The sequence below is a fragment of the Pipistrellus hanaki genome (assembly GCF_964339955.1).
Source record: "Pipistrellus hanaki genome assembly, chromosome: 1".
In the NCBI taxonomy this organism is placed as follows: Eukaryota; Metazoa; Chordata; class Mammalia; order Chiroptera; family Vespertilionidae; genus Pipistrellus; species Pipistrellus hanaki.
In genome coordinates this window covers 21,353,158-21,424,826 of record NC_140503.1, presented here as the reverse complement: position 1 = coordinate 21,424,826, position 71,669 = coordinate 21,353,158, and the positions used below count along the sequence as shown (strand labels likewise).

Here is a 71,669-nt window from a genome sequence, read left to right as displayed (position 1 = left end):
CCAGAGCCCCAGGCAGACAGCATCTCCATCGGAGGAAGGGCTGGTGTTTTGCTCTGTTGCCCTCTGGCAGCCACTTCACTCCTGTTTTCCTCATTAAGCGTTGCTGTAACCTGGCCCCCTTTACACTGCTGATATAAGGCCCAGGAACCACTCAGTCCCAAAATAGAGAGCATCAGCTGCTTTCAACATCATCTCTTGATTGGGTCAACGAGGTGGGGCCGAACTGCAGGGACTCAGGGCAGACGGAGAGCATCCTGTCCGGACTGAAAGCCAGGACTCAGGTCCTCACTGCGTGCCCAGTAATGCTAACCACCATGACACCATAAAATAGAAAAGCTAATATTAGTTGAGCACACGCTATTTGCCAGGCCTTCTGTTAACGTGATTAGATTGAGGTTGTCCATTTTTGGTAAGAACACCACAGAAATGATGCTGTATCCTTCTGGTTTCAGTATGATGGGGTACATGAGGTGGGAGTGTCTTCTGGCTGGTGATGTTAACTTTGATCACATGGTTACACTTACGTCTGCCAGGTTTCTCCACTGTTTCTCTACTGTAAAACGCCTCCTCCCCTCCCCTTTGGAATCAATACATATCTTGGTGTGGAGAGAATTTTTGAGATTATGCAAATAGCCTGATTCTCCTCCAACTTTCTCCCACTGTTGGATCTTTTCTATAACAGTTATTACTGTTGTGTTGACTTAATGGTGATTTAGTATGACTCTCATTATCACTACATTTATTTATTGGAATTCTTTTGTAAAAAAAAGAGCTGAACTGTCTTTCCCCCTTTTTTTTAACATTTTTTTTTTTTTACTGCAGTTTAGACTCATGGCAATTTCTTTTATTCTATGAGTTATAGCTTAACATTATAATTATTAGACTTTGTTGTTCAAATGTCCGCATCCATTGGGAGTTCCCACAGGTTGCTCGTGTGTCTTTTTGACATGCCCACCCTTTTCCGAGCACTTCCCTGTCTTCTGGTACCACCAGATGTTCCAGTATCACCTTGTTCGGTCAATATTTTTGATATGCCTGAATGGCGGAATAAAAAAGATGGTGCTTAGCCCCTCTAGTACTCCCCAACCAGCAAGATTTATCCAACTCAACTGTCAGCTGTGAGGAATTCTGTGGGGCATCAGCAGAAAAGGTTCTGATGCCCCACAGAATTCTCATTTCCACTTCCCAACGAGTCAAGAAAAGACAAAAAAAATAGCACCTGTGGGACTTGTAGGCTGGAAAATTGATTTTCCCTGAGAGTGCAAGCCATGGAATTTCCACATCTACCAAGCAACATGTTGGAGGGTTTCAGAGTACAGGTGCTGGGGCCAGGAGCCTGGGTCTGAACCATAGTTCTCTTACCTACTGTGTAACCTCCCTGTGCCTCAGTTTCCCTATCAGTAAAGTGCAGGTGATAATAGCAGCACCTACTATGGAACTGAGTAATGACTAAATTAGTTTAAATGGCTTAGAACAGTTTGTGGTACTCGTAAACATTCAAGGGATGCAAACAACTATGCTTCTGCCACCTATCATGGGATTCAGGTCTCAGCCAATGAAGGCATTGCATTGTCCTAGCCACAGTGACTGGTTTAGGCAAGGACACACGACCCAATCAGCACCATGGAGACCTTTGCTCTGGGGCTTTTGGTAAGAACCTGTGAGCTAAAAGCTGAGACCTGAGAGGTCTGGCCTGAGAATAAGCCTCCACTGCTGAGGGTGGAGTCAAGAGTGGAAAGGAAACGGAGTCCCGATGGCATTGCTCAAATCCCTGAGTCAAGAATGGGCCTGAAGTTTGTCCAGTTGTGGACTTTTTTCAGTTACACAAGCCAATAAATTCCCTTGCACTGCTCATTTCTGAAAGAGTCTTGAGCTTACTTCAATCCCTCGGAAAGCTGACATCTGAGCAGGAAGCTGGACCCTGTTCTGAGCCCCTGCTCTTGCTCAGAGCACCTTTTAGTTTTCTGTCTTGTCCCCAAGTGTAAACCATCACACACAAGCATGTCATCACTCCATCCTACTTTCCACCTCTGGCCCACCCACCCCAGCTTCTTTCCGAAGGAGAGCCCTGCCCAAGGACAGTAATGAGTTGCTCCCCCATTCTCCAGAGCTGGGGCCTCTCCCTCCAGCTCACCGGGCTCCCACCTGCCCCCAAACTCTAATGCCCACGCCTCTCCTTCCCAGGCAAGTCTGGCTGAATGCCCAGCCCTCAGTCTTGCCTTTGTTGCCCTGCTTTCTCTCTCCAGAAGGACTGAGGGGTGCTCCAGAAGGACTGAAGGACTGATGGCCAGCAGAAGCACTTTTAAGTCACACTGAGGCTCACAACCTAGAAGGTGCCCTTTTAATTCCCCAATTTCCTGTCCCTGGGGTCTTTCTGTAACTCCAGGTCCCGCAATTTCAGGGCTGACTCAAGGATGTTGGAGTTCTCCCACCTCTAATGTCCTGGTAGAAACCATATCCTAAGGGCAGACCAGGGGAACCCAAACTCCCACTCCCTTTGAGAAGGTTCTCATCTCCTTTATCATATTCTAAGGAATCTACTGTCTAAACTACTTCATCATACACTGACTTATGCCATTCCTTAGTGTAAGACTTTCATTGAGTCTTTGACTAACTGGTATCTTAGCTCCAGGTGTCATAACAAAATACCAAACTGGGTGGCTTACACAACGGGAATCTATTTCTCACAGTCTGGAGGCTGGGAAGTCCAATATCAAGAGGCCAGCAGACTCAGTGTCTGGTGAGAGCCCTCTTCCTGGTTTAGGGATGGCCACCTTCCTGCTGTGTCCTCCCATGGCAGAGAGAGAGAGAGAGAGAGAGAGAGAGAGAGATTTACTCTGATTTCTTCCTCTCCTATAAGGACACTAATCCCAACATGGGACCTTGATCTTTATGACCTTACCTAAACCTAACAATCTCTCAAATCCCACCTCCAAATGCCATCACCCTGGGGATTGGGGCTCCAACATATGGATTTGTGGGGACACAAACATTCTGTCCATAGCAACTAGACTGTAAGTCTAGCAATTTCCAATAATTTATTCAACCACTGATCTCTGAATGAAGAGATCAGTGGTTGAATAAATTAATCATTGGATGAATGGTGACGTGAATGAGTGAATGAATGAATAAATGAATAGCAGCAGTAATAGGCCTGGGGTAGAGTTGCAGAAGGGTCAAAAAGTCCAAGGGGGAGAGGAGTGGGCACAGGGAGGGGAGGAGCAGAGAAAGGAAACAGTCGAGAGGATGGGCAGCTACATTTCAGGATGACAGGAGAGAGGCCCATGCCATCAGATCTCTCAGCCTTGTGTTTACAGAAAAATAAATAAATAAATAAAACCGGGGCTTGGGCCTGGGCTCTTTTACAGAGTCCATTTTATTAGCTTTTAAAACCCTTTTTAAATATATATACAAGTGCCATTTGTCAAGAACATTGTGTAGCTTGCTTGGCCGTGGCCAGTCTTAATGGCCAGAGGCTCTGCGCTGGCGTATCCCACCCCGGATGCGGGAAGGACAAACTGGCCATGTCACCAGCACACGAGGTACAGCCTCAGGGGAAGGGCCTGGGAGGTCAGCGGACTTGGGGAGCCTCCCAAAATCCCTGAGGCAAGGACTCCAAGGCCGGCCTCTCCAGGTCAGAGCCAGGGGCCACCATCTCCCCCCTTCTTCACCCTCTGCCACCACCTGTCTGTACCTGGTGCCACATCGGCACTGCAGGGGCCTGCGGGATTGCACACAACCCGAGAGAACAGCAGATGTCTGCGTGGATTTGCAGCTACGAAGGAAAAGCCACTGTCTGTTTTGAATGGACCGTGGATCTGGAGAGAAAGCCCGCCACGAGTGGGATCCAGATGGGAAGCAGACGTGGGCTGTTGGAAGTCCCTGCTCCAGCGCCCAGGGCCCACCTTGGAGAACCCCTCCCTTTCCCTGCCGAAGGCTGAAGGCAAGGCTACGGCTCAGACTCCACGGGAGCCGCAGCTCAGGGCCCAGTCTGCTCAGCGGTCTCTCCCCTTCTTCTTTTCTCTTTCCTTCGCTCTTCTCTTTCTCCTGCATTCCTGTAGGATACGTCTGTCTGTTCTCCTGGCCTCTCCTCTGTCTCTCTCTGCTCTATCTCTCTGCCTCCCAGTGCCTCTCCGTTTCTCTCACTACATCCCTGACTTTATGGCAATGCCCGTCTCGCTCTGTCTCTTGCTCTCCCAGACAGTCTCTGACTCCATGTCTGTCCTCGGTCTCTGGCTCGCACTCCCGCCCTCTTCCTGGCTGCTGCCCAAGGCCAGTGTCCTACCCTCCATGCTTGGATAAGTCTGCCAATCAGCTTGAGCTCCTGGGGTGAGGAACAGGAAGAACGGGCTGAGGGCAGACAGCAGCCCCGGTTCCGTGAAGGAAAGGGATTTGAAGCCAGAGAGGCCCCGGCCAGGCCAAGGCCAAGAATTTCTCACTTAGCCAAAGGGCTGGATATTTAGTCTGAGTTGGGGAGGCAGGTGGCGCCCAGCCTGGAGCTCCCGAGCCTGCAGGAGCAGCTCTGCCACAGCCCCACCCCAGCATGGGGTCCCCTTCAGGGTGACCTCTCTCCCTGTGTGTCCTGGCCTGGGCCCTGCCTACTCTGGCACCAGGAAGAGGCAGCACAGTTGGGCACCACAGTCACTGTTTCTCCCAAGGACACAAGCCCCTGCGAAGGGCAGGCAGGGCAGGATGGCGGGTTTTGTATCCCCCACTGCTCTCCCGAGAACGGGGAGCAGACCATCCTTTTAACCCCTGCCGGGCCTCAGACAGTCTCCAAAGGCAAGTGTGCTCTTTGGCTGTGTGCAGCTTAAATACCTTCTTATCTGGTTGATATGGACTCCACATCCAGTGGTCTTACTTCCGTTTTAAATTTAGTTTTTATTGATTTTAGAGAAGAAGGAAGCGGGAGAGAGAGAAGCATCAATGAGAGAGCATCATTGATTGGCTGACTCCTGCACCCCTCCCCGACTCACCCCCCACTGAATCTCAGACAACTGCTGTGATCTGCTCCACCTGCAACGTGCTCTCCCAGGTCCTCCCTGACTATCACCACTGGAGATCGGCCCAAACCTGGACATGTGCCCTGACGGGGAAATAAACTGTGACATCCTGGTTCACAGGGTGATGTGCAACCGCTGAGCCATGTCTGCCGAGCCAGTGGTCTTATTTTCCTTTAGGGTCTGTCTACAACCCTTTGAGCTCTAGGGCTGGACCTTGGGGCCATCTGTGGCACATCCCAGAGGCCAATGGTAATCGGGCACACTAACTTTCATCTCATGTTACTACCCCTAGACTTTGGGGGGAACTGGAGGGACACATTGAAACACATCCCAAAATAGGCTGCTGTCATTCCCAGGAGACTGGAACCGTTCAGAGGACAATTTCACAGATGCGTCTGCAGATGTGAATGAGGATGCTGTCAGAATACAGCTGGGGCCTGTCTCCCCCAGCACTCTCCAAGTCTGCTCAGGGCTGCCTTCTCCTCCCAGCATGCATTTGTCCTAGGATCTGGGGGCATCCTGTAGTCCCTGGCCCTGGAGGGGGCATGAGTACAGTGCCACAGCACGAGGCGTGGTCTTTGGAGATGTGGCATTTAGTGTGGTGACCAAGCCCTTGGTTCTGGAATCCTGCATGCATTGAGCACCTGTTAAGTGCCAACACTGTGCCAGAGAGTGGGTGTGAGTGGAGAGCAAACCAGACAGGGTGCCTTGGCTCATGGAGAAAGCAAACAGGGTGGTGAGACCGGGGTGATAGTCAGGGAGGACCCGGGAGAGCACATGGCAGGTGAAGCAGACACAGCAGTTGTGTCTGAGACTCAGTTGCTTCATCCATGAAGTGGGGGCAATACCAGGGCTGTTCTGAGGATTCAGTGAGATAATCAAATAACAAGTAGTAATAACAATGAATAAGGACACGCAGCTAAGCAGTTAGCAGCAGCACACAGGGTATGGGTATCAGATGCTATCAGTTCTCTACCCACCTGTCTTTGGCTTCCTGTATCTTTTCTTTCTTTTTCTTTTTTTAAAAATATATTTTATTGATTTTTCACAGAGAGGAAGGGAGAGAGATAGAGAGCTAGAAACGTCGATGAGAGAGAAACATCGACCAGCTGCCTCTTGCACACCCCCTACCGGGGATGTGCCCGCAACCAACGTACATGCCCTTGATCGGAATCGAACCTGGGACCTTTCAGTCCGCAGACTGACGGACGCTCTACTGCTGAGCCAAACCGGTTTCGGCGGCTTCCTGTATCTTTTCAGGACACTCCTGCCGGCACCTGTCCCCAGCTGTTGGAACCTGCTTTGGTCACCTGCATCAAGGTCAGGGAAGTAAATGGAGAGTTACTATCCCCTGTCCCCGCAGACATCCCTTACCAACAGCTCTGTGTATCGGGTACAAACACCTCCATGTCCCAAGCTCCCTGCACCCTGAGCCACTTTCCCATTGACCTCTTGCTTGACATGGCTTCCTTGCTTGGCCTCTTTCTCCGCCAAATCCCCTCCCCCGCTCCTGGGAAGATTCCTGAGAACCATCATAGTCGCATCATCTTTGTTGCAGGTCCTATTTCTGGGGAACACAACTTAAGACGCTGGGAAATGCCAAGTAAACATGAGGAAGAGTCTCCTAAACTGTCTTCCTGCCTCTGGCCACGGCAGGTCCTCTCAAGCTCCTAAGGAGTCAGCCACAGTAGCCTTCTGCCACTAAGGAAATCTGTGCTCCCTGTATTTGAACGTGGCAATCGCTGTTACCATGGGAAGCAGGCAGGGTGGCCCCTGGCTTGTAGCTCTCAGCCCTCAATTCAGGAAACCAAGCCACTGGCTTCAGGGACCTTCACAGAGTACCAAAAGTGACATAAGCTTCATATTTAATTGTTATCGCCATCTTCCTCTATTCTTGGGAACCCCAAATGTTATCCTGAAATGAATTATTTATTGTTCCTCTTCCCCCATCAGAGTGGTCGGCAAACTGTGGCTCTTGAGCCACATGTGGCTCTTTGACCCCTTGAGTGGACTATTCCACAAAATACCACGGCCTGGGCGAGTCTATTTTGAAGAAGTGGCTTTAGAAGAAGTTTAAGTTTAATAAATTTGGCTCTCAAAAGAAATTTCAATCGCTGTACTGTTGATATTTGGCTCTGTTGACTAATGAGTTTGCTGACCACTGCCCACCCCATCAGAGGAGAAATGGCAGACCTACACAGGCCAGAGACACACAGTGGCGGCCAGGGGTGGGTCCAGATATTGGTCTGGATTATTTTTCTGGACTTTGTGAGGGAAAAAGAGAGAGAGAGAAATATCGATGGGTTGCCTTCGGTATGATCCCTCATTGGGGATCAAACCCGCAACCTAGGTATGTGCCCTGATTGGGAATTGAACCAACAACTTTTGGGTGTACGGGACAATGCTCAGCCAACTGAACCACTCTGGCTGGGCATTTTTTCTAGCTCTTTAAAACTCTGTGACTTGTGAGGGGTTTTCGTATTCCAAGTAGATATTCTCTTTCATAGCTAATTTTGTATTCTTTCTCTTAAAGTGCACTCCCCAGATTTTAAGAGCTCCAGCCAACAGAAAACCTCAATAATGTTTTGACCATCGGATAAGTGGAAGGATTTTTCACAGACCTGTTTCTGGCTCTGTACATCTCAGCCCTTGTCTCTGCATCTTTCTGGTGCCAGGTGTGATGAGGCTCTGGCCCTGCACCTGTCACCAAGTCAGGTGAGTACCCACAGTGTGGAATGGTGATATTCCAGAAAGCCATTTTTAACTAGATCAGCTAGCAATCTCCGTTACATGACATAATACACTGACTGTGTTTCCCAACAATACCAAATGAATACATTCCCAACTCAAATTCCCTTTAGTCACCCCCAAATGTCACAGAAGAGAAATTGGGTGCTCCAACTTCTGTGGACTGAACCAACTACATAAAAAAAAAAAAAAAAAAAAAAAAAATCTTACTTTAGCAAGTATTATACAATATATGGCCTTGAAAAAGTATATGATTTTTGGAAGAGGCTCATGCAAGTCAAAGGCCCTTAGCTTCTCAGAACATCTGCCTCTGGTTGCTGAACTCAGCGTGAGGCTCAGACACAGTATGTGAAGGTCTGCGGGCTTCAGCCACACCTTAGGTGTGTGTGAGGGAGGAGGGTGGCTCACTAGTGTTCTGGGTTCTCCCTTTCTTCGGTGCCTCTCAACTCCAAATCCACCAGTCAAGGCTCAGGAGGGACAGCAAGCAAGGCCTTCGGCCAGAGCTCAATGAGTTTGGCCCCCAAGATTGGACTTCCTAGCAGGAGACATTAGTACGTATTCATAAACCAAATTGCTCCCCTTCTTGAGCGTGTTCTTGATTTAATGTACCCTATTAATTTTTTTAAATATATTTTTTATTGATTTCAGGGAGGAAGAGAGAAAGAGAGATAGAAACATCAATGATAAGAGATAATCATTGATTGGCTGCCTCCTGCACGTCCCCCACTGGGGATCAAGTTTGAAACCTGTCATGTGCCCTGACTGGGAATAGAACTGTGACCTCCTGGTTCATAAGTCAAAGTTCAACCACTGAGCTATGCCAACCGGGCTTTCCCTATTAATTTTTAAGCCAAAATTTCTTCTGAAAAATTTCCAGGCTTATCTTTGCTGAATAGAAAAGGGCAAAGGGATTTAGCTACATCTAGGCCAGGCCAGTTGTAGGGATTGGATCACTCCAAAGGGTAAACATGATGGGATCAGAGCTTCACCAGTGCCAGAGCCCTTCCCCGAGCACACACGCCCCCTCCCTGCCATGAGCTGGTGGAAAGGGAAAGAATATGGCAGCATCTGTAGGAGGCCCTGTGATTTACAAAACATCTTTCACACCCATTATCTCATTTGAGCTTCACAGCCCCTCTTTGGGGCATATTTCATAGGTGTTAGAATCAATCTTTTCTAACAGAGAGATTAAGCAATTTACCCAAGGATTTTCAGCTAAGAAGTGACAAGGTTGGGATTTGAACCCAGGTCCTCCAAATTCAAATCTACAACAAAATGAAAGATAGCTACATATGGGTTTACCATTATTACCAATAATGATAATACCTACCTTTTTTTTTTTTTTTTTTTTTTTTTTTTTTTTTTTTTTTTTAGTCTTAGTATGTGTCAGACTGTGCTTTCCACGCATTCTCTTATTTGATCCTCACATCCTCTGACATGAGCTGGTTTGAAGGACAGGGAGGCTGAGCAGACTAAGATGGGCAGCAGTCCTCGGGGTGTGCACAACATGAGCAAATGCTCAAAGGCAGGACCAGTGCGCTCTTCAGCCACATCGGCCACACCTGCACAGCTGCTGTCCTTGGGCCCGTAGTCAGGTAGGCCTCATGGGGTCCCTCACCAGCACACTCTTTTCTCTTAGTGGAAAGGGGCTATTCCCACCTAAAGTGGGCTCTGGCATAGCACTGGTAGCAGCAGCTGAGAGGCCCCCACACTGTCACTATCCATACGGTTGCTGCTCTGTAAGGCCTGCCAGTGTGAGCTGGTATGCCACAGGGACTCCCAACTTTCCGGCCAAGTAATGGACTTGGCTCCCAACCCTCAGCTTTGAAGTTTAATGGGGCTCCTGGCAGCCAGGACCTTAGCTAGCTCTGACCTTTAGCTCTTCTTCCATTCCCCACCAGGGGCCTGGAGTCCAGGCAACTCCCTTAGTTGCCTCCCCCAGGTGATTTGGGTCAGGAGGTGGAGTGGGGGTGGGGGCGGGGTAGAAAGCATAGGCTCTGCCCTGACAATGCAGCAGAAGCACAAAATAGTGGGACTGGATGGAGAAGTGCCTGCCAGACTGGCTTCCTGTGGTCCCAGAAGTCAGAGGCCCACACAGTCTTTCTCTGGTTGGAGAATGAACAGAACCAAGGTTCTCTGGATTTGACTGCCCTGCCCTCAACCTCTCCCTCCTTTGAGCTTGTGTGCCATAAAGTGTCAGGGCCATAGTGACACCTAGACCCATCACTGGACGTGTAATCTTGGGCAAGTTACTTTTCTGTGCCTCCATTTCCTCATCTGTAAAATGGGAATAGTCATTGTCTTTATTGAGAACCACTAGCAGGGTCGCCTAAGACCATCAGAAAACACAGATATTTACATTACGATTCATAACAGTAGCAAAATTACAGTTATGAAGTAGCAACAAAAATAATTTTATGGTTGGGGGTCACCACAACATGAGCAACTGTATTAAAGGGCCGCGGCATTAGAAAGGTTGAGAACCACTGGCTGAGAGTATGGCGTGGCATGGTGGTAGATGTTGGCTATTATTATTACAAGAGTTCTGAGATTATTCTCTTGGGCTCCTCAGTGTTTCCCCTTGGGAAACTCCTGTCTCTTAAAATGGAATGAGATTTCAGGGCAAGTGTGAGACCTTTTTAAAAATATATATATATATATATATATATATATATATATATATATATATATATATTGACTTGAGAGACAGAGGAAGATCAATTTGTTGTTCCGTTTATTTTTAAAATATATTTTTAGCCGAAACCGGTTTGGCTCAATGGTAGAGCGTCAGTCTGCGGACTGAAAGGTCCCGGGTTCAATTCTGGTCAAGGGCATGTACATTGGTTGTGGGCACATCCCCAGTAGGGAGTGTGCAAGAGGCAGCTGGTCGATGTTTCTCTCTCATCGACATTTCTAGCTCTCTATCTCTCTCTCTCCCTTTCTCTCTGTAAAAAATCAATAAAATATATTTTAAAATATATTTTTCTTATTTCAGAGAGGAAGGGAGAGGGAGAGATAGAAACATCATTGATGAGAATCATTGATCTGCTGCCTCCTGCACGCCCCCTCCTGGGGACAGAGCCCGCACTTTGGGCATGTACCTTGACTGGAAATCGAAATGTGAACCTCCAAGTTTATAGATCAACACTCAACCACTGAGCCACGCTGGCCAGGCTGTTGTTACACTTATGTATGCATTTATTGGTTGCCTCTTGCATGTGCCCTGACCAGGTATTGAACCCATCACCTTAGCATATTGGAACAGTGCTCTAACCCAGTGTTTCCCAACCTTCTCTCGTGATGAGAATCACCTGGTGGAGTTGTTAAAACACAGATTCCTGAATCCCAACTAAGAAGTGCTAAACTAGAATTTTTGGGAATATATAGGTAAAATTGTATACTTAACTAGTGCTCTAACACAGATGTTATATACAGAGCACTAAGTTAGGTATGCAATTTTACCTATATGTTCTCAAAAATTCTAGTTTAGCACTTCTTAGTTGGGATTCAGGAATCTGTGTTTTAACAACTCCACCAGGTGATTCTCATCATGAGAGAAGGTTGGGAAACACTGCTCTAACCAACTGAGCTACCCAGCCAGGGCCTAAGGGAGACATTTGAGGCTGTGACTTAAGGTCAGTGCTGGCTTGTTTCTCCCCTCCTGCCACTGCTAGTCCCAGGCTAGTTTCACCACTCTGGCTCAGGGTCTGTTTCAGCTTAGACACAGCTGCTAGCTGGAGAAAAGGTGTTTAATACCTCATTAGCACCTCCCCACTGCTTGTTGTGAGCACTAATCACTTTAGTTTGCTCCTTCTGGAGTGACTCTGAGCTGCCTTTGAAAAGCAGGCCACGTGATGGCCAGAAGACTTCTCCAGCTGGTCCCAATTCTCTCCCTAGGTTGAGCCCTGTTCCCAGAAAGTGAAACAATTTACTGGTTAGATTTTGGGGATACATATGCACATTTTAAAAAAAAGAATAGATCAGACCCCTAATCCTTCTGTAGCACCTGAATAAAACCATTAAGCAGCTTTTCCCAGGGCCTTCCTACTCCTTTCTTCCTCATCCCACACCTGCAGGCCTGCCCCCTTGCCCTTGCCACCCACGGCTTGGTGCAGGAATCAGGGAGAAGGCAAGGACCCAAATCTGAAGCAGATGTTTGGGACGATGAGTGAGTTTGGGGTGGAGACAATAGGAAGGATGTGGACCCTGCTAAAACTGCTTGTTGCTCTAACCTACTGCCAAGGCTGAGAAAAATAGAGTGACTGTTCCTGGTTAAATACCCAGCGTTTACTCGTGCCAAACTTTCCTGGGCCTCAATCCTCAGAGTCCCTGGCTCTGTTTCCAAAGTTCTCCGTATCCTTGTGCCAACCGCTATTTTGGCCCCTTTTTCCCATCACGCCAAGCCCCTAAGCTCAGCCTGACCCCCAAAAGTCAGGACTAGAGTTTTACTTTGCTTATTATTCTTTCAGAGTTGATCCACAATGACATTTTTTGGAGCCCGAATTCAAGATAAAGTCTGACAAAAGGGTTTTGTGCTGCTTCTGAGTGTGAGAGTCTGTAAGACACAGCTTGGATGCCCAAACAATAGACTTTTCAAGGTGTAGAGGAATCGCAAGACAGAATTGTTGAAACCAAACCATTGTGAAACAAGCAGATGTGTGGCTGCTGTACCCACACCCACATCCACATCCAGATTTTTCCAGAGCTGCACACATGAGCCTGCCAGGTTCCAACATGTCTGCCTACCCTGCTGGGGAGAGCCAGGGTCAGATCTATAGAAAAAACACCCATGTTCAATTCTGTTGCTTTGACTTCTTGAGGAGACACAGGTTGGAGCCATCATGAACAAGGTATCAGAGAAGAGCCTGGTCCGTGTGGCTCAGTGGCTGAGCATCAACCTATGAACCAGGACGTCACAGTTCAATTCCCAGTCAGGGCGTATGCCCGTGTTGCAGGCTTGATCTCCAATCAGGGGTGTGCAGGAGCCAACCAGTCAATGATTCTCTTTCATCATGGATGTTTCTATCTCGCTCTCTCTCTCCCTTCCTCTCTGAAATCAATAAATATATATATATATTAAATAAATAAATATATATATTAAAAGGTGTCAGAGAAGAAATTCCTCTGGGAAAGGAAGCCTGAAGGTTTTCCTAAAGGCAATGGGCTGACCCAAGGCCCATCCAGCTGTGACCCAGCTCAGAAGCTTGGGGAATCGATGTTAAGATCAGCCCCAACCCCAGAGAGGAACAGACAGCACAGCATGCAGAGATGACCAAGGACTCCAATTTCCTGGGTTTGATTAACATCAGGGGAAATTGGAGTGAAGCTCAGTGTTTCCACCCACATTGGTCTCAACCAACCAACTTCATGGCTGTTCATGAAGTGGATTTGCCTCTTCGTGCCTCTGGTCCATTGGAAATGGCATTACTTTGTCTTCCCTCTGCCACCCCCTGGTCATCTGACCAGAGCACAAACCCTTCTGATGGTTGTTAGTGTCGGAGATACTTCCCTCTCCCCATCCACTCAAGATTTTAATTTCATTCACCGAGCGGCAGGCCGCTGGCCAGTCCCCACTGCCAAAGTCAACACCTCAGGGCTGCTTTGTCTGGGAGAGTAGGTAAGAGGGAGAGTGGGTCCTAAGACCATGGAGTTTCCTTTCCCAGGACCTGCTCAGGTGATGGCATATTTATGGCACCATGAGGGGCTCGCTGCCTGGGTCTCTTGGTTTGAAATTCATCTTTGCAAGGGTTCTTGCGTCTCCGAAAATCAATAGGGAGAATAATTTCCTTCCCTTTGTACATGTGTTAGGAGCTAGACAAATTTCACTTGCAGCTGTTACTCTCTACGTGGAAAGTCTCCAAATGCATAAACAGAACCCCCACCACAATTAAAAAGGAATGAGGAAAACTATGGGAGTGGATGGCGATGGGTTTGGGTACTCAAGCCTTGGGGAGAGGAAACCCTAAGGAAAATAGAGTGTTTATATGTTTGTCTCCCTCAACAAGACTGTGAGCTGCTTGGGAGCAGGGATCACATTCTATGATGTGTGTGTGTAAGCTCCCTGTGCGCTGCCTGATACACAGGAAATGTTTGCTGAGATGCGGAAATGCAGAGAACCAAAGGGAAAAAGGATGCCACAAACCCAGTGATAGATAAGAAACATTAAGTTTTCCTTCTCTTTTATTTTTGTGGTGGGGCTGGGAGAAGTACATTACAAGAAATGAAATGACAAGTTGGAATAGGATTAGACCTACTAGCACAAAATGATGACACACAAAATTTCCTCTTACACAATAACACAGCATCTTGTTTTCAACAAACATAAAAGCCATCAAAGGCTCTCCAGCTGGCTTGTGAGTATTTGATATCCCTGACTCTGCTAATGGGCAAGCAGAGGAATGTCTTGGCAACTCCTTTGAGTGGGAGTTCTGAGGAGCGAGGGAACATTGTTGGTCTGCAGAAAGAGGACGGGAAGATTCAGACAGATTCCTTCATGTGCAAGTCCATAATGCAGGTGAAGTGGGGTTTGTAGAATGGTAACTTCGCCCTAACTGGTTTGGCTCAGTGGATAGAGCGTCAGCCTGCGGACTGAAGGGTCCCAGGTTTGATTCCGGTCAAGGGCATGTACCCTGGTTGCGGGTACATCCCCGGTAGCGGTTGTGCAGGAGGCAGCTGATTGATGTTTCCCTCTCATTGATGTTTCTGGCTCTCTATCCCTCTCCCTTGCCCTCTGTAAAAAATCAATAAAATATATTTTTAAAAATTCATAAATGTTTCTGGTGGTAATTGACATCTTTATACACTACTGAACTTTACAAACAAAGTGTATATTATTCCTTCATTTGGTTGTCTACAAAGAGTCTTAATGAAGTATTATTTTAATCATTGAGGTTTCTGCATATTTGCATATTTGTGCAGATATCTTTCTAGTACTTTTTTATTGTCCGACATTTTGGATGGTATTTTAAAATCTATCCTGTTTGTAGGATTTGGTTGACAAATTATTTTGTTACCAGTTGATTCTATTATTTTGAGCCAGGGACCTGACTCAAATTGTTAACATTCTATAACTTTTCTGGACATTGTTTGGGGCTTGATAGTTTGAAATTTAATAAAGTGCATGGATATCTTGTTAAAAAAATAAAATTGCAGGATGCCCCCCAGCTCACTTCACCCCCTCCCCCACACCCACACATATATGCTCACACCTCCATTATATCATTAGGATGTCTTGTATGCAGGATTCATTTCAACTTGCAAGCCACTTCACTCAAGTCATTAGCTAGTATTCTATGGAACTTTGTACATGCCAAGGATTTTAAAGACACAACTAATAGTGGTATCTTAAAGTAGGGCCTTCTGAATCTAAAATCCTCAAGTGACCAACAGATAAACAAAGGTATAAAGTGTTCATCTGTTATGTGATGTCACCGAGGGATCATGAGGTAGAGTCAGTGAGCTCTGGTGGCACTGTGCCTGGGCTGTTTTTAGTCTAAACTAATCTGGCTGAGACAGACCAGCAATGTGGACAGTTTTGGTTTTGACATGAAACAGATCCACGTTCACATACAGCTCTGCCTATTACTAGATTGCTTACCACATGACAGAGGTTTGACATGCAGTCCCCTCAAATACCTCCTCTGGCGTTTGGAGGATCATGTGAAGGAGGCAGAGGAGGTCTCTTCTGACCTGAGGACTTCTTCACAGATGTTTGGGCAAGGTGTCTGAATACTCACTTTCTCTGGCCTGCCTGGAGGCAGCAAGGTGGGAAAAGAGCCACACCCATGCCAGTCATCCACTCTAGCATTCTCTACTCTACACTCTAGCATATTCTGACATATTCTATCATACTCTACTGCTCCCAGATCCATACAGCCTCCCACTATGGAAAGTACCAGGGCACTAGGCCATAGTCAATATGGTATCACACATACTATATATAGAAAATTTTTTCTAAGAGCTCCAGGTTACTAGCTGATTTTCTTAGTTAATAACATCAATTTTCAGGTCATGAAACTGATATTGAAAGATTTCCCAAAGTTGAACCATGGTAGTTAAAAATAAAATATGAATGTTCAAGTTCTCCAATCATATCTCTCTATCCTTTGAGGATCCTATTCTGCACACTTGATGCAAAGGTGTCCAAGAACATCTTCTTTGAGAAAAGGCCAAGTGACAGGAAATGCCTGTGTTGCAGGGGAGGCTGAAGGCCCCCCGGGCCCTGGAGTCAGAAACAGAGGATGGGCCACCTGGGCAAGGATACCATGAGGTTTATAAAAGAAATGCATCTCCTCACCTAGCTCCTTGAGTCATCCAACACTTCTTCCTAGAGCCATCCCTAAGAGATGGAGATCTAAGACCTAAAAATCAATGGGGGTGAAGGTAATAAAGGCCATGTTGGCCTGCTAGCTGGGTACTCCGAGGAAGTAGCAACCACATTTGTGCACTTCATTCTGAATAAATTATCCTCCATCTTCCTGAAGGAAGGCTACAAGAGCAATTAGATAGGGATCCCACACTGATCTTTCAAGGTGACTGGATGTGGGGTTCTGTGCTGGTGTGTCTAATCACTGCCCCTAGGATACCAGCATTGTTAGCACCTTGTATTTAAGAAGCTGCCACTGCTGGCTAGTATTAATAAGCCAGTGCTCTATTGACAACCTGGACAACTTGGTTAAAACTACCTCTGATGTTGTATCAAAAGCCTGCAGCTATCACTCCTCTGCCTTCTGGTAATAAACTGTCCTCCACATCTCCTTACCAGGATTTTACTGACCAACTTGAAGAGACTACACCTGAGTTCACTGCAGAGAACCAGGTGCCTGCTGTAGTTACCACAAAGTGTTCTTCTATAAGCAAAATTAAAGTGAACAGAATTGGCAGGGTGGTAGTGGTGGTGTTCATAGCAAGGCGTATCTCAAGTCTCCGTCAAATACAAACCAAGATCATCACCAAGACCCCCTAAACCCATTCCCTTTGAACCCCAAACAGAAAAAACTGAGCTGTTCAATAACTTTGGGATAACTTTCTGTTAGATGGTGCAGTTTCCATAGTCTGAGTCAGAAGTTCTAGCCCATTCTACAATTTTTGAGTCAACTTAGGGCTGAGTCATTTTCAATACCATTGTACTTTTATGATACTCATGAACCTGCTGCTGACCAGCAAAGAGAATGATGATCATGTAAGACCAGCCCACAAATCCTGTTCAGGATGTTGCAAAGGAGCATCCAATGTAGAATCTCTGGGGGTAAACCTTGGCAAGAAAACTTTGTAGACATTGAATATGATTCATCAGATTTAGCATCAGGAATCTGAACTAGTCTCATGGGAAACGATTGTCTCTGAAAATTTTAAAACTAATTGTGAAGTATTGCAATGACTATGGAGAAAGTGACTTTGCTTAGTATCTTAAGAGGCCACATGGGCTGTTTTTCACCCTCTCCCTAGGCTGTTTGGAAAAGGAACAGATAAAACAGTTCTCATAAAAGTTGGAACAATAGAGGTCTGGGATGAGACCTGAAGTTTGCAGTTCTGCACTGTTTTATTTCTTGACCCGGATGGTGGTCACATGTGCACTTCATTTATAATTACTTATTAAATTGTATGTGCTTGCATACCTTTTTTTGTATATATGTTACATCTCAAAATAAGTTTTCTATTTTTAAGTGAAAGTATTACAGGATACCTGGAGCTGGTCTCTTATACTTCAGATCTAAGTGAAACCGAAGTAGAGATAAGGAGTCCTGTTCCCACCTCTACTGTAGCCCTGAGAGTGTGGCCGAGAGCTCAGTGCGCAGTGGCTCAGAGGTACCAGCACATGAGAAGCTGAAACTTCTATTTATTTTCTTAAAATATATTTTTATTGGCTTCAGAGAGGAACAGAGGGAGAATCATTGATCAGCTGCTTCCTGCACTCCCCACTTTGGGATCAAGCCCACAACCCAGGCATATGCCCTGACCAGGAATCCGAGATCTCCTCGTTCATAGATTAATACTCAACAACAGAGCCATGCTGGCTGAGCAGTATCTTTTGTTTTAATTCAAGAATAATCTGCCGAAACCGGTTTGGCTCAGTGGATAGAGTGTTGGCCTGTGGACTGGAAGGTCCCAGGTTCGATTTCGGTCAAAGGCATGTGCCCACGCACATCTGCAGTAGGCGGTGTGCAGGAGGCAGCTGATCGATGTTTCTCTCTCATTGATGTTTCTAATTCTCTATCCCTCTCTCTTCCTCTCTGTGAAAAATCAATAAAATATATTTTAAAAAAAGAATAATCTTACTAGCCTCTTGAGTCTTAATAACAACTTCAGGATGAAATGAAATCTCTCACTGAGCATTCCTAGTGACTTATTCAAAGCCACAAGAGCAGCGAGTATAAAAGGTGTAGGACAGTTAACCTAAAAATATTAAGTCAGAGAGAATTTTGTTTCATTTTGTGACATGGCTTATCACTCAGGAGCTTGATGAAATAGGGTAAAAGCACTGTACAGGAGTTTTCCTGTTAAGATTCCAATTCATTGGATCTGGGAGTAGGGGCAAAAACCTGAATTTTAAAAAGAATTCTAAATAGGATTTTGTTTTGATTTTCCAGATTAGGAATTACTGTACAAGACGCCATGATTACTTCTCTTAGAAAGCCAGGATCCCTAATACTTTTCTTTCTGGACATAAATCAGGCCTGGTTTTCTCTCTGCCAAGTTTATCTTTGTTTGGAAAAGAATTGGTACCACCTGCCAAATTTGAGGAGCTGTGTTTTTGTTTGCCACACCCACAGCATTTGCGGAAGGGTTAGGGGTGCGGGGAGGATGGGAGGGAGAATAAATGTGATTATATGCAAGATACATCGAATAAGAAACATCGAAGTGTCTCTAGTGTTACCTCTGGATGGCTGGTGATTAATTTCTTGTTTTTTTCATTTGCAAATTTTCTACACTGAGTTTCTTATGTAGTAACACTGTAACAAATTAATGTTTAAAAGAATGATGAGGACACCCTCTACTCTTGCCAAGCTGCACAAGCACTTGTCCTGACCACTGGCTATCTGTGTGAATGGCACTGCCCCCCTTGGCACCATGGACAGCAATCAGAGAAGGGTGAAAGGGCAAGAGGCCTGCGGGTCTCCCAGTATACATCCTACCCTGAGCCGCCTGCTTCCGAAGGAATTCTTGGGAAAATGCAAAAAAATCTTTCTACTCCTTAGTCCTTTTAAACATTTATTTACTTACTGTACAAAATATTTACACAATCAATGCAACTGTCTGGCCCTTTTGCCCGGCCTGACAAATCTGCAGCGGGGGTTGGTCTCCGCGGAAGTCCGAGAGACATGCCGATGTTCTCCTTGGTGTCTGCTTTGTATCTGGTCTCCTTCGAAGACACTGAAGGCCAGGAGGTTAGCTGACCCCCCAAAGTACCTGGGCCACAAGGGCATAAATAAAAGAACTGGCCAAATAAGAAATGTGAATAGAAAATTGCCCGAGAAGTAACACACCCTACTTCTCTCCGACACAATGTACCTTTCCCCACACTGGCTAGTACCAAAGCAGGATTAGAAGGAAAAAAAGAAAAAGAAAAAAGGTAAAAGAAAGGCCCAAAAGAGTAAAGATATATTTGAACAGTTAGCGGAGAGGATAACCTGGAAGAATAGAAAAACCACAACAGTACCAAAGGGTTTCGTTAAACAAAGGTCCTGGGCTCAGGACCCCCATAGGGATGCAGCTGCCCCAGCTGGGCAGTGGTGGTGCCCAGGATGCTTTGAAAAGTGCTACGACCAGAGCTTAAAATGACAGGTCTAGCCAAGAAAATCAAATCGAGCTCCAGCGTCAGTCTGTGGGGAGCTGCCGGAGGGGTGAAAGCAGAATCCAGAAGAGGAATAACTGCCAAAGACAGCAGAGCCAGCCCATGGGCCTCCCTCTCTGGGCCGCGGGGCAGCATCCTGTTTCCCGGGGTGATGACAAAGCTTGCCTGTACATATCCCACGGGAAACACTGGGGCAAGCGGCAGCACCTTGTCCTGGTCCCTGAGGAGAGCAGTGACCATGTGGCATGCAGGACCCTGTGGTGTAGAGGCCCTGACACTGGGTCCTGGACCCCAAGAATGAGTGAGGTCAGCACCCACACCAAGAAGGACAAATGACGACTGCGAAGGAGTGAGGTCAGGCATGAACAGCAGCAGCTCAGGAGGGCTTGTTCCTTGTGATCCCTGGGAGCAGGAGGGCTCAGACTTGCTTCCAGGAGGCCACGGCAACGCCACCGTCCTGCCTCCTCTCTGGACTCTGTACTTGCTGGTTTTGGCGATAAAGATGGCTTGTAATAGTCTCAGACTTGAATGCCCCATTGGGAATGGTAGATTGCAGCAAAGCCTTCTTAAAAAGACATGTGGGACGGTTGATGAGGTTTTGCGTCTTGCAAATGTTTACATCCCAATTGTAATGAAGGAGGATGTTGCCATCATCCAAGAGACAGCAGCAGGTTCTCCTCAATCATCACACAACAGTGAACCTAATATATCTTCCTTCTTAGTTGCCCTTGGTGGTAACTGAGGGAATGAAGGGAAGTAACTGGGGCAGCGAGGTGTTTACTGCCTGCCGTATCCCCCGTTCCCAGTGTCTTGACCCAAAGGACCTGTGAAAACACTTGAATTGCTGGTCCCCTTCCCGTGCCCCAGTGCTGCCAGAGAACGCCAAGCAAAGAGAGAAGCAGGGATCACTGGCATGCTATTCTTCCGATCCCAGTTCCTTGCTCCAAAATTTTCTTCAGTAGAAAGGAAGAGAATCCCAGCTCTTAACAGAATGCATAACTCGGAGGCAGGTGACCAGGCCCAGCCACACCTCAGCATAAAGAGCAAACTTAGAGACAAGCATCAGTAGTCTTCAAAAGCCAGCCATATGCCTAGACATACCCCAACCTTAAAGGAGAAGCAGACTGAGCACTGGAGGCCACAGCCCAGCTATCTTTCACATGCTTAGCTCTGCTTTCCTCACTGGCTCAAACTCAAGAAAAAGCTTAGAATTGTTTAGAAATGAATGACCATTTCCAGAAATGCCTGCAGGGAACGCTCTGTTTCCAGTCTAGAACCACACAGAAAGATCCATTTGTGCTCAGTCCCCGCTAGAGGTAGTCCAGGGCCAACGCCTATGCCTGCCATTGTGCAGAGGGACAAAACCAAAGACTGCGCATGTGGGCCTCTTCCTATCTGCTTCTCCTGGCTCCTGCTGAGAAGAAGCAATAACCCTGCCCACAAGGAGGACGCACAGACCTCAGGTCAAGTAAGGAGGGCCCCAGAGGGCCCCTGAAGGAGCAGAAGCAGAGGAGAATAGCAAGGCGAAGGCGCCAGCTCCCCAATGAGAGCTGAGCCCTTTGTGTAATCTCCTTCAGCTAATGAGGCAGCTCCCGCTACTGAGATCTCCTAAGAACCAAGTGGAATTACAGCAGCACGGTCCTCCTCTCGTGACTGAACGAGGAGCTCAGAATGCATACCATGCCAAAGTGGCCTGGGGGGAGAGGATGGACAGGAAGGGGGAGAGGGAAGGACAAGGCCTGTAGGTGACCAAATACTCCAGGCACTGGGGAGCATGCAGCAGCTTCTGGTTGATGGTTATGTGTTCTGTTAGCATCAGTGGTTATGATGTCTGTTGTGCACACCCTGCTGCTCCAGAAAGCACGGGAGCCAAGAGGATGGCAGGAGAGTGGTCAGAGCATGCCAAAGCCCTCACAGCCCTCGCTGATGGCCAGCTGCAGCATCCTGTGCACCTCTTCATACGAGTCGTACGTAGGGAGGCACAGCTGGTTAAAACTGGAAGGGCAAGGGGGAAAGTTATTAACTCAAAACCACTGACAAAGGATGAAAAAAATAATCCCTCACATGAGCCTGCTTCGGGCAGTCATATACCTACCATGTGTGTGCAGTTGGCAGCGTGCTGTGGGTCGGAGCAGCAATAATCTGGAACGAGGGACAGAGGGCCGCAAAGCCTCCGGGTGGTAGCTGGGAGGAGCCTGTTGTGAACTGAAGCAGTCGAGCCAACTCCTCCTGGGTCAAACTGGAAACCACAGTCCAAAACCACCTCATGACCTGGCAGGGAGAGCACACAGTTGGGGTCACACCAGTATGCAGCACAGGGATTAACCTCAGGGCAAGGAAGCAACAGGACACCCCAAGTGGGGGTGTGGCCCAGTTACCACTCTGTCAGGACGGGGATAGGAATTGTTAGAGCTGACAAACTCTAGGCGTTTGCTCTGTCACCCGTCAGGAGAGAAGTCGCCGAATGCTTGGTTCTATTTCTTTGACTTTGCAATTCACTGTTCCTGTGGTAATCAGCACGATGGCCAATAGAGACCAGGGGTCCCTTTTGTCTTTCCCACAGATATACTATTTTTTCCCCAGTTGATATGTCTGCTTTTCTGACTGATAATTTTTTTTTTTTTAATCCTCACCAAGGATATGTTTAAAGCAGGAGTGGGGAATGTCCAGCCCTCAAAATCATTTGGTCTGGCCCTGCCAAGGCATTGGAGGTGAGTTAGTTAAATATTTTACCAAATAGAGCCGGCTAATTTTTAAGTTGATAATTCTTTTTTTTTTTTTTAAATATATATTTTATTGATTTTTGACAGAGAGGAAGAGAGAGGGATAGAGAGTTAAAAACATTGATGAGAGAGAATCATCGATCAGCTGCCCTTGCACCACCCCCCCACCGCGGATGTGTCCGCAACCAAGGTACATGCCCTTGACCGGAATCGAACCTGGGACTTTTCAGTTCGAAGACCAATGCTCTATCCACTGAGCCAAACCGGTTTCGGCAAGTTGATAATTCTATATGGCCCATGAATGATGTTATAAATATTCAAATGGCCCTTGACAGAAAAAAAGGCTTCCCACCCATGGTTTATCAATGTGAGCCTCCCGTCTGTGCCCTGACCAGGGACTGAACCCACAATCTTTAGGTATACGGGACAACACTCCAGCCAACTGAGCCATCCGGCCAGGCCTTCAACTTTCGTGATCTGAAACTTTTTCTTTACAACATGGCACAAATCCAACTAAAAGAAATCTGGCCCACTTACCTTTTCTCTGAAATGCCACGAGCCACCAACGACCATGGCATGGGCTTTGAAATCAGCCACACTGATGTCCCCAGTCCCACACATCAGTAGCTGGAGAAGATAGGCAGGTGTTACTAGGACACTCAGAGGAACAAAGACCCAGCATAAGGTTGGTTACCTATGTTAATATGCAAAAATGTGGAATAAAGAAAACACCAGGAAAAAGACAAAAGATGAGGTCACAATGCCAAAATACTGCTTTAGGAAAATCAATTATAATAGGCCAAAGTTTCCTAACCAATGTGCTAACAATCACACAGTCTTTTTTTTAAAAAAAATGTTGTTCTTTTTCAAATTGATTTTAGAGAGAGGGGAAGGTGGGGGGGGGGGAGACAAAACAAAAAAACCCACTGATGTGAGAGAGACATATTGAGTGGTTACCTCCAGCATGCACCACAACCGGGGATCGAACCTGCAATTTGGGTATGTGCCCTGACCAGGAATCAAACTGGCAACATTTCAGTGCACAGGACGATGCCCAATCCACTGAGCTACACCAGCAAGGGCAAATCACACAGCTTTTAAAAATATATATTTATGCCTGTGGACTTACCCTAGACCTTTTGAATCAGGAGTAGGTGACAAGCTTATGTATTTTAAAAAAAGTTCCCCAAGCATTTCTGATGCACACACCCAATTAAGAACTGCTGCTGTGGATTGTTTTGAACGGAAACAAAGGACAAAAAGGGAACTAAGTTTTCTGACAGTCTAATCGGGACGTAGCCTATTAGAAGCACCAGGGAGAAAAGCAGGCCCTTTCCCTTTGACGAAGACCCCAGGCCCATTGATAAATCTGTCCGATGGCCTTTCCTTTTCCCCAGGACCCATCCTTTTGTGGACTGACCTTTTACTACCTTCCTTCCCTTCAGCCCAGCCCCTACTTGATCAATTAAAAAAGCATGCCAAAAAATGAGAACATTAATGAGATCAGAGCCCTAAACATCTTGTTCATCTCCTAATCTGGTTCGGAATCCTGCATGTTACTTCACTGACTCAGCCAATGGCTATAAATGATAAATCCTAATCAAGAGATAAGAAAAGATCAAATTAAGCCTTAGGAGCCTTGGGTCCTTCAAAAAGAACTTGTTAAGCTAATGAGTAACTAAGAGCAGCATGTGGAACTGTAAGAGACTGTGTCCTTCCTTCTGCTCGCTCTTACAAATTGCTATAAATGCTTTGCTTCAGGGTGCAAACAAACATTCCTCAGCCCCCAAAATAACAGCATTAGGTTTCTACCAGAAACTTTAGGCCAAGAGATGGAGAGTTCATTTTGTATGGATTTCATATTTAAAGGTACAAAATGTGATGAAAATTGCACAAGACTTTGAGTCTTGTTCTCAAAAACTGTTCAGTTAATAAGAATAAATATTGTACAAAACCATCCAAATTTTTTCGTTTTTTCATTTTTAAAGAACTTTCTCCATACAGGAGACAGTCTGCAAATAACACACTCCTCATAAAAGCTATGGAAAGTTGAAACTAATAGTTTGCATTATATGTATCATCTGTGAGCAGCAGGTAAAAACAAACTGATTTTATGTTTTGTTCACACCTGATACAAACTTGTATTTTGCTACTTATAGAATGGCATTCACCATCATAGAGCCATATTTGGCTACCTCAGGATCTAAGATAAGAATATATTAACTGTATAGCATTGTGGTCCCAAGCATTGAAATATATCTTCTTCACTGGAAGAGGGCAGTGACTTTGACTTTGTCTTACTCATGGCATACAGGCAGCACTCAATAAATAGTCCCTGAACAAATATGTCCTATTATTCCATTAAGTCATCTTTAAACATCAAAGGCTGTACATGATACTAATTCTTTAGTACTCAACCAATATTAAAAATATTTGATAAATAGGTAAATATTAAAAATTACTCTTCAAAAATAATTAGCTTTTTACTGGTTTTTAATTTTCACTTTCTAACTTTTCATTTATTTTTTAATTCTCACCTGAGGATATTTTTCCATTGATTTTTAGAGGGGCTGGAAAGGAGGGGGAGAGACACAGAGAGAAAAATATCAATATGAGAGAGACACATTGATTGGTTGCTTCCAGCATGAGCCTGCAACCGAGGTATGTGCTCTTGACTGGAATTGAATCCGGGACCCTTCAGTCCCTGGGCTGACGCTCTATTCACGAAGCCAAACCAGCTAGGACACGTTCTAACTTTTTAAAAGCTGAAGAATGGGTCAATGCATGGGGAAAGTGCTAACAGTGAAATCAACCTTGCATAAAGGGCTTTCCACATCTCATAACAGAAGTTCCTGTGGGAAAACGAAAACACTGAGTCAAGAATGGGGGTTTGTAAATATAAGCACTTACCTCAAGCTCATTTTCATCAAAAATAGCCAAAAGGTTCTCAGGGACCAACTCATTCAGGCCTGAAACAAACAGCCCAGTTAAAACCATACCCACACCAAGGACACAGGTACTTTCATATCAGAGCTAAGAGCAAACAGAATCTCACCTTTCAGGAAATGTTCCACCTCCTCTTTCACTTGACTGGCCAGCCGATATTGGGCCAGCAGATTTAAATAGAAGATTTTATTCGCATTAGTGACTGGGGTTTGAGCTCCACCTGCCATGAGTTCTACTACCTAAAATAAGATGCAAAAGACAGACAGGGAGAGGCTGTGGATGAGCGTTTGTAAGATGACAGCTGCTTGGTATGTCCCACAGACACAGCATTAATGAAGTCCATCACAGTTGCAAGTTTCTGCTGTGCATTCAGCTTCTCAACACACTTGGTTTTATACAGTTACTAAGCTTCAGGGCTCCTACCACTATTGCTGTATTCTACTAGCTTTTTCTGAGGGGGACTTGAGGGGGTCTTTTCTGACCTAGTCAAACAGCGGTGATGCAACAGGAAGAAGATACTATGGTCCCTGTTAGCAACAGTTCAGTGTCTCTATGATCTGAAATTAAACCATCACAACCTCCTCTCTTAAACTCCTGAGCCAACTGAGAACAAATAAAGCCAGATAAGTAGTGAAGAAATCGCTTTAGAAATTCTAAGAAGGGATCAGTTATTCCCTTATATCAGGGGTCCTCAAACTTTTTAAAGTGGGGGCCAGATCACGGTCCCTCAGAGAGCTGGAGGGCCGGACTATATGAACTACTAATTCCTACTGTAACACCTCGGCTGTGCTCACTGCCCAAAAAACCTGGCGGGCCGGATCAGACTCCTCTGCGGGCCGCATGTGGCCCGCGGGCCATAGTTTGAAGACCCCTGCTATATCCTTCCCTTACAGTCCCACAATAGTCACACAGAATATGTGATTATCAGTTCAATGGTATCATTGAGTGGTCACAGTTTTTTAGTCATTGCTATTTGCTTTCAATTGTATGTTACTGCAACTTTGGCTTCATCATATGATTTTGTTTAGCACTATTATGTAAACAGAACCACATTTGCATCAGAAATACTTTGGGCTAATAATTTTGTAATAAAAGGTTTGTGGCTGCCACTAGTCATAGATGGTTATTTATATTTAAGTTCATGAAAATAAAATAAAATGAGAGATTCCGTTTTTTGGTCACACTGGCCACAGTTTGGGTGCTCGGCGGACAGCACAAACAGAACATTCCCACTATTGCAGGAAGTTCTGTTAGGCTGCACTGCTCTGGAGGAGGGTGGGAGTCACGGGGCCTGTAGGCTCTGATCCTCATTCTCACCTTATCCAATTGACCTGATTTGTTATATTTCTCTTCTGCAAAGACCAGCTCCATTTCACTCATGTCATTGTTGAGGATAAAACAAACTTTAGATTTATAGAATTCTGGGTCATCCGTTTCAAAGTACTGAGGAGACAGAAAAACAGAATACAACATGACTACTCTTACCCAGAAATAAAATTTACAACTGCTATTAACCACTTACCTCTTCAACCTTGAGAATAATTAGTTCAGAGTGGAGAGACACCAGAGTTCATGGCCAGCGGCCTTAGTAGAAAAGATACATCTCAGACATTACCTTGTAATGCATACGTAGTCCTATGATTTGGGCCAAGAAAGAACGGGTGAAGCGAGCGCGGACCAACTGCTTGTAGGCTCCTCCTAGAGAGGACTCATAGAGACACTTGCCCACGAGCCGGCCCGCAAACTCATACATCTTCGAGCGTAGATGAGGGGGGCGATTAGGGTTGGGGTGCACCTGTCAAAAAAAAGACATTAAACAGCTTTGGGCTATTTTTCTTATAGCCTAGTTCTGGAAAGACCCTCCCTCCCAACTCCATTCCAAGAGAGCAAGAATTTCAGAATTAAATCAAATACTCAGTAGTGGCTACCAAAAGCCCATCCAAATGGCATTGGCCTTTTGGTAACCACTACTGAGTAATTCAAGTGACTGGAGGATAAAGAGCAAAGATGGACTTACATTAGGCTGAAGAATCTTACATTAAGTTTGTGGCTTCATCTGGCTGAGTATGGAAGTAATCAATATATGATGTGATGATGCCTTTTCCCTAAACCAGAACTTCCTTCAGCCAAAGTCCACTTCTCTCCTCCTGACACCTCTGCTTAGTCAAAGGTCTAGTACAGAATTCAATAGCTTCAGGCATGTTTTGAGAAAGTGGCTTAATTATTATTATTATAATTAGTAGAATGGTCATTGCATTATAATGCTTTTTAGTAAAATAGTCATTTGTCTGCATTTTCTCTTATCCTAGGGATGAAATAATGAAGGCAAAGCAGAGGGAGGTTAACTGATTAGTTCATATTGTAGCTAAGAGCAGGGCATAAATTGTCAGATTCCCAGATTCATAATCTCAAACTCATAAGTCTACTGCATTATAACATAATCTACATTTCCACCCACCCACGGGGAAGTCACAGACTCACTAATCCTTGGTTGTTGTCACTGAATCGGGTAAAGAGCTGATTGGTGGTATCAAATAGTGCTTTGCAGATTAGTTCAAACCATTCCCGGCGAGGCCCGCCCCAGTCCAGAGCTGAAAAATATAATGAAAATAAAAAGTAACTCTGGCCTACTATCTCCTATCATGTCTGTTCATTAATTCATTATTTTATACTCTCCACACTCCCTCCATTCCACTACTTTACTGTTTCCCCCTTCCAACCCACATAAACTGGACTTTTTTTTTTAAATCCCATCCTTTAGTATTAAAGGTCACTAAGCTAATACCCCCTAGTGTGGAAACACAGGAGATAAAATATCCCAAGAAATGGACATTTCTCTTAGTTGTACAAAGGTGAAAAGTTTGCCCTTCTAGTTCAAACTCACAGAGCTCTCCCTCCAAGCCCTTGTTATGTCTGTGCTCTACAAGATCCACCAGGTCATCCAGCCAGTAAACACCACCCTTTTTATCTTGACTCATGATCTTTTTCCTTTGGAAAGAGAACCTGGGGTGTATTCAAGGGGGTTTTGTTTTTTGTGGAGAGGGGGTAAGAAATAGGAGTGAGAGTGGAGTTTAAAAAGATGAATATGAAATTTCAAAACTGACCTTCTTCGTCCTGGAAAACCACTTCAAAGTTCTTGCTCCAATCCGAGATAGAGAAATTCCGAGTGGCTTTCAGAGACTGAAAAGTAGCGAAAGGAGGGAAGTATCAGAACGCTGGCTGGCATCTAGTGGGTGTTAGCAAGAATAATGCTATTGTCTACTAGTTCTTGGAGGCAATCTATTATTCATAAACAAGCTTTAATAACACCATTTTATAATTAAAATACATGTATCTCCAGAAAAAACTTAAGGTTTTTAAAAGTAATCTAATTTATCTTTACACCATTACTTGGTTGAAAAGTTGACGCTTGCTTTTCTTTTTACAATCCTTATTTTATTAATGAAAAGATGCTTAAAGAACTAAAGATGAAAAAATAAAAGAACTAAAAATGGCTCTCAGATTAGTAAGCTGTCATCAAGAGAACCAAGGAGTCCTGGTTTTCGGTAAAGTACAGTCTATTTGCTAGACGTCTTTATCCAAAGGCTAGGTTCAGACAGGGAGCCATACCACATGGAGAATGTGGCTGAGAAAAGAGGTTTCCAATCACACCTTCCAGAGCCAAGCATCACAAACACATTTTGGACGGGGACCAAGCCCTCTCATTCCTGGGGAATGTAAGAACTATGCCAGCGTCTCTGCAGTGGAGACAGACACACATCAGGTGTTCCTTTTCCATCAAACCAGAGTGACAACGAAAATCACTGCCTTGTACCCCAACAAGAGCTCTTCTATTCCAGGGATTCAATAACAAGAACTTTCTGCTGTAACAACTACTTATACCCGCCCTGCATGGGAGTTCCAGGAGTTTATTCAGGAGCTAGTTCAGTACAGATTCTAAAGCCAATGTGTCAACCAGTCTCTCTCCTTCATAACATACCTCCAACAAATCTGCCCCAAACTTAGAATAATCAAACAGAAGAATAGTCTTTAACAGGGATGTTTAAAGAGAAGTTTGTGTTTCATGAAAAAGATAACCTGAAGAATATAACCAAAAATCAAAGGGGCTCCTAAGCTGAAAAACTTTGATAACTATTGGCAGAGAGGAAACTTTACTCACCGATTCCAACAAGGCATGCCTGCTGACCTTCAGGGTGACCTTGGAATGTGGTCTTTTCATATGTACCTGCCGAAGCTCTCGCTGGAAAAAGTTCACCTTGTCCTGAAAGGTCTCAGAGCCTCCTGAGGAGCCGCAAGATTCATCATGATTACAGCCTTATTACAAGACATCTGTGCAGGCCACTTCTACACCCTCAGGCACCCACAGTAGCTGCGGTCACTGCCCAACTTTACCTATGTTCTTATGGAGGGAACGGATGAAAGTGGCTGCAAGGATGTTCCTCTCCTTACAGCTGAGCTCCACAGGAGGCTGAATGCCATCATCCACCACCAGTGTAAGGAGCTTATGGACAGGGTCAGGGCCAAGGTATGAAAACTAGCAAAGGGGGAGAGAAGAAGAAAAAGTTAATTTATAAAATCCTCAACTCCAGCAAGAACCACCCACAACGCTATGCTCGGTACCAACCAACAAAAACAAGTTGAGCCTGTTGCTCCAAATGAGTACCTATCAGAAGCACATTTCCTTGTTTTTCACCTCAGTGCTCTCAATTCAAATTTTATTTTAAATTATTTGAGTCCCAGAGACTGCCTTTAGTAAGGATCACAGGCAACACTACAGACCTTCTAACAAAGAATATAAGCAGGATGAAGATAGTAAGGAGCTATAAAACAGCAAATAACTACCTGAAGAGGTTGGGCAAACTGGGTGGAGGAAAGTGATTTGCCTTTAGATTCCAAAAGCTCAGAAAAGTTTTAAAAAAAAAAATTTTTTTTTTTTAAATATATGGAAATACTGATTCTAAAAGAGCTTCAATATACTGGGAGATCAAGCTAGAGGCAAAGTTATTAAAACCCTCTCCATTAATTTAGTCTTAAGGAAAAAGATAACTCTTGCATTATTCTGTCTTGCTTCTAAATCCCTATAAGATGTGTCTTACTATACTATCTGTGTTCTTCATGACATTTCATGAGATAACTGCTAACAGGCTGAGCTATTCCAGGGCTGAAGCCTGCTCAGCAAGAACCAGATGTAAAGACCCACTTACTTTGGTTCCTGGGCACACTCGGAAGGTATAAAGGCGCCAGGGAATGATCTTCAGGTAGAACTCCTTCACTGAGAATTGCTGGTGGGCCAACAGACAAAAAACGAAGTGAATGATAACTAAAAAGGCTCTATTTGGATACTGTAACTCAAATATCAGAGTCCCCATATAAACTTCTCATGATAACCCTTTTCGTCTATGGACAAAAAGGATAATTTAGGTCAGTATTGAAATCAAATAAGTAATATCACCCTCCTGAAATAGGCAAATTAAAAATAATGCTCTGACAGTGCAATTCACATAAAGATATTTATACTCTTAATATTTAAGTCTTACTACCACTTGTAAATAGCTGAGCTCAGGTTTTCACTTTATGAGTAGAGAACATTATTTCACTTGGAAACAATAAAAGTCTACTTCTGCCCAGCTCGGTGCTGCTCAGAGAGACTTCCTTTAAGTCAATGGACAAGGAATGGCAGTGGCCCAGACCTATTGCTTTATCCCTATTTAAATGGTACCAAGGACTTGCCAGGGAAAAGGGGGTGGGGAATAGAAAGGTGATTGGGGTGGAGTCTCATACAAAAAGTTTCATAAAAATTCCTTATTAAGAATAAAGAAGGATCTCTTTGTCATTTACAAAAAGAAAAAAAACAATTCCATAATTTTTTTTAATTTAAAAAACCTGTTATCTGCTGTATAGTAGCTGATTTTTTTCTAGATTTAAAAAAAATCTTCATTAAAGAAAATTTCATATACATACTAAAAAAGAGAAAAAGAGTATAATGAACCCATCACCAACTTCAACAATTATCAACTCATAACCAATCCTGTTTCATCTATACATCACTAGTCCCTCATTACCATTCCCCCGGGCCAAATTAAGGCGAGATTTTTAAGTGACAAATGGTACGTAACAAAGTTTTCTGAAGGAGAATAGTATTAGAACTCAGTTTTGATTATGAGATTAAAGGAATATAAAGGGATGGTTCAAGAGTCTCATTTTTCTGAGGTTTGAACGAACAAGCAAAAATACAAATATTTTTTTTTTAAAAATCTCTAACACAAAGCACCTCTTAGCTCAGGGCCCTTGGAAGTTCACCTCCTATCTCTGCCAGAAGTTCTCTGTTCTAATCCTGTAGTCTGATGATGACATCCACTTACTGTGGTTTCACAGATCACGGAATGAAAGATCAAATTGTTTCGAAAAAGCACAAGGAAACAACAGTAATTTTTATACTAGTGAGGAACTTTTACAGTAACTTTCTTTAAAGCTCTAAGAGCCATGCCTTGAAAAATCGTCCCTGAAGTACTCAAAGGGCAGAATGCCACAGGTTCCCTAACATTCCAAGGCACATGAATCTCTAGATAGACAGAGACTTAAATCTGGTCCAAACCAAACATCTGCAGCAGAAGAGGTGGCACACTCTCTGCTGCTTCACTTTAGTAACCTCTCTTAGCATCCTGGAAACCCTACAGGTCAGTGATCTTGCCTGATTCTCAGACTATTACCAATTACATGCAGGGTGGAGCTGGGAGATTTAGAGGGAAGAAAGGGAGTCCCAACCTTTGGTGACACATAGCAGTACACCTTCTTCGGTTTCTTCACCTTCTCAGGGGTGTGACACTCCGAAGGTGAATCTTCTTCCTCCTCCTCAGCAGCCATGGAAGGCCGGCGCTGGGAAGAGCTCATGTGCATGGGGGGCAGGTGCCATGGTGTGCTGGTACAGTTGGCGGCATTATAAAGATAAGCCTCAAAGTAAATGCTCACTCCTGAGGTGGACACGTTGCGTTCAACAATATTCTTCTCATTCTCTGAAGTAGAATAAGGGAGAAAATGTAGAGTAGGAGTCAGAAGGAAAAAAAAAATTAAACTTTTAGCCCACAGTACTCTGAGCTAAGCTTGGCTCCAACAGCAGATGTTTGTGAGGCCGTCAAAAGAGCAAAGACATGAAAAGAACAAATCACAGCTTTTCTTTCAACTCACCGCTTAGGACAATAATGTCAAACTCGCCATTATGAATTGGCTGATTTTGGTACGAAATGCAGGCATGGAAGCAACCACGAGAATGCAGGGTGAGGCGCAAGAAGACCTGGCAGGTCTGCTTGTTGGATGTCACTGACTTCTCAAATGAGACACCGGTTTGCTCTTCTTCTTGGGGACCAAGCTAATCAAGGAAAACAAAGCATCACTAAACATATATAATTTTCTGTATTTGCACATTAATTTACTCTTTACAAAGAACTATCCTATCTATGAGCTAATCAAAGGCTCATAGTTACTAATGAGATAGGTATTATCAAATGAAGGAAGAAAGGAAAGCACAGAAGTCAGGAAAGAGAGAAGAGATGGAAGTGAATTAGAAAGGGTGAGAATGACAGAGAAAGAAACACAGAGAGAAAGAAGGGGGAAGATGCTTACCTCATGAATGGACAAACTGTAATTGTGCTCATCTCTCAAGGACGTGGAATTGTTGGTAGGGTTGTCATACTCATCTCGGGGCACTATCTGAAGGGTGTGTGGCTGCCCACAGGTCAACACAAGAGTAGAAAAATGGCACACAATTTTGGTCTTGGAAGGAACCACCATTCCTGGAATAAAGACAATGGAATCTAACAGGCGCTTTTCAGGGCACAAAGAGAGCTGTGTCCCAACCCAACCCCGAGGGATAAACAATACCACTAAGGCCCAGCCAACAGGGCTCAGAGGTTGAACATCGATCTATGAACCATGAGTTCACGTTCAATTCCTGGTCAGGGCACATGCCTGGGTTGCAGGCTCGATCACCAACCAGTGTAGGGTGTGTAGGAGATAGTCGATCAATGATTCTCTCTCATCATTGATGTTTCTATCTCTCCCTCTCCCTTCCTCTCTGAAGTCAATAAAAATATATTTTAAAAAAAAACAACACCACCACCACCATTAAGAGGCAGAGAAAAAGATAGAAAACAAAGAGATTAATTCAAATAAACTTTAAGGACTCGTTTTTACAAATTCCTAACTATTGCAAGCACTAAAAAAAATGAGAGAAGAACTTGGAGAAAACAGAACTGAGTTACGGACACAATGCCTAGAGTCTATTAGAAATTTATAAGTTAGATAGGCCTTAAAACTAAGTGCTAAAAAGTCACAAAAAAGAAAACACACACACACACACACACACACACACACACACACAAAAGCAACTACTTAGATGCAAATCAGATAAAACATATACAAATAAGATATATTATTAAAAACAAGATACTGATTAAAGAAATAAAAAAAGTCTAAATAAATGGTGAGATGTACCGTGCTTATGAATTGAAAGATTCAACACAGTAAAGATGTCAAATCTCCCCAAATGATATAAAGGTTTAACATAGTTCTTATCAAAATCCCAGCAAGGTTTTGTAGCTTTAAACAATATTATTCTAAAATATATACAAAAAGGCAAAGGACCTAGAATAGCTAAAATAATTATGCAATAGAAGAGTGAAGTAGTAAGAGTCAGTTTACTCCATTTCAAGAATTATATACATAGCTACAGTATCAAGACTGTGATATTGGTGGAGGGATAGACATGTCCATCACTGGACAGAACAAAGAACCCATAAACATATCCCTACAAATACACCCAACTCATCCTTGACAAAGGTGCAAAAGCAATGTAACACAGGGCAAAAATAGCCTTTTCAACAAATGGTGCTGGAGCAACTGAACAACTACATCAAACAAACAAAACAAAAAAACCTTGACCCAAGTCTCTTATATAAAAACTAGAGGCCCAGTGCACGAAATTCCTGCACTCAGGGAGGGTGGGGTCCCTCAGCCCGGCCTATGATCTCTCACAGTCCGGAAGCCCCGCTATCAACCATCCCACATAGGGAGGCCCCACCCACCCACCATAGGGACTTCAGCCAGGTAACCTGGGCCCCCCTTTGCAGGGCAATCAATCACAGAGACCCCTGATCAATCGCCCTATAGAGGGTGGCCTGGGCCTCCCTCTTTGGGGCAATTATGGAGCCTCCCCCTCCACACCCCCAAGATTGATCACCCTGCCAGCCGAAACTGGTTTGGCTCAGTGGATAGAGCATCAGCCTGGGGACTGAAAGGTCCCAGGTTCGATTCCGGTCATAGGGCATGTACCTTGGTTACGGGCACATCCCCAGTAGGGGGTGTGAAAGAGGCAACTGATTGATGATTCTCCCTCATCCATGTTTCTAACTGTCTATCCCCCTCCCTTCCTCTCTGTAAAAAAATCAATAAAATATATATTTTTTAAAAATCTTCAATGAGAAGTAAAACAATGGCAGCAAGAGTGGGATTAAGTCAAGGTGGTTTTACTTGAAAAGTTTTCAAAAATTAGAAGAATTTACCTTTTGTCTATTCTGGCACCCTTATTCCTTAAGAACTTACCTGGCTGATGACCCAGCAATTCCACTCTTAAAGAAATGAAAATGTGTGTCCACACAAAAATGTACACGGCGGCATTATGCATAGCAGCCAAAAGCAATGACCCCCAAATGCCTATCAACTGATGAATAAACTGCAGCATTCTATACAATGGACTATTACTTGGAAATAAAAATATATAAGTACTAAACCATGCTAAAACATGCATGCATAAATCTTAAAAGCATTATGCTAAGTGAAACTGGCCAGTCACAAAAAATCCATGTATGTTATGATTACACTGATCTGAATGTAAACAGTAAAGTAGTAGCCACTGTAAGCAAATCCAGAAACAGCAGATTGATGGTGGCCTACATCTGGGGCATTTGGGGAAAATGAGGAGTAACTACAAACAGGTATAGGATCATGGCTGTGATGAAAATGCTCCAAAATTGAATGTGGTGATAGTTGTACAACTCTATGAATTTTAAAATTGTATATTTTAAATGGATGAATTTATAGCATGTGAATTAAATCTCTATAATAAAGGTATTATTCAAAAATAGGTGTAATTACAAAGAAAAAGAAAAAGGGGGGGAAAAGAGGGAGGGAAGGAAAGGAAGAAAGGGGACAGGAAGAATAATGTACCAGGCTGAAAGATCTTGTAGTAGGGACTGTAGGCCACATTTAATCCACCGAGCTTCACTGAGATCTCATAACGCCCAGCCCTGCGCACAGTGAAGGCCACCTTGACCACATTGGAACTGGGCTCCTGGAGGACTTCCTGGGTCACTGGGATTTCCACTGCTAGCTCAACGTGAGAGATGTGAACTCTTAGTCCCACAGGCCGATGTGCAGGGAAAGGCTGCCCGTTCTTATAGAATAACTGCAGTGGGAAGAAGAGGGTCACCCATTAGTGAATAGGGAGAGAAAATCGTTAGCCATCTAACTCAAAGAACTGTGGGGAGCAAGGAGGTAGCTGGTAAAACCCAGTACCCACCCCCTCCTACAGTCCTGCAGACACAGGGAGAAATTCTCTTAACACTTCAAAGAAAACCATTAAATCATGAACAAATTCTTAACTTGTTTCTAGGACAGGGGTTAAGATATACCATTAAATCAATTTCAGCTTGACATTCCACAAATGCTGCCTCTTCTTACCAGCCCTTCTTATGTTATCACTGCTGATCCGATGTAAAGGTAAGTCAGTGGGTAACACTGACACTGAGTGAACTAAAGCACCAGGCAAGGCTAGGGGTGTTCTGGCTACAAAACCAAGCATGGTACTGTAGTAAAGTCATCACTGGGAAGCAGCCCACTATTTCTAGGGCCACAGAGTAAATAATTTTGGCTTTATAGGTCATACACAGCTATTTAATTGTGGCTTACTACTCATAGACAATACAGGAAGATGAATGGGTGTAGCTGTATTCCAATAAAACTGTATTTACAGAAATAAGAGGTGTGCCTGATTTAAGCCTTGGGCCATAGTTTGCCAACCTCAAAATCTACAATAACGCCAATTCTATTTAGTAATATTTTTCTTATTTTGAAGAGGTAATTAAGTTTATACTTTTTCAAAGCTAAGCACCCATTAAACCAAAGTGCTAGAGAAATCTGTGACTCCTCAGATACTAACAATTCCCAAGTGCCTGGGAGAGACTGAAAAACAAAGAAAAATGTTAACATTCTAGGCCAGCACCACTAACAGACTGAACTGGGCTCTGAAAAGCAGTGACTCAGAAACCCCAATGGGTATGAGACAGAAACATTCCCTTACATGCACTCGGAAGGCCATGCTGTGGCCCACCTCATAGGGGTCCTTCCAATCCCAGGAGACTTTGCAAGAGCGGGGATCCAAGTAATTTCCCCGCACGTAGTCATAAATAGTCCGGTCCCCTCGGCGCTCACGGTCCTCATTCTGGAGGAAGCTGACTACACGTGCGGCGAGCTCGAAGAGGAACTTAATTGTGAAGAAGAATGCAACCACAGATACTGTGATTCCACCTGTGTGGAAGAGAGAACACACAGACACCTGCCAGTTGCACATTACAGCTTCTCATTATGGGACAGGCTAGCCATCTCTCAAAAGTGAAGGAAGCCAAGATCAGTTTGGCTCAATGGATAGAGCATCGGCTTGGGGACTGAAAGGTCCTGAGTTCGATTCCGGTCAGGGGCATGTACCTTGGTTGCGGGCACATCCCCAGTAGGGGGTGTGCAGGAGGCGGCTGATCGATGACTCTCTCTCATCGATGTTTCTAGCTCTGTGTCTCTCTCCCTTCCTCTCTGTACAAAATCAATAAAATATATTAAAAAAAAAAAAGTGAAGGAAGTCAGAAAGAGATAGTAAGACTTCCAAAGAAACACTGTACTGCGTGTACCTCTGTGGGTAATGAGAGGGATTTATATACTAGGACTCAGACACAACTGTCCTCGGGCCAAATCTCACCCGCTGCCTGTTTTTTAAAATAAAGTTTTATTGGAATGAAGCCCCACCCATTCATTTACATATTGTCTAGGGCTGCTTTTATCCTAAACTAAAAGAGTTTGGTAGTTGTGACACACTATATAGGCTGGGAAGCTAAAAACATTTACTTTTAGCCCTTTATAGAAAAAGTTTGTCAACCCTTGTTCTAGTCTAGGGGTGTCGAACTCAATCAGAGAAGGGGCCAAAATCTAAAATCCAGCCTAAATCGCGGGCCGAATGGTTTACTGAACAGTCATAAACTGACAATGTCATAAACTGACAGCGGAGTGCAGTGATGACAGCGCGGTGCGGGCCACATTGCAAGGCCTGGCGGGCTGGATTTGGCCCGCGGGCCTTGTGTTTGACACATGTGTTCTAGACCATGCACCACATATCATGCCTGCCCCACCACCTCCCTAGGTGCTGGGCTCTCACAAAAGTAGTAAAAAGAATGTGCATTATATTCCTGCCATTTGGAAACATACCCCTCCCTTGTCCACTTGGCAAAAGTCTCCTCAACCCCCTCTACAATTTGGAGTTCCCTCTTTTGGGCTCCCTCAAACACTTTACAGTCACCTATTATAACTTTTCTCCCTCTTGACCATCTATCTCCTCATTCATGGTATGAACTTTTTATATGCAGATTTTTGCCTTATCAGACTTTTGACTCGGCCGGAAATAGTGTCTGGCACTGACTATAATTAGGCAATAAATATTTCCCAAATATATGAATTCCACTGCCAACTCTGTGAAGGTACTTTCCGGCATGACTAGAAATATGTCCAAGTCTATTTTTAAGAGGAAAGAGGATTGACAGGGGGGCAAAAAGGATGTACGCATCCCCAACAAAAAGATAATAAAAAGAGCTTTTTTTCATGACATACCAATAACGTAAAACATCAGGTCCCTTCAATGCCAACAGACAGCCGAGGATCACAGCTGCAGCTGCAAAAGAAAGCTTGTTCAGTTTTTCCTCCAAATCTTTCTTACAGTCATTTCAGCTTGACAGGTGCCCTATGCCGTATTTCAGACAAAGAGACTGCATCCTTCTCCCTAAAGACTTCTAATCTGCCGACCACCCTAGGAACACCGCAAACAGCCATTTGCTTTATTGCTACAATAATTACAAAATGCAATAGCATGGCTTTCATCTTCTCAGTTCCAAAGCCCCAAGATAGTTTCCCTCCCCAAAGCAAATTGTGCTAATTAACACAAGCAAAGAGGATAATGGAGTCACTTTTCCCCTATGTTTGCCTTCTGGAAGTAATTCACCTAAATACAAATAGTTACATAAAAATGTGGATTTTTAAAAGCAAGTATTATTATCATGTTGGCATTACATAATTAAAATGAACTCTGGGTCATTCCAATAACAAGCAGTGGGCATGTAAGAGAAGTCATTTTTGCTATTTCCAATCAGATAAACTGATGGGCCCTGTGGAAGATGAGCTCAGCAGGAAGGCCCAGGAGAGGAACAAAAGGAGGAGACTGTACTTATCATCCTAAGTGATGCTGCCAAGGTCCTAATAATTCAAACAAGAGCTAGAGTTTGAGGGTAAACTTTCACTGTTATTAAGCTTGTTTCCAGAATAAGACTTCAATTATCATTACACGTTTGAACCACCCAAGTTACTGCCAAGAAAAATGCAATATATATTGATGTTCATATCTTATCACTGACTTTTGACCTAGTATGTATAAATTATATGTGCTCTCTACTCTACAATGCACTGAATTCACTCTTTCTTTTAGGATCAATATATATTAAGGTTGTCAATATTAACTCAACCTAGAACCTTATATCAGCACTAGAATGTTACTTAGAGATAAGACATCTGAAAGTTTATAGGCTCAGATTTGGGAGGGATCAAAGCAATTTTTTTTTTAAAGAAGGAACACTTTATGTCTGATTGTGTGAAAAATTTTTAAGAGGGAGACAAAAATGGTAGCAGTTCCTTTGATCACAAACACCCAATGGAATCCACAGAGAATAGATAATTTGAGGAATAACTGTGTCAAGTTTCACAGATATCTCTAAAGTCCTTCCAGACAAGATAACATTAGCATTGCCAATACACATGGATTAAGCTGCTCCCAAAAGGATCTATTATAAAGAGACTATAGACACAAAATTTTGGGGTCACTATTATTGAGTGTCCTCTATGCTGAAAAGTTGCTATCATCTTTCAAAAAAAAGCAACGGTCTGTACCTTATAAAATGTGCTAGATGACTTGGTAGAGCCAAAAAGGGCAGTTTAACTGTTTTAGATACTCCCTGGATAAAATCAAATGTCTGTTCTCTTCTTTGTCCAGAATGTCTAATGATCAGGAATTTTCCAGATGGGACCTTCATTTTAGTTAGTTTTTTAAAACTCCTCTAATTAGCAAGATATTCACTTGAGCCAGAGGTTATAAGCCCTTCAGTTCCACAAATATGTATCAAATACCATGGCTTAGAGTCATGGGTTCTCATGCATGGCACGATATCCATACAGTTTTATGATCATATCTTCCCCATCTTGAGCTTTCATGTTTCTATAACAGTTTCCACAGCACCCTCCACTTTCTGCTGCTCATACTTCTCCTTCATAAAATAATTTTGGAACTCTTCCTGAGTCTAATTCAAGTACAAAGAAGCAGTATGTTAAGTCTCTATCATAAAATTTCATGCAATTAGCTATACGAATACTTTGTTTTCAAATTCATTTCTTTAGTGTTCTTGCCTTTATACAATTCAGCAAACTGTGAAACCCTAAGCTAGCAGAATAATAGTAGCATATGATAACTTACATACTACTATTAGTTATTACATACTACTATTCACATAAGTTATTATATACAGTAGTATGTAATAACTAATAACTTACAACCCCCTTACTGATCTACTTATCACAGGCCAAACACTGCACTAAGTGTTTTATATGTTAGCTTAAGTAATTGTCACTCTAACAACTTGGTAAAATAAGCATTATTATTCCCATTTTACAGATTAAAAAAAAAGCTGACTTAGAAAAGTTAACTTGCTGAACATCTTCCAGCTGGTTAAGTGACAGAGCTAAGACTTGAGCCCATGTTTAACTCTGAATCCCAATGTTCTTAACCTCCTACAACACTAAATTATAAAAAGAATGGAGTCATTCGCACAGTGAGGTATTTAGGAAAAGATTTAAGAAAATGCATACAAAAAAACAAGCATGAAAAACATCACCCAGTCTTGCTATGAGAATTTCATGGCCAGGCTAAAATTAGAGAGATAAATGCTTATGGCCCCCTTTTAAATCTTTTGAAATAAAAATAAACCATGACAGACGAAAATGGAATGCAGTACCAATTATCTAGTGCAGAAATATCACTTGCTTTCTAAAAGATCCCAGGCAAGTTGCTTAATACTACAGCACTTTGGCTTACATTACCTACAAAAGGAGGGGAAGGGGGAAATACTTGAAAATATTTGTCTCAAGGGAATGTGAGAAAGCTGACTGATATACATACTCTAAAATTCTTTGCGGTTTATTTTAGTATAACAATTTATAATTACACCAAATAAATTTTAGTCCTAACATTGAGGATCAATTGTGAACAGTCATTTCCCAGAAATGGAGAATTGATTTCTTTATACTCAAAGATCCTGCTGGGAATTGCAACTGTGCACGCCCATAGCTTTTCCTTGCTGAAGAGGAACTGGGTCCATGTTCTGTATCCCAGTAACAACTGAATCTTAACTAGACTATTGCCTTACCTTTAAGCGAGGGCCCATGTTCTAAGAACCAAGCGGAGCACTTCTATTCACCAAAGCAGGTAACTTGGCCCTTTCACCTTGTCTTCAACTTCCACAAGAGAGAAAACAGCCGCAAGGTCAACAAAAAGTGTCTGTCCATCAGACCTTCATTGAGGGTGCGTCAAAGAAGCAGACAATCAATGTTTCTGGAACAAACTGGGTGACTTCCAGAGTGGAGAAATATAACCCTCAAATATATCATTCCTGGGCTTCTCCCTAGTGCAAGGCGCAATCAACTGGCAAAGGATGCATCTCATCTGCTGTCTCAGGATTCCATCCTACAAAGAAAAAAAAGGGTTGGTGGAATAGGTTTTTATTTTTGAAAAAGAATGCCCAGAAAACAAGAAACGATAGGTAGTGGAAACCTTGGGACACTAAAAATAGCCAAGGGCAGGTAAACCCTGACAAAGTTTTCCCAATTAAAATTCCACAAGAAAAGTCAAATCTCATTGCCTTAATTGTGTCACTCCCAGAAGGAAGCTCCACCATTTCGTTGATTCCAACCCTTCAGCAGAATGAGCCTCACAACCACATGCACAGTTTCAGTTTGATGGGGCAGGAGCACAAAGTCTGGCCACAAGGAGAAGAAAAATGAGGACATGGTACAGGTGGGACAGGTGACAGAGGCCTCCCCATGTATTTCCAAGACATGATTAAACAATGCTGATCTTATCTTTCAAATAATAAAATCTGTGAACTTTCAAGATAAAGTCACTGAGTAATAAAGTTCAGTAAAGTAAGTCTGTCCCTCAAAGATATTCATGAACTAATGTGGCAGGAAGGAGTTATGGCAAGGCATACACAAACAGCCACCATAAAACAAATGAGAAGAGCCTACAAATCACTAAGTGGAAAGAAACAGTCTCTTTCTACATGGCAGGAACTGCTCTGCTCTCAATGCTTCATATGTATTAACTCATAACCCCAAGACAGAGATATAATTACCCCCACTTTACAGATGAGGAAACTGAGGCCCTTTCTCAAAAATTATACACAAATGTATAGTTGAGTTGAGTCAAACCCAGCCAACCTGCATCTACAATACATGCTCTTAAGAACTACTCTACTGTTTCTCTACCATGGGAAACTAAGAAAGAAAACACAAAATGCTAATAAGAGCACAAGAACCGAATGAGGGAAGGCCATCAGATCAAACAAGTTGGAAAACTTTTATAATTAAAGATAAATAAGTATACATATTTATTTTAAAATATGGAGATAGACTCGCCAAGTACATGAGCCAAAACCTGGGACAACTAGCAACTGGAACCAGCTTAAAAGATCTGCAAACAAGAGATGAGTTACATAAACTATCAGAGATCCATTAGAATGATATATAATCATTTTTTAAAATGACACATAAAAAAAATAACAACATAAGGAATCACTCATAAATAAAATGTTAAATGAAAAAACAAGAAAAAAATTATTTACATAGCATGAGCCCACTTTTTAAAATATTATATTACATAAAAAAGACTGGAAGGAATAAAAAAATGTTAACAGTGGTCATCTCTTGATGCATGAAATTATAAATAATTTTTATTTTCTACCTCTACATTTAGCATTCTCCAAATTCTTTTATGAGGCAAGAGCATATAAAAAGTTTCTAATTCTGGAAAATAAGTACTTGTTTTTCTAAAAAAGGGAAAGAACAGGCAAGTTGTCTCTTTTTCCAATAAGGAAACAGTTAAAAAAATTAGCTCAAGATAACAGAATGTACTAAACTTTTATTTCTGTTCATTGTGATAATTAATGGGCCTCCAATCCTGTGATCAGCTATTTGATTATTAAATCAAATAATTCCTAATTCTATCGTCTTTTCTGTGCCCCATCATGAACTATCATGTTTACCTCCCTCACTCCCCAATCCACTGCCCCCAATGCTTCTAATGAGCTTAAAGTTGAGTCTTGGTTAAGAGTGTTGGCCTGCGGACTGAAGGGTCCTGGGTTTGATTTCAGGTCAAGGGTATCGGTTACAAGTTCCCTAGTCCCAGTAGAGACACATGCAGGAGGCAAACAATGGATGTCTCTCTCTCTCTCTGACAACAGTGTTTCTTTCTCTTTCCCCACCCTTTCCACTCTAATAATCAATGGGGAAAAAAATCCTTGGGTGAGAATTTTTTAAAAAAAAGAAGACTCAACTCAAGCACAACCTTACTTCCTGGTTCAACTCCCAAGCCTCTCTAAGGGCTCCTCCACATCTGGCAGAACCAACCACTTCCTTCTTTGTGCTACTTCTATGCCGAAGATACCTCTATTACAGCATTTACTAGAGGCCTGGTGAATGAAAATTCATCACTGGAGGAGAGTTCCCTCAGACCAGCGTACCCCCTCTCACAGTCTGGAAGCCCTCGAGTGGGAGGCAATCCAGCGATCAGGGGAAGGTGGCGCCCCATTACACCTCTACTGCCAGCAGCCCAAGCCTCGGCTGGCCCTGGTTATCTGAGTCTGGGGTGGCCCTGGGCAACTGGGCAGCCACCATCCAAGGCTTGCCTGCACCTCGGGCCAGAGCTGGGCGGCTGGGGGCTGAAAGTACTGGGGGGCTCTGGAGGCAGGCGTGTGGAGTGAGGAGACTGGGCACTGCCATCTTGTGGCTGGACACTGCCATCTTTGAGGGTGGGGCAGTCAATTAACATATTCCCTTCTTATTGGCTGTGGGTACTGCCATCTTTGTGATGGCATGAGGGTCAATTAGCATATTCCCTCTTTATTAGATAGGATTAGTCTATATTATAATTATTGATTTATAGTCTCTCCTAATGGATTGTGGGCTTTCTGAGGAAACACCTTGGGTCTTACTCATCTTTTGCCTATGATGTTCAGAGTTCTGTCTCAGAGCTTATACTTCTGCAAGTTCCTATGCATGTTAAATTTTGAGAAGCATGGTTAGACTCTAGAGTAGTCCACCTGAGAAGAGACCCAGTATTCTGTATCTCTAACAGGCTCATAGGTAATGCTGATGCTACTGGTCTGCAGATCAAGCTTTGAGGAGCAAGGGGTCTAGTGCAGGAATTGGCAAACTACAGCCTCCAGGCCAAATCCAGACGACTGTCTGTTTAAAAAAAAAAAAAAAAAAAAGTTTGTATAAAAAGAATGAACGCAGCCAAGTTCATTCGTTTATATATGATCTATGACTGCTTTTGCACTACAACAGCAGAATACTTGCAGCAGAGACGTATGGCCTACGAAGTTTTCCTATCTGACCCTTTACAAAAAAAGCTTACCAATCTCTGATGTAGCGATCTTGTTAAAGCTATATAATTGCCTTGTATACAAGAACTCATTTTTATAAACCAAAAAAAGCATGAAACCATTTTTTCCCAGTTCTTCTATGCCCTCTAGGAAAAGAGCAGTATTCTGCAAATATTTCTTCTGGCTAATTTCAACTGTTATTTAAAAGTTTTATGCCTCTCGCACCCCAAGTAGGAATTTTATACAATCATTTCCCAAAGTATGTGTTTCATACAAAGTTTATGCTTGCATTTCACCAAGGCTGTAATTTCTTAAAACCAGTAACTCAGGAACCAAATACTATATACGGCTTTCTAAAATTATTACAATACAAATCACCAACTCAGTCTCTACTTTTAAAGTGCTACTCTTAAAAACTGGGGGGGGGGGGGGGGGGGAAATTATGTGAAAGTCCACCTAGATTCTGGTGAAGATGCAGTGGCAGCACACTTGAGTTCCAAGTATCACCCACAGAGTTCCACAAAACAAGACAGGGCAAAAGTAAGACACTGGCTTGTCAAGATGTAGTCTCCAGCATTCTCTACACAGAAGCACCAACCATGGGTACAGGGACATCAACGTAAAAAGCAAATCATTCAATTAGCAAAAGGCCTATAGGTTTGTGGTCTAAGAAGGTTCCAAGAAATAAAGTGAGCCATCAGATACTTTATATAATTAGTTTACATTTTCCCTTGCTTAATTTCATTTTTGGACTATTCTCCACCCCAAAATCCCACCATAAAAGATTGCCCTCCCCTATTAAGTTTATACTCTTGAGATATTTATATAGTTGTGTATTCCTGCTATCTTGGTTCAGCCAAGTTATACAGTTTTCATTTATATTCTTTCCTCATCAGTCAGCCCCTCCAGTCTCTTAATCATTCCTGTGGGTCTTCTGTGAACTCTCTCCAGCTAGTCCCCAGTGAACTGGTAATGAGGTGCCTCCAACTGACTGCAGCCTTCCAGGAACAGCCGAGTTAGTCAGAACAAGATGAGCTCACCCTCCACAGTTCCATGACATAATACTCCTGAGGAGACAATCCCCAAATCGAAGGAAACTAGAACGTGCCATATTAGACTATAATCCCATTCCATACTTCCCAGATTTGGGCATTGGAGCACTCCAGAATGTACTAGAAGCCAGAAGATAAAGGAAATGTGTTCCTGCCACATCTAGGTACTGAAAATGAGGTGGGTGAAGAGAAAATATTTTAATATTAAAATGTTAAAAAATAAAATTCACAGGTAATAAAATAGAATGCAAAATATGCATGAATTTCTAAAGATACAACTGGGACATGTTAAAAATATTCCTAGACATTTTGTACTTGAGGCAGAAAGGCTGCTTGGGGCTCTGCTTCTAGCCTCCATGGGGTTCCACACCCACTATGTTCTACCACTAGAAGTACTATATTTGAGCTAAAAGTTTGAAAAGCACTATACCTCCAGCTCACTTCTGGTGTATTACCACCCATCCCATATACTCACATCCATTTTTTTCCGCTATGCTTCCCCAATGACTACCAACATTTTCAGGTTCTTCTGTATCGTTCATTTATTTTATATTTCTTGATCATTTGCTATATACCAGACTGTGTGCTAAAAGCTCAAGTCACAAGGATAAATAAGACAAGGTGGGAGATGGGCAATATAATGTGGCAAGTACCACAAAAGAATAAACAATGTATAATGGGCAAAGGGAGAGAGGTAACTTTGCCTGAGCAAATAGGGAAGTCTTCAGAGGAAAGACAATGCAGTTGTTACTTAATGAGTAAACACTTGCAAGGCAGAAAAAAAAGGAAAAGACTAGCATCCTAGGCAGAAAAAAACAACATAAACAAAAGTACTGAGTCAAGAAAGGGAGTGATATAAAGCTCAGCATTATGAATGCACAGTGATTAGAAGGACCACCAGGAGCCAAACTAGATAGAGTGACTGATTCTAAATACATACAGCATAGTGGTCAAGACTACGAATCTCTCTACTGAGTGATAAGCTTCTTAACTGCTCTTAAGTTACCTCAGATATAAAATGGAGATCCACTGAGAAAAGGAATTCAGCTGCTCTTGGGAGCAAGACCTGCATATAAGGGAAAGGAAGACTGGATGAAACTGGAAACTAGATTCAAGTGTCCTGGCCCTACAGGAGTGCCTCGAGAAAATGGCTCTATGTGCAAACCAAGGTGCTGGGTTGCCAGGATGTGACGGTAGTTTGTGCAGGAGCCCAACCCACAATAAATGAGAAAGATGGCACTGAGTGTACCTGAGGGTCTAACTGGCTTAGTCTTTAATGTGTGGCATTTTTCCCCTTGATATAATGATTTTCAGATCCATATATGTTGTTCCATGTATCAGTGGTTCATTCCTGTTTATTGTTGTGTAGTAGTCCACTATATGGACATGTAACCATTTGTTTATCCATAAATCAGCTGAAGGCCATTTGGTTTTCATCAAGGTTGGGCTATTATGGATAAAGCCCCTATGAATATTCAAGAACAAGTCTTTGTGTGAACACACATTTTCATTTCTCTTATGTAAATAACAAAGAGTGAGATTACTGGGTGATGTGGTAAGTACATACTATTTAACTTATAAGAAACTGCCTAGCTATTTCCCAGAGTGACAGTACCACCTTATATTTCCACCAACAATGTATGAGCTCAAGTTACTAACATCTGCCAATATTGTCAATCTTTTTCCTTTTTAAAAAAATATATTTTTATTGATTTGAGAGGAAAAGAAAGGGGGAGAGAGAGAGAAACATCAATGACGAGAATCACTGATTGGCTGCCTCCTGCATGTGTTTTCCCCCCCTCTCCCCCAACACTGGGGATGGAGTCTGCAACCTGGGCATGTGCCTTCACCAGGAATCAACTATGGCCTCCTGATTCATAGGTCAATGCTCATTCACTGAACCACACCAGCCAGGCAGTACTGTCAATCTTTTAAATCTTACCTATTCTAGTAAGTGTGAAGTGGTATACCATTGTGGTTTTAACTTGCATTTAATTGTATTGACTTCAGAAAAGAAGGGAAAGGGGGAGAGAGATAGAAACATCAATGATGAGAATCATTGATAGGGCTACTTCCTGCACGCCACACAATGGGGATTAAGCCTGCAACACAAGCATATGTCCTGACCAGGAAAGGAACTGTGCTCTCCTGGTTCATAAGCCAATGCTCAACCACTGAGCCATGCTGGCCAGTGAGGATTAACAATATTAAGTGTCTTTTCATATCTTTTTTGGCTATATGAGAGCCTTCTCTGGTATTTAAATCTTCTGCCATTTTTAAAAAATTGAGCTGTTTATCTTTTTACTACTAGAGGCCCAGTGCACAAAATGCATGTACTGGGTGGGAGAGAGGGGTCCCTCACCAGCCTGCACCCTCTCCAATCTGGGACCCCTCGGGGACTGTCCAACTGCTTGTTTGGGCCCAATCTCTGTGGGGATGACCAGGCCCACAGAGATCAGGCCTAAACCAGCAGTCAGACATCCCTCTCACAATCCAGGACTGCTGGCTCCCAACCACTTGCCTGTCTTCCTGCCTAATTGCCCCAAACAGCTTCTGCCTGCCAGCCTGATCACCCTCTAACCACTCAATGCCAGCCTAATGGACGCCTAACTGCTCCCCTGCTGGCCCGATTGTCCCTAACTGTCCTTCCCTGCCAGCCAGTTGCCCCCAACTGCCCTTGCCTGCCAGCCCAGTTGCCCCTAACTGCCCTCCCCTGCCAACCTGGTCACCCCTAACTGCCCTCCCCTGCCAGCCTGGTTGTCCCCAACTGCCCTCCCCTGCCAACCTGGTCACCCCTAACTGCCCTCCCCTGCCAGCCTGGTTGCCCCTCCCTGCCCTCCTTTCCCAACTTCCCTCCCTCCTTTCCCAACTCCCCTCCCTCCCCTGCAGGCCTAGTCACATCCAACTGCCCTCCCCTGCCAGCTGGTTGACCCCAACTGCCCTCCCCTGCTGACCTGGAAGTTTTACCTAAAAATTTTGCAAAAGAAAATCTCTTCTCAAAAATTTTAACAAGAGTTTTAAAACTCCTGCATTCCATTTACCTCATAATTAGTTATTTAGTTTTATTAGCCCTTTGTTTCTTTCAACTTCCACTTTACCAAGCACTATTTTAGTGTATTTCAGACTTTGGAAAGATTTTTATCTTTTAACAGATTTCTCCCCTCTTCACCCTGATAAATGGAATTTCTAAATTTAGCCAAGGTTTTAGTCCCTCGGTTCTCTTCAAAATGACAGAAAACCTCTGGTCCTCTGATGCTGCTTCTTAAAACAACAAAAACATTCCAAAACCCACAGCATCCACCTCCAAGTTAAGCCAGGGACAATGAACTATCCTCCTAGTTTAAAAGAGAAGCTTTTGTAAGTTTGTTCTCACCATATTGAATCACTCTAACCTGGTAGGAGGCTGGAGGAGTTATCACTCACTGGTTAAAAGGAAATTTAGGCTTTAAAGGTTAAGTTCACCAAGACAATAGTAGTATATTTTTAGACTCAAAATGTGCATTTCAGCCAAGACCGGTTTGGCTCAGTGAATAGAGCGTCGGCCTGCGGACTGAAGGGTCCCGGGTTCGATTCCATTCAAGGGCATGTACCTTGGTTGCGGGCACATCCCCAGTGGGGGGGGTGCAAGAGGCAGCTGTTCGATGTTCTCTCATCGGGGGGTGTGCAAGAGGCAGCTGTTCGATGTTCTCTCTCATCGATGTTTCTAGCTCTCTGTCCCTCTCTCTTCCTCTCTTTAAAAAATCAATAAAATATATATATTTTTTAAAATGTGCATTTTAGACTCAAAATGAAACTAATAGTATACATGAAAGCATACTTTACATTTAACTGCACCCCTGGAATAGAGTTTGCCATTCTCAATATTTCAGAGGCCCTACCTGGTTTGGCTGAGTGGATGGAGCATCAGCCTGCGGACTGAAGGATCCGGTTTCAGTTCCAGTCAAGGGCACATGCCCAAGTTTTGGGCTCAATCCCCAGTAAGGGGCGTGCAGGAGGCAGCAGATCAATGATTCTCTCTCATCATTGATGTTTCTATCTCTCTCCCCATATCCCTCCCTCTCTGAAGTCAATAAATAATAATAATAATAATAATAATAACAAATATATATAAACATATTAACATTTCAGAGAAAGAAGAAAAAGGGATTCTAAGCTAACGTGAGTAAAGTGACAATTTGATCATTACTCGTTTTGTAACTATGTGAAATATCTGGGGGGAAAACAAAATAGAAAACCGGCTCATTTATACCCCCATCTCAGTCCTTAATCTAAATCCAGAAAATAGCAGTTTCTATTTACAACTCCCTCTTATCCTGATGTTTTTGTCTACCTACCAAACTGACTCTACCAAATCTGATCCACAGAATTAGGATAGGCCCCTATGTTCCCACAGCACAGTAGCTTTTATGCTTAAGTGACCTTGGCCACTGAGTCTTGGCTATAACAGGAAAATTTTTAAACCAGTTCTCTGAATCTGACAAGTCATCTACCTCAATAAGTCTAGGAAGTTATTTCATTAACTGTGCATGAAGTGGCAGGCGAATGGCCAGATCTACAGCCCAGTGCAGTGGAACTGGAATTGTCACACAAATACTTAAAAGCTAACAAAACCTCTACCACGTGCCCTTGACGGTATTGAACCTGGGACACTTCAGTCCACAGGCCAACGCTCTGTCCACTGAGTCAAACCAGCTAGGGCTCTACTCTTATTTTTAAGGAAAACAAATTATTTATATAATCAGAAGGAAGAAAAAAAAAAGGGCATTTTTCAGTTAAGACTCCAGAAAGACAAACAACTCACCACAGAAATGGCAACCTAAGAAGGCTTGATTTAAAGAAGAAACTCAAGCCTGACTGGTGTGGCTCAGCAGTTAACCTATGAACCCAGAGTTCATTGTTCGATTACCAGTCAAGGCACATGTCCAGGTTGTGGGCTCAATCTCTGGGGGGGGTGAGGGGCATGTCGATCAGGGATTCTCCCTCATCATTGATGTTTCTCTCTCTCCCTCTCCCTTCCTCTCTGAAATCAATAAAAATATATTTTAAAAAAAGAAAAAAGAAGAAATTCAACACAATGTATTCAAGACAAAACTTCTGTCGGCCTAATAATCAATGTTTTGTTAATTTCTTTATATATATATTTAGTTTTTTACAGAGAGGAGGGAGAGAGATAGAGAGTTAGAAACATCGATGAGAGAGAAACGATCAGCTGCCTCCTGCACGCCCCCCACTGGGGACGTGCCCGCAACCAAGGCATGTGCCCTTGGCCAGAATCGAACCTGGGACCCTTCAGTCCGCAGGCCGACGCTCTATCCACTAAGCTAAACTGGTTTCAGCTGTTAATTTCTTCAAATGTGTATTAAGAACCACATGCCAAGCAATGTGTTGACCATTAGAGTTCCAAAATGAGTAAGATAGTCCCTGACCTCCTAAAAACATACAGGTCTGTAAAGCAGACAGACAAGAAAATAATGTGACAGGTCCATGCAGTACAACCTATGAGGTGAGCACACTGAGGACACCGTGTTAGGGAAGCCCAGGAAGGGCCCTGCAATCAGGATCAGCTCTTAGTTTCTTAGATAACTTCACACCACCCTCCTGGGAGCAAAGCCAACGCTTCCACTGGCTTAATATTGCTATGGGAATGAAAGGGTGCAAAGCCCTACCTGTGGGGGAGGGGAGGGAGAGGGACATCAACCTGAGAGAGACTTAGATAAACTGGTTGCCTCCCACATGCACCCCTACCGGGCCTGAGGAACCTGTGACCCTTGGGTCCTAGGCTCATGCTCTAAACACTGACTCAAATCAGCCATCATAACTTTATAAAGAAATCTGTTATCAACTTAAATTAGTAAGTTAGACCAATTAGTGAAGGGGATGAAGTCTAAGCCCAATAATGACTTTAAACTGTGGAATGAATGCCTTGAGCAATTTTTCTCTTCAAGACTGCAGAAAACTAAAAACCAACCTTTTTGATTGCTGAGGAGGGCTAAACTCATTTATTTTTCACAAGTGTGCAATGAAAACTAATTACTTTCTGCTCCCACTCAACACAAAGCAACAGCATCTCCCCTCTCCCCCATCTCCCACCAAAACATCCTATATTTGAGTACTTTAATCTTACCCCATAAGAATCTCAGATTGTGGCCCAGCCAGGTGTGGCTCAGCAGTTGAGCATCGACCCAGGAACCAAGCGGTCACTAGTTTGATTTCCAGTCAGGGCATATGCCCAGGTTGCAGGCTCGATCCCCAGTGTGGGGCATGAAGGAGGCAGCCAGTCAATGATTCTCTCTCATCATGGATGTTTCTATCTCTCTCTCCCTCTCTCTTCCTCTCTAAAATCAATAAAAAATATATTTTTTTTTATTTTTTTTAAAAAGTGCAACTGGACTTAAAAATTCTTTAGAAAAAAAAATCTCAGATTGTGCCCAGCTGGTGTGGCTCAGTGGTTGAACATCTACCTATGAACCAGGAGATCATGGTTTGATTCCAGGTCAGGGTGCATGTCTGGGTTTGGGGCTCAATCCCCAGTGGGATTGAGGAGGCAACCAATCAATGATTCTCTCTCATCATTGATGTTTCTATCACTCTCTCTCACTTTTTCTCTGAAATCAATAACATTTTTTTTAAAAAAGAATCTCAGATTTCAATAAAGTTACAATGCAAAACCTATTTTTCTAAGTATGTTCTCATCCCCCCAGGGTGTTCCTACAGTAATACTAGTTAAGTATTAACAATCAAGGAAATCAGAAAATTCTCAGGATACGATAAGCTGCTTGGATTTTTTTTCTTTTTTCAATTTGTTATTGTTCATGGATTCCAAAGTTCAGAGTACATATTACCAGGAAAGTGTTTCTAGTTTTTCAGTGCCCGAATTTAAATACAAATTACTATTTAATTATATGCAATTTTCCCTCTAAACCTATGTATACTAATCAGTCTCCAGATGTTTTTAAAAAACAAACAACTAATCATGTTTACTAAAAAAGCGGATTGCCTAACAACCAAAAAGTTCTAACTTATCAAAAAAGTGGTCACTGTCAGCTCTACCCATGAATGACAGTTTGACTAACAGACAAGCTGTTCTGAAAAGATTAGGAATTTCCAGTGATGGCAGGAGGCACATGCAGTATCTGTAGATACTTTAATAATAAAACTACTTCAACATAAAAAAATTCAGAGCCTACAAAGTCATATATGTGAACTGCAAGCTATATAAGTGCATGCATGTTTAAAAAGTAAATAAATAAATAGAAATAATAAAAAGAAAGAAAGAAAGAAAGAAAGAAGAAGCAGGACAAAACTGTCTATACTCAAATCAACATGAGAAATCCTTTCTTTGAGCTTTTTAAGAATTGAAAACTTAAGGTTCTTTACACATTTCCAAAACAGAGCAAAAATATATATACACACACTTGGAATAATTATAAAGGCAGTATCTATTAAAATACACTTCTTTTTCAGCTATTAGAGTTTGTATACATAGGGGGGGGGGGGCCTGACATAAAATTCTAATACCACCTGAAAACCTTTTTGAATCTCAAAAAGATAGCTTTGCAATAAGAAAAGTACAGGCTTTGGATTCAAACAGACTCAAGTAAACCTCTCCCCCCACCCCCCCACCCCCGCGAATAAAGTCAGAGCCTCAGCTTCCTCCTATGTAAAATGACGATACTTAAGTTATTGTGGAGGTCAAAGATTATAACTAAGGTGCCAAGTACAGTATACAAGACAGAAGTAAGCTCACGGACACCTAGAAGATCCTCGGTTGGACTTCGCAATCCACGAGTCTCATACATTGTAGGACAAATACTGTATGTGCGCCCTTTTTTTTTTTTTTTTTAAGAATCGTCCCTTGCCGAGACCGGTTTGGCTCAATGGATAGAGCCTCGGCTTGGGGACTGAAGGGTCCTGGGTTCGATTCCGGTCAAGGGCATGTACCTTGGTTGCGGGCATATCCCCAGTAGGGGGTGTGCGAGAGGCAGCTGATCGATGACTCTCTCTCATCGATGTTTCTAACTATCTCCCTTCCTCTCTCTACAAAATCAATAAAAATATATTTAAAAAAAAAAAAAAAAAAAAGAATCGTCCCTCGCCAAAACCGGTTTGGCTCACTGGATAGAGCATCGGCCTGCGGACTGAAGGGTCCCGGGTTCGATTCCGGTCAAGGGCATGTACCTTGGTTGCGGGCATGTCCCCGGTGGGAGGTGTGCGGGAGGCAGCTGGTCGATGTGTCTCTCTCATGGATGTTTCACACTCTCTGTCCCTCTCTCTTCCTTTCTGTAAAAAAAAAAAAAAAAAAAGAATCGTCCCTGGCTTTCCATAAACTTTCAAGGCGGGGGGGAGGAGGGTCCTTGATCTCCAAAAGGCTACAAGCCACCGGAGTACATACATAGCAGGTACTAAAAACATGAGTTCTCTTTCCCTTGTCGTCTAAAACGCCCCTTTCTCCACTAAGAATGACACACCACGGCTTCACAAGAAATCTCAATCATTCCGCACCCTTCCCCTGGCTTGCTAACTCGTTTTCTAAAACGACCCTCAAACGCTGCTCCATCCCGCCCTTCTCCGAGAGAAACAAAAGGCGTCCATTCACTCGGGAAGAAGACTCCTTGGACACTCGTTCACTAGCTGCAGGAAGCACCACGCGGGCAGGAGGAAGAACCGAGCAGGGACCAGGGCTTCCGAGCTGTTGCACCACAGAGACCAGTCGCCTGGCGCTGCAGGAGGAGGAGAGAGCGTTTCCCAAAACTACTGGACAGCCCAGAATTCCGCCCCCTAGGACCCTCTGCCCCCACCCCACACACCCGGTCCTCCCTCCCCCTGAAAGCCGGTGCAGGCAGGTCCCCTGGCGGTGCCCGCGCGGGCGTGGCGGCGGAGAGGGACGTTACCGGGGCTGGAGGGCGCAGCGCGGCGACGTCCCAGCTCCGCGGCCCCGGCAGAACACCGGCCCCGGACTCCCCTCCCAACAAGCGATCAGTGTACAGTTCTCCACCCCGCCTGGGAACCGGCTCCGGGCTTTTCCGTTTTCCAGAGCGACTTCCGCTTCCGGGCTAGCCTTTGCCGGAAGCAGTACACGGAGGACGTAAAAGCGTCGCGCCGGCGGTGGTTCCGGAAGAAACAAGAGGGCGGCGTGAGCATGGTAAAAGGGAAGGGTTGAGGAGGGAGGGATATTGGCAGACCACATTTGAGCGGAGAGGTTCAGGGAGTCATCCCTGGCCCATGTTCATGCCCCTGCTTATTTGAATCCTAATCATAGCTCTTAGACTGCTCGAAGCGGTGCCTGTCGTAGAGTCCAGTGTTTCCCAAACTTTTGACATATGTGTACCCCTTCTATAATTTTCCTAACGCTGAGTACCCCTCGTACTCATGAGAACGTAGAATTAGGTGCAGCTAAGCACGGTGCAGTGCATATCCCCACCAAACTCCGGTGCAACACGTACCCTCACCAAACTCTTCCCGTACCCCTGGGGGTACGCGTACTACACTCTGGGAAACCCTGCGGAGACTCTAGAGTCAAGAGAGTAGGAGTGGGCCTGGTTGGGGCAGAGAGGATCAGAGGAACTGGGTTTTGTTTTGTTTTGTTTTGTTTTTGAGGGAAGAGGGGAAGGGAATGGGCAAAAGAAAAGAAGGAACTCAAGAACATCGGGATGTATTTCCGACTCTTAACCCTACAACTTCTGTTTCAAGGGGAAGCAAAAGAAAACAAGGAAGTATGCGACCATGAAGCGGATGCTTAGTCTCAGAGATCAGAGACTGTAAGTGTCTGGAATCGACTGGGTTCATAGACTGCCCAAAGATAGAGAAGTCACGACGGGATAAGTAGTTAAAACTTTTGTTGTGACTTTGTATTCACTTTGCATGGCATTGTGTATTGTGTATATATCATTGGGTATATATAGCATGAGAGAGCCAAGTGTATAACAGTCACATAGCTGCTGAAGGAATACCCTGGTGAATGGGACTGGAATTAAACATCTAAGCGTTCACTTTGTGCCACCATTTCATATATTTTATCTACTATATCACATGTAAGCCTCCTAATGTGTCTGTGAAGTGGGTAAGATTATATTTATGTTCTTGTCATTAGACTACTACATTTCATAGGGGAAAAAATTGAAGGAGGATGAGGTCAGAGATCATGTTTGTCTTGACACTCAAATATTGATCTTGACACTCAAATATTTATTTATTTATTTATTTAATATATTTCATTGATTTCTTACAGAGAGGAAGGGAGAGGGAGAGTTAGAAACATCGATCAGCTGCCTCCTGCACACCCCCCACTTGGGGATGTGCCCTCAACCAAGGCACATGCCCTTGACAGGAATCAAACCTGGGACCCTTGAGTCCGCAGGCTGACGCTCTATCCACTGAGGCAAACCAGCCAGGGCTCAAATATTTTTTTAAAGAAAGAATGGGAAACACCTAGATGTCTTTTATAAATTTCATAAGAATTCAGATGACTGTGGAAGGAGAGAGTGAAATGATGTTCTCTATTATAAGGAGGGCGTAAAGAGCTTCACTGCTTCAGTGAAGAATGGACAAAGTTACTAAATAAGGACTGGTATTCGTTGTGTTTAAGAGCCTCAATACAAAGGAGTGGTCATTAGAGCCTTCAGAGTTATTAAATTGTATTTTATGCCTATAGTGTGTATTCATTATAAAATTTTTAGGAAATTTCCCATTAATATTTTATTTCTAGTTAAAAGTTAAATTTTGTATATATATGGTTACATTTTAGCCCTTTATATAAGGAATGGGGGTTCCTCCCCCGTTCCAACTGTTGAAGCATCTGAAGATAAACATCAGCCTTTTTACCCACTGCTTGAAAGTGGATTTTGATCTTTAATAAAAAGCTTCTAAGGAAGAAATGATAGTATAACCAACATTTATTTATCCATTAAAAGTTTTATGGGTTTTTGCTAGAGATTATTAAATTTAATTATGTCTAATGAATTATGTTAACTTCCCATACAGTTATTTGTGCTAAAATATATATGTGATATATCATATATATACATTAATGTAAAATTTTACATATTTTACATTAATTGCTATATATATAACATATATACATTAATGTAAAAAATGTATGTTTAGCCCTAGCCAATTTGGCTCAGTGGATAGATCATCTGCCTGCAGACCCAAGGATCCTAGATTCAAATCCAGTCAAGGGCACATGCCTGGGTTGCAGGCTCCATCCAGCATGTAGGAGGCAGCCAATCAGTGATTCCCTCTCATCATTGATGTTTCTCTCTCTCTCTTCCTCTCCCTTCCTCTCTGAAATCAATTTTTAAAAATCTGTTAAATGTATGCTTATACTAATGTAAAGAAGTCACAGAGTAAGCTTTTCTCTGAAGACAAAAAGAAACTTTAAATTTTGAATGAGATTGTAACTGCTATTGTTTTTTTCTTCCCTGCACTTAATTTACTTTTTTTCCCTAGAAAAGAAAAGGATAGATTAAAACCTAAAAAGAAAGAAAAGAAAGACCCCAGTGCACTCAAAGAAAGAGAAGTGTGAGTAATCAGCATTTCCAAGTTTTCCTTTCAAACATTCTAAAACCATAAACCCCTTAGAAATCCAGGATTTCCCAAACTGATTTGCTCAGTCATTTCCAAGTCTAGCACAACTATGCATATTAAAGTGATACTGATGAGCATATACTGACTCCAATGATTCAGATGTATTTTTATTTCATGGAGCAGTAAATTTTTCTCTGAAATCCTGGGGATTAAATCTAATATCATTATTTGTTTTCTTTGCCAAGAATCTTTCAAAAGAAATAATGGTCATTGTTCAACACACTGGCATTTCTTAAAAGAGAGAATGTATCATCAAAAAAAAATAGTAAGACCATATTTTCAGAATAAAGGTTATTTCTTTTAAATAAATACATTTAATTTTATGAAACCTCATCACATTTTGCTTATTTTCCTCATTTTGCCCTAGTGTGGTGATGGATAAACCATCACAGGATTTATTTCCAAGAACAAAGAAAAAAAGAGCTTAATCTATAGCAAACGATTCCAATTGGAGACTTATTTTTGTTCATATCAAAGTATCAATGTAGATATTACTTTGTGTTTTGTTTCTTTCTCTTTCAGCCCCCAACATCCCTCCTGCTTATTCTTTCAATATAACACACAGCTAGGCCCACCTTACCACATCCTGGTTGATACCAACTTTATCAACTTTTCCATTAAGGCCAAACTGGACTTAGTGCAGTCAATGATGGACTGTCTCTATGCCAAGTGTGAGTATCATACTTTTACATTTCTGTGACATTTTTACAGAATAATCATATTTATCCAAATACTTGAAAAGAAGGGAATGGGGTTCTAGTTAACTTAATTGCTGGGCATTTAATATGCTCAGCATAGCAATGACCATTTTTATTAAATTGAAGTATAATGCAAATTTGACTGGGAATAATTAAATTCTCACAATTCAGAAAATACTTACTGTGCTTAGATACTTATTATGGACAATAACTTTGAAAATAGTAGGGGAATTTTCTGTTTCCTAATTCTAGGTTTTAAAATTCTGGGTAAATGAGCAGCCCTGGCCAGTGTGGCTCAGTTGGTTGAAGTATCATCCTGTACACCAAAAGGTGGCAGGTTTGATTCCTGGTCAGGGCACATACCCAGGTTTCAGGTTTGATACCCAGTCAGAGCATATATGGGGATAGCCAGTGGATGTTTCTCTCTCACATCAGTTTCTCTCTCTCTCTCTCCCCCCCTCCTTTCCTCCCTTCTTACCTTTCTTCCTCCCTTTCTCCCTTGCTTTCTCTAAAATCAATAAAAATTTAATTAATTTAATTAAATTCTGGATAAGTGAAAAATTATTATATTTATCAGTATATATATTCTTATTCTTTTACATTGAGGAGGAAGCATTCTTCATTCCATTTCAGTATAGAAAAGCTAAATAAGACATTTTGTCATTTATAATCACAGAACCAGAAGTGATGATGGTCACTGCTTCCTAGTTTGGTATTTATTTGTACCACAAAAGATCTGGGGTAGTTTATTTATACCTAGATATACAGTTTACCATTCATAAATGTCCCTTGTATAGTTAGATGTCCCCTCCTTCAAATGATCTTCCCTCACTATCATGAATGGGAAAAGAAAATTTAGGCCATGTAAAAGGAATAACTTCCTAATAGATCTGTTGCATTTTGTGGTGAGTTTATATTCATCATATTTTCCAGTCACCTGGTTAAAGGTACAAGTGAAAAGTAGACTTATGCTTTTCCATAAAGAATGAATTATTGGAATCAAAGGGAAAAAATTGCACTTCTTTTTTTTTTTTTTTTTTAATATATTTTATTGATATTTTACAGAGAGGAGGAAGGGAGAAAGATAGAGAGCCAGAAACGTCGATGACAGAGAAACATCGACCAGCTGCCTCTTGCACACCTCCTACCAGGGATGTGCCCGCAACCAATGTACATGCCCTTGACCGGAATCGAACCTGGGACCTTTCAGTCCGCAGACCGATGCTCTACCGCTGAGCCAAACCGGCTTCGGCAATTGCACTTCTTTAATATTTAAAAGATACTATAATGAGTAACATTATAGAGTGATAGTAATGTAAATGTTGTTTATTGATGTATTAAAACTAGCATGATGGTGTAAGGATATGATAAATAATTAAATTTCTTAAATGCCTAAAATGAAACTTTTTACATTTGTAAAAAGTGTGGCCTTAGCTGGTTTGGTTCAGTGGATAGAATGTCAGCCTGCGGATTGAAGTGTCCCGGGTATGATTCCAGTCAAGAGTACATGCCCAGGTTGCAGGCTCAATCCCCAGTGTGGAACATGTAGGAGGCAGCTGAATAATGATTCTCTCTCATCGTTGATGTTTCTATCTCTCCCTTTCCCTTCCTCTCTGAAATATATATATATATTTTTTTTTTAATTAATTTTTTTTTTTTAAGTGTGCCAGCTGAAACCGGTTTGGCTTAGTGGATAGAGTGTTGGCCTGCAGACTTAAGGGTCCCAGGTTCGATTTCTATCAAAGGCATGTACTTTGGTTGCAGACACATCCCCATTAGGGGGTGTGTAGGAGGCAGCTGATCTGATGTTTCTCTCTCATCGATGTTTCTGACTCTCTATCCCTCTCCCTTCCTCTGTAAAAAATCAATAAAATATATTTTTTTAAATAAAAATAAAAATTAAAAAGTGTGCCTGGCCACAGTGGCTCAGTAGTTGAGCATCTACCTGTGAATTAGGAGGTCATGGTTCGATTCCCAGTCAGGGCACATGCCCTCTTTGCAGGCTCCATTCCCAGTGCAGGGTGTGCAGGAGGCATCAGATCAATGATTCTCTCTCATCATTGTTGCCTCTCTCTCTCTCTCTCTCTCTCTCCCCCCCCCCTTCCTCTCTGAAATCAATAAAAATATATTTTGAAATCAATAAGATATATAAATTTTAAGTGACTACATAAGTTTATTATATTACTATACGAAGGTAACCACCAAATGAGGAAAACAGCTACTAGAGTAAAATAATTATCTTTTTAAGGATCAGAATTGATGGGGTAGTAAAGTTTCAGGGGATTGTTATTCATTCATATAGGCCTTTCTATATTTCTTTCTTTTTTTTTCTGTATTTCTTTTTAAAGCTATGTGTAAGTAATACTTTAATTTTTTTTAATCTCTTAGAAATAATAAAGATTAATCAGGTTGGAGCACTAACAGGCTATAAGAGTGAACTAGAAAGAAAGACACTAAACATGGTGTATTTCCATGGTGTTTCTTAGAGTTGCCTCAGCTACTTCTCCAGCTTCTCACAAATGCTGTGACCTGTTTGTAAATGAGATGAATCAAGGGTATAAGCCCAGCCCCTTGGAGGTGAATTGTTTCTTTAATGCGATAGCTCCACCATTATTATCTAGATCAGTGTTTCCCAAACTTTTGGCATATATGTACCCCTTCTATAATTTTCTTAACGCTGAGTACCCCTGGTACTCATGAGAATGTAGAATTAGGCGCAGCTAAGCACGGTGCAGTGCATATCCCCACCAAACTCCGGTGCAACTCGTACCCCCACCAAACTCTTCCCGTACCCCTGGGGGTATGCGTACCACACTTTGGGAAACACTGCAGGACAGCTATAATGGCTTTTCTAAAAACAAACTTTTTAAGTTAATAATACCACTTTTTACAGTCTTTTGTGTAATTTAAAGTAAAGTTTAAGTTTTAAGTAAAGTGCATACTCACTTATCTAGGAGATTAACTGTTCTAAACTCTGCTTACTAATTTTTCTTCACTTGCCTTTATACCTAAAGGAAGTTCTTTATATTCTTCTTGCCTTGAAGATGCCCCTTTGACCTTTCCATAGCTCCTGGCATATTCCATTTCCATCTGATACTCCAACAAGAAAGAATAGTTAGCTTCCCATCAGCTTTCCTTTATGCCCATCAGTCCTCTTTCCTATTTCCATTTCTCTATGGTGATTTTTTCTAGGTCTACTTGTGTGATCCAGATGCAAGCCCTTGCTTGCTTCACTGCTACATGGCCCTGAAATTAATCCTCTTAAGGGCATATATTGCCCTCTGATTCCATGATGATCTGATCTTACTGACTTCATACCTCTGTTTTACAATTGCTTTTTCTTCTAAGTATTATATTTTACTTTAACATTTCTTTGCTTTCTAAAGTATTAATGTACTTGAAAAAATATAAAGCATTAAAAGAAAAAGAAAGTTCCCTGTAATGCCTTACCTCAGAGAGGGTAGGTTTTAAAAATTCATATATAGTTTCTTTAGGATGAAGGTTAGTTTCTTTTTCTTTTATAAATGAAAATGGATCATACATTACTTACTATGTACTATGTTTGTGCTTTTTTTTTCTTTTTAACTGTTTTGAGATATAAGTCACATACCGTATATTATACCCATCTATTCTAATAAAAGGGTAATATGCGAATTAAACTAGGTCAACCAGACATCGTCCGGATGTCCAACTTCCTTCCGGCCAAAGCCAGGGTGGGGGGGCGAGGCAGAGGAGGTTAGGGGTGATCAGGCCAGCAGGGGAGGGCAGTTAGAGGGTGATCAGCGAACCTGCCCAAGTTGTGGGCTGTATCCCATTAAAGGGGTGTGGCAGGTGACCAATCAGTGTTCTGCTCTCAACGTTTCTCCCTCCCTCTCTCTTTCTCTCTCTCTGAAAATCATTTTTTTTAAACCCACATTTTTATTTCTAAAAACCAAAAAGAACCACAAAACTGTGGATCCTTAGCCATCATTCCTAAATTCTTCCCTTTCCCACCATTCCTAGGCAACCACAATTTGTTTTCTGTCTCTGTAGATTTGGCTATTGTGGGTATTTCACTAAAATGGGGTCATAAAATGTTTGGTTCTCTTTTATTTAGCATAACATTTTCAAGAGTCATCTATGTTAAAGCATGTTCATCATTTCTTTGTATTACCAAGTAGTATTCTATTGTATGGATAGATTCTATTGTATCCATTTCTCCTTGATTTTGAAAAAATATATCATGAATGTCAGTACTTTTAGTTTTTACCCTGCTATAAACAAGGTTGTAGTGAATATCTTTGTGAATATATCTGTTAAAGTGAAGTATTTTTTTAATTGAGTTTTAGAGAGAGAGGAAAAGGGAGAAAGATGTGTTGTTCCACTTACTTGTTTTCATTGGTTGATTCTTGTATGAGTCCTGACCAGGAATTGAATCCACAACCCGGCCACGTGCCCTAACTGGGAACTGAACCGTGACCTCCTGGTTCATAGGTCAATGCTCAACCACTGGGTCTTCCTAAGATTCTTGGCAAGATATAATTCAGAGATAGTAAAATCCATTTATTCACAAGTTCTTTTATTAATATGTGTTTTGTGCTTCTTTTTTTTTTGGCAGGTATCCCTTGTATAACTGACTGTGTAATGGCTGAAATTGAGAAATTGGGACAGAAGTATCGAGTGGCTCTAAGGTAGGAAGAAGCTGGTTGGTCTAGATTTATTCCAGATTGGTATACTGAATATTCTTTTGACCTTTCTTCATCTGTTTGCTGTCCAAAGATTTCTTAGCTGAGTAGATAAATAAAAATATAAAATTAGTTAACTATGGTCAAGAATACAGACATTTGGCCGAAGCTGGTTTGGCTCAGTGGTAGAGCGTCAGTCTGCGGACTGAAGGGTCCCAGATTCGATTCTGGTCAAGGGCATGAACATTGGTTGCGGGCACATTCCCGGTGAGGGGTGTGCAGGAGGCAGCTGGTCGATGTTTCTCTCTCATCGACGTTTCTAGCTCTCTATGTCTCTCCCTTCCTCTCTGAAAAAAATCAATAAAATATATTTAATAGAAAAGAAAAGAAAAGAAAAAGAAAGAAAGTTATCCAGTTGCCAGAATGTTTTCCTTAACCCACTTTTATAACCTTTTAGGATCGCCAAGGATCCAAGATTTGAACGATTACCGTGCACACACAAAGGAACCTATGCAGATGACTGCTTAGTACAGAGAGTAACTCAGGTATCGTCAGTTTTTAAATGCTTAATGTGCTTAAAACAAAAAGAAAGAAGGCAAACTATTGTCTCCTGAATGTTCATGATCAGAAAAGTAGCTGGGAATATAGATGGTAATGTAATATACATATGTGTGTGTGTGTGTGTGTGTGTGTGTGTGTGTGTGTGTATGCATATGCATATATACTAGTAGCCCTGCGCACGAATCTGTGTGCAAGTTCCATTCTACTTATTCCCCACGAAGGAATTTTGTTCCTCTCTACCATGTCCAACCCAGAAGCATTTCTCAGTTGCATCTAAGTCTCGCAGGGTTCTCTCTCATAAGGACCCGAGAATCAGTTGGTTTTTTGTTTCTCGGCAGGCACCACAAGAACTTCTGTTACTGTTTGCCCTTATAAGAGCCTCTCTAGGCTGAGGGTAATCATCTTCATTGGATGACCACATTGCCAGCCCCTTAGCAACTCCATTCATGGCGTGTCCAGCATTTCCCTTAATTTCCCACAGCTCAGCTGACATCAGGCTACAACTCTTTATAAAACTCAATGGGAGGTTTGGGTATGATGGAAGTAAAGTGCAACATAAATTACCTCCCAGGTGGCAATTACATACTGCTTTCAGAGTTGCTAGGCTTAGACTTGTCCTGGAGATCCTAGTCTGGCTTCAGGAGCAAGAGGGTAGCCTACCTCCACCACCAGAAGGCCTCAGAGTAGGCCTTACAACCCTGGGAAAGGCAGAAGCCGTGCCCTCCGATCTAAGGCACTTACTCTGCCTTTGCATAGAGTCCCTTGGGGCATTTCCCCAAAATCAAGGAATTTTCTACCCCAGGTGTAAAAATCATTTCCACTTATGACCTCAAAAAGATGGATTGCAGCTTTTATCTTTTCTGTCTTCTCCCCCTCAAGGTTCTCAGAGTTATATTCAGCCCTGGGCAACTTATTAATATGTTTTTAAACATGACCTCCTTAGTTGAAACCGGTTTGGCTCAGTGGTAGAGCGTCGGTCTGCGGTCTGAAAGGTCCTGGGTTCGATTCCAGTCACGGGCATGTATCTTGGTTGCGGGCACATCCCCAGTAGGGGGTGTGCAGGAGGCAGCTGGTCGATGTTTCTCTCTCATTGACGTTTCTAGCTCTCTATCTCTCTCCCTTCCTCTCTGTAAAATATCAATAAAATATATTTTTAAATAAATAAATAAACAAATATGACCTCCTTAATCATAGTATCTCCTCAAAAAATTGTTGTAACCTTTGCTATGTACTGTGAAAATGAATGAATTCTTCAGACTCCAGCAGTGGTTGTGCCATTATAGTATCACTAAGTAGACTCAATAAACTCTGTGTGTTTCTCTTATAGCACAAGTGTTATATTGTGGCCACAGTTGACCGGGACCTTAAACGAAGAATCAGGAAGATCCCTGGAGTTCCCATCATGTACATTTCTAACCACAGGTGAGGACTTCCTCATGGGAAAGTGATTAAAAGCATATAGTTGATGTCAATTAAAAATGAGGTCAGATTATAGAAGAATTTAAAAGAGATTGTTGTATCAAATACTTACTAGTACATAGTTGTATTTGAAAACGTGAGACAAAATAACAAGAAAAAGGGCAAAAGATAAGGTTTAGAAATGAGGCAGGCATTCACATTGTTACAATATGATAAACAGAGAAACAGAGTGACATGTTGCCTTAAATGCAAAGCAGTAATTTAAATCACGCTAATCTTTTTTACCAGAAATTTTTATTTTAAAAGCCAACTGTATGTGATTAGCACCCCTCTGAGAAACTAAATGCCTATTTTTTATTTTTTATTTTAATTTTAAAGCTGCTCTTTATCCTTCTTGGATGTTCCCATGTCAGTCGTCAGACTATTACTGCCCAGCCTCTCAGCCTGCAGAGAGCACAATATAGAGAGAATAAAATGGGCTAGGGAGTTGCGCTTACCTGGACTCAGTGCCCAGCTCTCACATTGGTAACTTTCTGACTTTGAAGAATAAAGAAAATATAGTCCGCATTTTACTTCAAATCACTCACTATGATTTATTTCCCTTTAAAATGTTCCAACTGACAAAAAGATTCACAGTGAGGGGGTGAGAGTATTGCAGTCGTGAGGGGATAAGAGTATGGGTTTTTAGGTGTCTATTGGACCCACCCTTCTTACCAGTGTTATTTTTTTTTTTTTTTTTTTTTTTCTGATAGGTACAACATTGAGCGGATGCCAGATGATTATGGAGCCCCTCGGTTCTAATACTTAAAGACAAAGTTTCTCTGCTTTCCTTCAAACAACTATCTCTGTTGAAGATTTTTATTAAACGTGCTACAACATGCGTTATTGCTCCACTCACACATTTGCTGTTATGAACTGAGAACAGTTAAATATACTCAGTTTTTGGTGGTGTTTTGAAAATAATACTGATGTTTTGAAAATGATATTTTGTGTCATTTAAAATTTTGTCACATATTTTTATAAATCATGACTGCTCACAACTTCAATGGTTGTTTTATATTATTTACTCAACAATACTTATTAAGGTTATACTCCGTACTTAATAAGATATGGTCTTACCCCCAAGACACTCTTATTATGTTGGGAAAGGGAAACATGTAGATGAATAACTACAGTAAAATAATGATGCTAGGATAAAAGTATGACAACTAGACACAAAAGAGGGAAGAAGGATTTCTTTCTACTTAGTTGGAAAAGGGAGGAAGGAAAGGCTAGAGGTAGCAATGTTTGAGTTAATCTTTAAAAATAAATAGGTGCTTGCCTAATGAGGTAAAGAAAATTAGGTGCAGGAAACATAAACAAAAGCATGGAGACAGATATTACATGGAATGAATGTGTTTCACCTGTTCAGACAGCTGCCAGGCGATTCTTATAACTAGAACATAGGAATAAGTTATCTGTACCACATCTGGGACTCTAGAGGTACGAGGTGGGAGGGAGGGGGGCCTCATGTGACTTGCTAGAGAGTAAAAATTTAAATGGGGTAAATACATAACATGATCAGAATAGATGCTTTATTTTTTAAATATATTTTATTGATTTTAGAGAGAAAAGGGAGAGAGAGAGAGAGAGACATCCATGTGAGAGAGAAAGTGATCTGTTTCCTCCAGTACTCACCCTGATCAGGGATCGAATCCGCAACCTGGGCATGTGCCCTGAACTGGAATCCAACCAGTGACCTTTTGGTTCGATGCTCAACCAATTGAGCCACACCAGTCAGGGCAGAATAGATATTTTAAATGATCACAAGATAGTGTAGGAACAGACAAATAGATCTCTGAAACAATAAAAAGTCCATAAACTCCTAAATATTTATGACAATTTGGTATATTGTCAAGTTTGTACTTCAAGTCTAGAAAAAGGATATTGTATTAGCAGGCCAAATAGTGTGGAATCATTCTACTAGGGTTAGAATCTTTATTTACCAGTTAATACCTGTATTAGTTGGGCAATCTACAAAAACGTTTGGTGCCTTTCTTGCAACCTCTTAAATTGTTTTGAGTCCTGGCCAGTGTGGCTCAGTTGGTAGAGTGTCATCTCATACACTGAGAGATCAGAGGGTCAATTCCGGGTCACAGCACCTGCCTGGGTTGCAAGCTGGATCCCCAATAGGGAGCATGCTGGAGGCAACTGACAGACATTTCTCATCCATGTTTTCCTCCCCCTTTTTCTCTAAAATCAATAAGAACATTTTTTTAATGTTTGGGGGGGGGGGGAGAATATTTTGTTTAATTCACAAAACAATCCAAATAAGATGGGATTAGATTGAACAGTACCTGGCACAAGTAAGAATTATTCAATAAATGTCAGTAATATTATTACAATCGCAAGTTGGCTATCTCTTGAAAAATATTTTAGATTTCTACCAATACTTTATATTCTTTATGAGAATAAATTTCAAGTGGATCAAAGATCTAAACTTTATTGATAAGTGTGAATATATTAAAATTATAGATTTCTATGCAAAGTAACTCCCTCAAATATTAAGACAAGTGACTGGCCAGAAAATTTTCATATATATAACAAGTGAAGAAATGGGTAGTCATGGAGTGCTTACAAGAGTACAAATAGGTATAATTATTTTAAGACAGCAATTTAGCAGGATTGATTAAAATAAAAATTGCAGATACCCTGTGAGCCTAATTCTATTTTTGTTGTTGTTCTTGTTATTTAAGTATCACACAGGTGATTTCCCATAAAATACATGATCAGTGTGTTATAAATGTGTAGAGAAATATCCACAAATGTACAGGAATTATATTGAAGGATGTTTAGTATACCACTTTATATCAGAGAAAAACTGAAAAGAATATAAATGTTCATAAAAGGGTCCTAACTATGTTAGGTCTATACTATGAAATGCCATGAGCACTTAAAAGAAAGGTGTAGGTTTAAAAATGGGCAAAGGACTTAAGTAGATAGTTCTCCACAGAAAATATGCAAATGGCCAACAAGCACATAAAAAGATGCTCAACATCACTGGTCATTAGGGAAATGCAAATCAAAACCACAATGAAATGCCACCTCACACCTATTTAGAATAGCTACTATTAAGAACAAATATGCCCTGGCTGGTTTGGCTCAGTGGATAGAGCATTAGCCTGTGAACTGAAGGGTCCCAGGTTGAAGTTCAGTCAAGGGCACATGTCTGGGGTTGTGGGCTTGATCCCCAATAGGAGGTGTGCAGGTGTCAACTAATCAATGATTCTCATCATTGACATTTCTATCTCTCTACCTTTCTCTCTGAAACCAAAATATATATCACAATACCAGATATCAAGCTATATTAAAAAGCCAAGGTTTGCCAAAAACCGGTTTGGCTCAGTGGATAGAGCGTCGGCCTGCGGACTGAAGGGTCCTGGGTTCGATTCCGGTCAAGGGCATGTACCTTGGTTGTGGGCACATCCCCAGTAGGTGGTGTGCAAGAGGCAACTGATTGATGATTCTCATCGATGTTTCTAACTCTCTATCCCTCTCTCTTCCTCTCTGTAAAAAATCAATAAAATATATTTAAAAAAAATAAAAATAAATAAAAAGCCAAGGTTTTCAAAACTGCCTGGTACTGGCACAAGAACAGGCATACAGATCAATGGAACAGAACAGAGAACCCAGAAATAGACCCAAGCCCATTATGTTCAATTAATATTTGACAAAGGAGGCAAGCTCACACAATGGAGAAAAGTACCTCTTCAATAAATGGTGTTGGGAAATTTGGTCAGATACATGCAAAAAAATGAAACTAGATCACCAACTTACACCATACACAAAAACAAACTCAAAATGGTTAAAGGACTTAAATGTAAGACAGGAAACCATAAAAATCTTAAAAGACTCCATAGGCAGCACGATATGTCGTAGCAATATCTACTGATACAGCTCCTAGACCAATGGAAACTAAGGAGAAAATAAACAAATAAGACTACATCAAAGTAAAAAGCTTCTGCACACCAAAAGAAACCAACAAAACAACAAGAAAGCCCACTGCATGGGAGAACATCTTTGCCAATGCTATCCTATATAACAAAAGGCTACTATGCAAATTGAGCGATCAGTGGAACAATCAATTGCTATAACACACTGACCACCAGGGGGCAGAAGCTCGACTCAGGAGCTGCCTCCTGGTGGTCAGTGCTCAGCCAGAAGCCAGTCTCCCAGCTGGCAAGCACAGCAGAAGTGGCGGGAACCTCTCCCACCTCTGGGGTAGCGCTAAGGATTCCTCGGTGGTCCAGACTGCAAGAGACCGCAGTCTGGGCTGAGGGATCCCACCCCCAGTGCACGAATGTAGTGCATTGGGCCTCTAGTTTCAGATAAGGGTTTAGTCTGCAAAATTTACAGGGAACTCATACTACCTAACAAAAGGAAGATAAACACTCCAATCAAAAGATGGGCAAAGGACTAAAGTAGACACTTTTCGAAAGAGGACATACAGAAGGCCTAGAGCAGGGGTCTTCAAACTTTTTAAAGTGGGGGCCAGATCACGGTCCCTCAGAGAGCTGGAGGGCCGGATTATATGAACTACTAATTCCTACTGTAACACCTCGGCTGCGCTCACTGCCCAAAAAACCTGGCGGGCAGGATCAGACTCCTCTGAGGGCTGCATGTGGCCCGCGGGCCGTAGTTTGAAGACCCCTGGCCTAGAGACTTATAAAAAACATTCTCAAAGTCACTAATCATCCAAGAGAAGCAAATCAAAACAACAATGAGGTACCATCTTACACCTATCAGAATGGCTGTCATCAACAAATCAACAAATGACTTGTATGCATGCATATTAGCATGACCAGTGGATACACACTGGGGTGGTGGGGGCTTGCCCTTGGGGGTGGAGGTGGAGGGGGAAAAGGAGACATGTAATACTTTAAACAAATAAATAAATAATGTGTTGGCAAGGATATAGAAGAATTGGAACTGTTGTTGTTTTTTTTTAAGGCAAGTTACTTTATTTAAAATGTGAATTTTGCTTTACTAAATAATTTGGGACATTTTTATGACTTTAGTTGAGAATGATTCATTTTTTTTTTTTTAGATTTTTTAACTAAATACACCCCGATAAATCTCACACCCATCCAGCACCATGCCTAGTTATTAGACTATGTAAAGAATTCTTTTTTTTTATTTTTCTTTTTTTAAAATATATTTTATTGATTTTTCACAGAGAGGTAAGGAGAGGAGAAAGATAGCTAGACACACCAATGAGAGAGACATCGACCAGCTGCCTCCTGCACATCCCTCACCAGGGATGTGCCTGCAACCAATGCACATGCCCACGACCAGAATTGAACCTGGGACCCTTCAGTCTGCAGACCGACACTTTATCCACTGAGCCAAACCAGTTTCGGCAGTGAAGAATTCTTGGCACAATGCTCAATGGCATTATTTCCAAGGCCATTTATAGACTTGTTCTGTATGTTGACTGTTGTGATGGTTATTACTCAAATATATTGATTTGTCCAAATGCATTGAAATGTACATAAGATGGGTGCATTTAAAAATATATTTTTATTGATTTTAGAGAGAGGAAGAGAGAACTATTGATGAGTTAGAAACATCGATGAGAGCAACATCAATCAGTTTCTTCCCATATGCACCTCAACCGGGGATGGAATCCACAACCTGGGTTTGTGCCCTGACCTGGAATAAAACCAGTAACCTTCCATGCACAGGGCATTGCTCAACCAACTGTGTTACAATGGCCAAGGCAAAATGGGTGCATGTTACTGTATGTAAATTATACTTCAGTAAATTAAAAGATAGAAAAGACATGCAAGAGCCCTGACCTATGTGGCTCAGTTGGTTGAGCATTTTCCATGCACCAAGAGGTTGCCGGTTCAATCCCCAGTGGTCAGGGCACATGCACAGTTGCACGCTCAATCCCCAGTCAGGGCACATTCAAGAAGCAACCGATTGATGTTTCTCTTTCTCTCTAATAGCAATAAAGACATCCTCAGGTGAGGATTAAAAGGGGTGGGGGGGGGGAGGTGGTGGTAAAATACTTAGGAGTTGTACATTGAAAATTGCTAAAAGACAATACAAAGAAATGAAATGATATCTTGATAGAATAATAAATGTTGCAGATATTTAAAAAGAAAAGACATCTACATGTAATTTCTATAAAAATCCCAATGACATTTGTTGGAAGAAATAGAAAAAACATGCTAGAATGTATGTGGAATCTTGAGATACCAAATGCCAAAACAATCTTGAAAAAGAACAAAGTTGAAGGCCTCACACATCCTTATTTCCAGACACTACTATAAAGCAATAGTAATCAAGACAGAGATATAGACCGATGGATCAGAATAGAGAGCCCAGAAATAAACTCTTGCATATATTGTCAAGTGATTGTCAACAAGGGTGCCAAGACTACACAATAGGCTAAGGACAGTCTCTTCAGCGAATGGTATTGGAAAAATTGGATGTGCACATAAAAAGAATGATGTTTGCCGGGACCGGTTTGGCTCAATGGATAGAGCGTCGGCTTGGGGACTGAAGGGTCTCGGGTTCGATTCTGGTCAAGGGCATGTACCTTGGTTGCGGGCATATCCCCAATAGGGGGTGTGCAAGAGGCAGCTGATCGATGACTCTTTCTCATCGATGTTTCTAACTCTCTATCTCTCTCCCTTCCTCTCTGTAGAAAATCAATAAAAATATATATTTAAAAAAAAAAAAGAATGATGTTTGAGTCACCTTATACCATACACAAAAATTAATTCAAAATAGGTTTAAGACCTAAAACCATAAAACTAGAAGAAAATATAGGAGGGAATCTTCAGGGCATTGGGTTTGACAATGATTTCTTGACTATGACACCAAAAACACAGTCAACAAATGCAAAAATAGTCAAATGTGACTGCATCAAATTTAAAAGCTGTGCGCCAAAAGGAAACAATAGCAACTAATGGAATGGGAGAAAATATTTGAAAGTCATGTGTCTGATAAACTCAGGAATTGGTGTAGGCTTATATTCTGTCTTCAAAATAGGTTTCCACTCTTCACAGATTAGTTTCCAGTTGGGCTCTTGGTTATAATGGAATTAAGCCTATTTATTTAATTTGATATGAATTTGACATCTTTACAATTTTTCCTCTTTTTATTCAGATCACGGTAAGCCTCTTTATTATTTCAAGTCTAATTGCCCACTGGGTTTCTCTTGATGTTTCTTGAAGGGCTGTCTAGGAAGGCCTCACAGAGACTGGAATGTAGTTCAGAAACTGGATGGGTAATATTCTTTTTCATCTGGGTGCTGGTTACACAGTTGTGAATATTCACTAAGCTGTGTGCTTACGATGTTTAATTTTTTAATTTTTAAAAATATATTTTATTGATTTTTTTTTACAGAGAGAAAGGGAGAGGGAGAGGGAACTAGAAGCATTGATGAGAGAGAAACATCAACCAGCTGCCT

At 42.3% G+C, this 71,669-nt stretch overlaps 2 protein-coding genes across 5 annotated transcripts; one reads left to right on the top strand and one right to left on the bottom strand.

Moving 5' to 3' along the window:
- Positions 1 to 18,951: 18,951 nt before the first annotated feature.
- Positions 18,952 to 54,304, bottom strand: AREL1 (apoptosis resistant E3 ubiquitin protein ligase 1). Of its 4 annotated transcripts, none has more exons than XR_014795784.1 (20): positions 54,171 to 54,304; positions 40,994 to 41,310; positions 38,139 to 38,199; positions 36,568 to 36,794; positions 35,436 to 35,673; positions 32,835 to 33,004; positions 32,400 to 32,580; positions 31,980 to 32,227; positions 30,419 to 30,496; positions 29,607 to 29,748; positions 29,374 to 29,495; positions 28,319 to 28,394; positions 27,696 to 27,805; positions 26,830 to 27,009; positions 26,532 to 26,657; positions 25,324 to 25,453; positions 25,179 to 25,237; positions 22,806 to 22,962; positions 21,641 to 21,816; positions 18,952 to 21,540 (listed from the first exon to the last, which is right to left on the bottom strand). XR_014795784.1 is itself a non-coding variant. In XM_084892787.1 (20 exons), the coding sequence occupies exons 3-20, from the start codon at positions 38,152 to 38,154 to the stop codon at positions 21,438 to 21,440; spliced, it is 2,472 nt and encodes an 823-aa protein (XP_084748913.1). In that variant the 5' UTR covers positions 38,155 to 38,199; positions 40,994 to 41,310; positions 54,171 to 54,304; the 3' UTR covers positions 18,952 to 21,437. The 4 variants fall into 4 exon arrangements, 3 of the variants coding, with proteins under 3 accessions (XP_084748913.1, XP_084748914.1, XP_084748915.1); XM_084892787.1 differs by having other exon boundaries at positions 22,806 to 22,895; XM_084892788.1 differs by having other exon boundaries at positions 22,806 to 22,895; positions 36,598 to 36,794.
- A 6-nt stretch (positions 54,305 to 54,310) lies between these two features.
- On the top strand, positions 54,311 to 65,253 carry FCF1 (FCF1 rRNA-processing protein). Its single transcript, XM_084893728.1, has 8 exons — positions 54,311 to 54,421; positions 54,970 to 55,037; positions 56,728 to 56,799; positions 57,388 to 57,536; positions 62,161 to 62,233; positions 62,685 to 62,772; positions 64,116 to 64,210; positions 64,960 to 65,253. Exons 1-8 carry the CDS (start codon positions 54,419 to 54,421, stop codon positions 65,006 to 65,008), a joined length of 597 nt encoding a protein of 198 aa, XP_084749854.1. The 5' UTR covers positions 54,311 to 54,418; the 3' UTR covers positions 65,009 to 65,253.
- The last annotated feature ends 6,416 nt before the right edge of the window (positions 65,254 to 71,669 follow it).

What these genes read in the sequence shown, in the direction of transcription:
- AREL1 (XM_084892787.1), bottom strand. An exon ending in GACTACGTATGCATTACAAG is followed by an intron (nt 26,658 to 26,829) that starts GTAATGTCTGAG and finishes CTGTCTCCTCAG; the next exon opens with TACTTTGAAACGGATGACCC. An exon ending in AATCAGGTCAATTGGATAAG is followed by an intron (nt 25,454 to 26,531) that starts GTGAGAATGAGG and finishes ATCTTATTTTAG; the next exon opens with GTAGTAGAACTCATGGCAGG.
- FCF1 (XM_084893728.1), top strand. An exon ending in AGTCTCAGAGATCAGAGACT is followed by an intron (nt 55,038 to 56,727) that starts GTAAGTGTCTGG and finishes TTTTTTCCCTAG; the next exon opens with AAAAGAAAAGGATAGATTAA. An exon ending in GCACTCAAAGAAAGAGAAGT is followed by an intron (nt 56,800 to 57,387) that starts GTGAGTAATCAG and finishes TTTCTCTTTCAG; the next exon opens with CCCCCAACATCCCTCCTGCT.